Source organism: Rhineura floridana, chromosome 12 (assembly GCF_030035675.1).
Source record: "Rhineura floridana isolate rRhiFlo1 chromosome 12, rRhiFlo1.hap2, whole genome shotgun sequence".
NCBI classification, from domain to species: Eukaryota; Metazoa; Chordata; class Lepidosauria; order Squamata; family Rhineuridae; genus Rhineura; species Rhineura floridana.
In genome coordinates this window covers 41,925,618-41,997,706 of record NC_084491.1, presented here as the reverse complement: position 1 = coordinate 41,997,706, position 72,089 = coordinate 41,925,618, and positions in this window count along the sequence as shown.

Below are 72,089 nucleotides of genomic sequence, written 5' to 3'. Positions count from 1 at the left end.
TAAAAAAACCTGAAAGCATGTGTGTGTTCACACTCCAAAGTAACTGCACACATCTTGGCTTAAAGCAGGAGGAGAGAGGCTCAGGCCCAGGGTGAAATGCACCCTTCCAGGCCTCTCTGTCCAACGTTGGGACCCCCTCCCAGTCACACCCTCCCTGAGCAATTTTCCCTGGCTGGAAAGTGTCCTTAAACTCTGATAATGCCTTTTGCTCACCAGGATGGAAGACAGAGAGGGCTGGGTGTAGAAACGAACCTCCTGTATGAAGGTAAAAATTACATTAAATGCTCTATCCACTTTTGCATCTAGACCTGCGCAGTACTGACATGTGGCCCCCAGAAGGTTGCCCAGATGGGAAGGTGGCCCTCAGGCTGAAAAAGTTTCCTCACCCCCTGGATTCAAAGGAGGAAAGTTGGCAGCAACCATGAATGCTGGAGAGAAGAGAAACTCAGCAGGCCAGGTGTGGCTGCCATTGTCCTCTTTTGGAGGTACCTGCTCTTTCTTGAAGGTGGCCCTCTCAGCCACTTTAATTGCCACAACCACCTTGCATGGTGGCATAATTAGGGAATTTCCACACAGCAGGTTATTTGGGACTCAGTACTGCTCACGAAGGCAAGTTTTGCACAGTATCCACACAGCGTCATCCTCATCAAAGTGCCATCCTATATCTCCCCCCGTTTCATCTGCCTTTACTATTTCTGCAGAAAATAAGTAAAAAACCAAACAAAAGCAGCTTTATTGGATGACCCCAGATAGAAGGTGAGATGAAGAAAACCTTCTCTCCATCCACTTTCGCCACACTCTGCATAATCTTATATTCCTCTGTTATGTCCTCTCTTGCTTGGCTTTTTCCTGCTGCCCCTAAACTAAAAAGGCCCAACATTGTAACTTGGTTTTTGTGGGGGAGACTCTCCAGCCCCCTGGTCAGTTTGGGCTGCCATTTTCTGCACTTTTTCCAGCTTTCCAATATCCTTTTTGAGAAGAGATGGCCAGAACTACACTCGGTATTCCAAGCCTGGCTGCACCACAGATTGATGTAACATCAAATGCCTTCTCTAACAGGCACAAGACAAGTCAGTTCAGAATTTCAAAAGGACAATGATCACTACTGTTGATGGTGAAGAATTTAAAGGATTTATTAGCAAAGCGGTGTACATCAAACTGTCATTTGCAAGGAATAAAACACTAAAATGAAACTAATAGCTAGCATTTCAATGCCTCCCACCTTCTGTCTTTAATTGCTCTTATCTTACTTTCGTCTCCCTGTGTGTTGGAAGCCTTGGAACAACCACAGTGAGGATTCTCTTGCCTGGGAGGAGTTGTGGCTCTTGAGTCTTGGTCTTTCTTGATGTTATCTTGGGGCTTCTTCAGACCCCTTTAGGCTTAATCTCCCCAATCTAGGGGTCCCTTATTTATACCCAAAATACCCTCTAGGAGGGGGCACTCTATACCTATGAGATCATTATCTTCCCATCATCTAGGTTGCTGGTTTCCCCCTTAGGTGATGTTTGTTTACCTTCTTCTGATACAACTTGGCCTTGGACATACAGCTATGGCGTTTATTCTCAGGGCTTGCTCATGCTAATGAGCTAATGGGAATAACTGCTTTGTTTAGATTATGCAGTGCTTTGTTTACATAAACCAAGCGAGAACATTTATAAGCTAATTAGCTCACTGTCCCTTCAAAGCTTGAGAAAGTTACAAATAAGCCCACCTGGACAGCAAAAGAGTGGGACAATCTGAATTGTTTTGATTAACTGAATAACTTCTCCCAAATGCTGTTTCACAGACAGAACAAAGCATTTCTCAACAGGGAGCCTGCATTTTGAACTCTCCAGATTCCAATACATTGCAATTACAGGGTGCAAAGCAACCAGCACCCCAATACATCAGGGTTATGAAGCATGAATTATGGGACAGGAGAATGGGGCATGCCATACTATCTCCTTGGCTCTCACATTGAGATGACTTCCGGCAATTGGCACTACAACTGATATGAGAATAAACATTAAATGCATACTATAACCAAAGTTGTGTACACACACTTGTAGAGGAAAGTAGTTTTTCCCAATACAGAATTGTGCACTCTCATCCTCAACATACAGCTTTCAATCTAGATTGATTCTAGATCCTGCCATCCACAAGAGTGGGTGTGGTTGCTTGATATGCATTTTGAAAACTCACCCCTTGGGTAGCTTATCCACACCTTTGCCTCCCTGCATATGCCCCAGGTGAATGTAGGATATGGTGATTTCGAACTGGGTACACACACACACATACACACACACCACCATTGGGCAGGTGTGGTGGGTACACTCCCTGTTGCAGACACCACTTACATGTGTTTTCATTTGTTTTCAAATGGACATACTATGGGGTAATGCAGAATCAATCTGCAATGAGCTTTTATTTTCTGAATGAAACCAGTTTCTCAATAAGCATTTTTTAGGGGCAAAAAATATGCAGTAGGTCCAGATTGCGTGTGGACTAAGTAGAAAAAAATCTCAATGTGCATTGAATGCAGAATATACTGTCATGTGTACACAGCACAGCCTCAGTCCCTTGTGACAGCTTGATGGTTTTTTCCAGTCCAAAGATTCTCTCTTCCCGATTGGTTACTTAGGATAGAGACACATTTACTGTTGTGCTGGTTCCAGTGCATCTCCACCTCTCTTTTCTGAAATGGGGGCATATGACACTAGTCAAACCTTGCCCCTTTTTACTGTAAAACCTGCTAGGATCTACTTGAGAGCGTGTGTTTTTTTAAATTTGCTTCAAAGAGATTTTGCAACTGATTGGCAGATCAACCCATTCCTCCTCCATGCGTGGCCAATGGAAATGTTTTGCTGTAGGTGACTAGTGTGTTCACAACCTTAGATCTCCAAGTCTCTTTGCTTCTTCTCTTTGTCATGCTTGCATACAATTTACCTGTCCCTTTTCAAATCCTGATCCTGACAGACAGATATCTGAACACTAAGCTCTTTCATTGGCAGGATAGATCACCACCAACCACCAGTATAAATATTCCCTAATTGGTCCCAGATTGATTTTTAGCAGCTTAAGCAATCAGAACTAGGTCTCTTCTGCCTCAAATAACAGCATGGCTGGTTTCTTTGCCGGCTTCAATTGGCACCAGCCGGAGCTCTTTTGTGAACCGCGGGGCTAAACTCAAAACCCTTGGTTGCAAATGATGCAGTAGCACCAAATTATGCCATAATTAGATCTCTTGTGCATTTGCTGATTGCATCTCTCTCTCTTTCTCTGTGGTGATTGTTCTCATACCTGATGAAGGAATAAATATCAAAACCCACATCAGCTCTCTCTGCCTGTTTCTTGGGAGATGCCAATTATCTTCAATAGGCAATGGTGTGATATGTTTTGTGAGTGCTGGGAAAGAATTATTTGCACACTCATCTCCAAGAAGAAAAAAGTGTTTGCTTGAAAGCTGCGAACTCTCTGATGCACAACATGGGAGTCATTAGTCTCTTGGGAACAGAAGTGATTGATCCTGCCTGCCAAGGAGAGGAAAAGAAGGTGACCACCCTCTTAAGTGAAATGGAAGCAGGTGAAGACCACTTCTAGACTGTTTCGTGGATGGGATTCAACAGCATGCTGGCAAATTTAGGTTGTGCAATTAAAGTTGGTTTGGTGCTTTTATCAAAGAAACTTGCTTCCCCCCCCCCCAAAAAATCATACTTTTTGTAGTAAGGAAAGTGATGGGGAAATGCCCTAGAAAGTGTGGGAAAACAATTGCTTGATGTGTCATCCTATAACCTTCCACAAACAAATCAGAATGAATGCTCACTAAACAGCAGATATTGTATAACCTCCTTGCAAACAAATGGGAATGAAGTAGGGTTGCCACATTTCCAGGTTTTGCCCAGAGACTCTGGAGTTTTGGGGTCCTCTCTGGGTTTCCAGGTGAGTCACCCCAATCTCAGAACTCTCAGCTTTTATTTAAAAAAATTAAGTTCCTAGGTGATCTGTTCAAGAGATATACACCAAAAAAGTCAGCTGCCCCCCCCCCCAGCTTCTATTACATGAGCTCATAGCTGGTTCCTCTAACCCTGCCCTTTCAGGTTTGTAGCCAATAAGTGAAGTCAAGGTTGTGATTAACAAGGATTTGTTGACATCCAGGCAATAGCTAGAATCCATTGCAAGTCCAGGAAACTCTTGCCTTTTCCTGCTTGTCTGAAAATCTCATAAATTGAGTAAGTTTATAACTTTCAGCAGAAACAGAAGTCCCTTTCTCTGTGTGTGTGGCAGGTCTAGAACAAAAGATCACAGCAGGATCTTGGTAGGCACGCACAATAAACAATTTCAGTTATGATTATAATATATGATTATAATAAAAGTGTACATGCAGGATTTTTTTAATTACTATTATTTTACATTTATTATACATTTTATCTTTCAAATAAGTTTTGAACAGAATTTTTTTAAAAGTGTACATGCAGTGTATGATGCCATTACAATGTGTTATACTTTTGTAATTAAAAAGTTTGTTTTTATTGTATTTTTAATGTTTTTATCATATGGTTGTTTGTTTAAACTTGTTGTAAGCAGCTTTGATGTTTTCCATGAAATGGTGGTATTCAAATGTTGTTGTTGTTGTTATTTACCTGCCCTTCATCCTGAGGTCTCAGGGCAGATTACAACATTTTAAAATGCATGCTTAAAACAATTTTTAAAAACTTCACAAACATCACAAAAATAGGGTGGATCCTAAGCATATATATCTCAGGGGTCAAAGGCCAGGCCAAGGTCACATAAAAGAACCTAAAAAGGGACCCTGTGTGTGAAACTATTTGGGCCATGATATTTGGGCACTGCCAGCTCCTACCCCATTTGCATGGCAACCAGAATGTAGCAAGGTAGCAACAGGAGATAGTTGGCCTTTCACCTCTCCAAGCTTATGTGAGTCTGTTGAGGAGTCCTTGCAGGACACCACCACTCAGACTGATGCAACCAGCACAGCCTAGCCTTCTGGGGGGCAAAAGACTAACCATCATCAATGGATTCCTTTAGAAAATGTCCTTTGTCCGCCTCCGTCGGTGGCACTCCAAGCTCCACAATGTACGTGACACGTGGCAGAAGTTATTTTGGCAGCTTTCAGCTCTAACTGACTTGCAAAGGAAGTATTTAAAAGGGGGTTAGGGGGAGACCGACAACAGATTAGAGTTCCTAATTAACTTTCCTGCTGTCAGAACATGGTGGTAGAGAGAGGTCCTATTATTTCGGCAGCTAATTCTAGGCTACACTAGACAGAGAGCCTTCATTAAGATGCAGTTCCCATAATAAGGTTTTTAGATTTGTTGGGATCTACCTCGCGTGCTGTATAGCAACAAAGGGAATAAAATCTTATTAAGCTTGTCTGCTCAGATAACACCTTAACATGGTGTGCACAGCAGCTGCTTTGACACCGCAGGGTCCAGAATCCAGTACAGAAAACATCCCAGATCACATGCAACAGCCAGCCACACAAGGGCTCCTGTTTCTGTTGAACATCATCTTGGAAATCACAAACAGTATGCCGGGTGCTGTACAGAATATCCGAGAGTCACACACATGGTCCCTGCCCAGAGACCAAGCCCATTTCACAACCTCACCACACAAGCCCTGGAATGGCACCGGGCACATGATTCAGTCTCCTGCAAATTCCAAGATTCTCGTCCTCAGCATGTCAAAATAGGTTTGAAAGTGTGTGGCCAGTTCTTGGTGAAAGCTCAGGAACTAGGTTGGAGATATTTCTGCCCTATAGGCCAAAAGAAACCATAGACAAATTTGCATCATGCACCCAGGCTGCAAAAAGCTTGCTAAATTTCTTGGCCCGGAATCTGCGTGACTTTAGCACAGAACACTATGTTTTAATTTTGTTTTGTTTTTTTAATCACAGAATGAAGGGTGGTTGCTTCTCACACAACAAGGAGGATTCGAAGCTCTTTCTTAACAAGAAGCTGAAATTCTCTGAATTCGGAGTAGAACTGACATGAAATTCCAGACATATTTGCAATCTGGGCATTTCCTTTTTTTTTTCCAAATGGTAACGTCTTAGGGAAGCTTGGGGTGGGGAGAATAATTATCTTCCTAATATGAAAGATGGTCTTCTTTTCTTGCGATAATTCTCGTTAAAGAACAAGCAAAGTGGCTCAGTTTTACCGGCTCATTTGCAGAAAAATGTTTACCTAGCAAGAGACATGGATAATATGTTGAAACAGACTTGCTAATAATGAAGCTGAACTAAGAAGGAAAAGAGACAGCTGTTCTTTCGATGGGTGGTAGGAGGCTTGCTCAGCATTCATTCAAGATGCTGCATTGGCAAAAGATCAGGCTGTAGCCTGCACATTGAGCAGAGGCAGCTGGTGGATCCATGTCAGTGGGGCAGTGGTATCTGCTCCGGGTTCTAGTCTGAACTTTAAAGGAGCAGTCCAACGTGCTGGAGCCATCAGCTGCCACTGACATCAAGGTATCACTTAGAGAAGAAAATGCACCTCTACATACGAAGAGCCCTGTTGGATCAGGCCAAGGGCCCATCCAGTCCAGCATCCTGTTCTCCCAGTGACCAGCCAAATGCCCTAATGGGAAACCTGCGAGCAGAACTTGAGCACAACAGTGCTCTCCCCACATGCGATTCCCAGGCTTTCATAGACATATTGCCTCCAACAGTGGTAGTAGAACATAGCCATCATGCTTAGTAGCCATTGATAGCCTTATCCTCCATGAATTTGTCCAATCCCCTTTTAAAGCCAGGTTAGTGGCCATCCCTACATTCTTGTGGAAGCAAATTCCGTACTTTAACATTGCCTTAACTTTCTTTTGTCTCTCCTAGATCTTCCAGCATTCATCTTCATTGGATGACACCACTGGGTTCTAGTATTGCAGGAGAAAAACTTCACTGCAAAGTTTTTCTGTGATGCTGCCAGGGTGCATCAGATAAGGCAAATGATGTGACAAGAAGGAATTTCACCCCAATAAAATGTCATTGGGGGGTTGTGGATATGAATCATTTCATTTTCACTGCTGGGCCAGTCACCAGCTGCTGGAGCACTGGAACAACCTTCCAATGCACCTCGGAAACAGGAACATAGGAAGCTGTGTCACACTGAGTTAGACCATTGGTCCATCTAGCTCAGTATCGTCAGCACTGACTGGCAGTGGCTCTTCAGGGTTTCAGACAGGGGGATGCCCCTGAATGCTGGTGAATGGGAATCACAAGTGGGGAGATTGTTGTTGCACTCAGGTCCTGCTTGAGGGCTTCCCATAGGCACTTCCTTGGTGACTGTCAAAAGAGGATGCTGGACTAGGTGGGCCACTGGTCTGATCAGCAGGGTTTGCTTATGTTCTTATGTGAATGTAGAAATAATTATACCATCAGTCGAATGCATCTCATTACAGAAAGGAGGACTGTGGTCCGGTGACCTGTGTGCCTGTCCAGGTGCTCACTGCTGATGGGCGACATCAAGGCCCTCCTTACAATTCTTTAGCTTTGAACTAGACTTGGACTCCACAGCCCTTTAAATACTTTACAGAGGACTGCCCTCTGTAAAGGAAAATACAGGGGCGCCCTATAGAGAGGCAGTGTTTATCTTAAGAGACCACCGGCCCAGCATTCTACAATCCCACCAAAAAGAAACAGCCTCTCCACCCACCGACCCACCCGCAAACTGCTTTTAACTTTCCTCAACTTTGATCTCCGCACTGAGACCAAACTGGTTACGGTCAGGTTTTTCCACTGCCCTCCTAGGCAGGTAGATGTGAGTCATTCCAGACAACTCAGAAAAGGTAATGGCCCAATTTCTCCCATCCAAGGACATCGGGCCTAGAGGAAGAGACGTTTTGCAGAGCTACAACTCAACGGCTGTTGAAACACCTTCCAGCCCTGCACTTTGATCAGGCTCAGAGCCACCCTTTAAGAGGTGCTGACCACTTTATTTTCAAGTGGCTGAGATTTCAATTGATGTGAAATTAGCTTTTCCTCCTCCCCCCCCCCACCCCTGGTCTCGCATCACTGATGTTTTCAGTTGCAGAAAGCTCCTTAGGAAATTGAAGGAGGGAGCAATCTGGCGGTGCCGTTCAGTGCTCTGTTGTACTTTGCAAAAGGGAGGTCTCTCTCCATAGGCCTGGATTTGAAAGTAAACAGTGAGTCGGGGCACACACAAGCAAGCAATTACAGTCTCCAGGATGGCTCAATGTGTGCAAGGAGAGATACATTTCACTGCCTGACTTAGTGGGGTGCATTATCCTTTTTGTAAGCAAAGACTCACGCCTCCCTGTAATAATTTTTCCCCCAGAGAAAGATGCAACCCCCAACACAGCCAGCAAGCGCCATTGAAAAGCATCCTTCAGCAACCCAGCAAAGCCAGAATTCTTATCCAACAGGGAGCCTCCTCTAGGTTCTGTCTGCCTTGATATCAACAGGATGAAATAAACTGGAGTTCAAGGGTCTCTGAGCTTTAACCTTATTTATGAACTAGGCTGGAAACCTAGGCTGTGCAAGCTATTAGTTCAATGTTCAATGGAAGATGCTGTCTTTCTCTTCCATTCCTTTTTGAAACTTTCTCTGCATTCCCCAACATTGCCATTTGAACTAGAATTTCTCAGTAGATTCTGTATATTGTCGGTCGTGACAGCCATGCAAAGTTGTCTTATGCTGAGTCATTAGCCCATGGACTACATTGGTCCACAAAGCCCAGAGGTGGAGGAATCTGAGGCCCGGGGCCAAATATAGCCCTACCGTTGTGCAGCAAGGCAAAGCTCAACCAGAGCATAAGACAAGGCCTAGGGTGGATCAACTGAAGAACAAGCTGAAACTGAGCCCTTTAATAGTAGCAAGCAGCAGGTGCAACCTGATTGTTAGTGCCACCTGAGCTGCAAGACGCTGCCTTTCTTAAAGGGTCCAGCCTTTCCTAGTAACCTCCTCCTGCAACACTGCAGGGCAGCCTTATGACTTTTTGGGTTTTCTGCAGTGGAGTCCTCCAAGTCAGAGGATGGCAGTGTCCCATCCTCAAGCCAAGGGGGTACTGGCCCCACAGGTCCATCTGAGAGCACTTCTGGGGCTGACCCCCCATGCCCATCCTCTGCAGTTTCGGAGTCTTTGCCCTCATCACCTGAAGATGAGGAACAGCTCCAGGCCTCCCTGTCTGGCCCTCTGAACTTTCTCCAGGCCACACCCCTCCCTGGCTCTGCTTCACACCCTGAGTCTTTTAACCCGGCTAGAATGTGTCCTTGAAGGGTGTGTGAACACATGTGGAAACAAGCCTACTGTGGAAAGTAAAATTTGCATTCATTGCTCTACCCCCTTTTCCCTCTGTTCCCTCCTACTCACCACTGGCATGTGACCCTCAAAAAGGCTGCCAAGGAGGGAATGCAGCCTTCCAGCTCTAAGAAGTGATACAGCAATACCTCAGTTAAGGAATCTTCCAGGAACAAAGCTCCTTTCCAGGAAGTCCTTTTTAAGGTGAAACTGACGAACTGTGCTTTGCCATCAATAAACTTTCAAGCCTGTGCCTTTGCTTTAAGGTGAAACTGACCACCCTGCGTCTTTGTTATCAATAAACTGATATGCCTGTGCCTTTGCTTTTCTGGGGTGAAACTGGGGAGCCTGTGTGTTTGCTTTGCATTAGAAGAGATCTCTTGCTTTCTCCCAGGAAGAAAGGAAGGGGAAGGAAGGAGCCAATATGATTCAGAGGAGGGGAAGAAAGAAAGAAGGAGGGGGTGTGGCTGGGTGCTGGGTAGGCACCCTTTAAAGCCCCTGTTGAAGTTGCCCCCACCATCTATGAGAGGGTGTCAGAACCTATCCCTGTTCTTTCTATGTTATTCCTGCCTCTGGTACCAAAGTTTCTGCTACAGAAGTCATGTGCAGGAATGCATCTACTTTGTTAACTGAGGTATTACTGTATAGCCCATTTTTCGACTCTGACTGGCACTGGCTCTCTTGGGCAACTTTCCCAGGCTGATGGCAGTCATAGTCCATCTGGAGGCCACCAGGGTAGGGAAGACAGCTCCACGGTCTCCTGGTAGAGGGAGCTCTTTCCTATCTCTTGCAAGCCAATCTTTGAAACGGGAGATGTCAGCGGTTGAACTTGAGGGTCAAAGCATGTGCTCTAACCCTTGAGCTATGGTCCCCTCCATACCTTAGCCTCTCCATGAACAGCGTTTTCCCAGGCAAAACGTCCATCTACATCATCAAGCAGTTTGGTAGCAGCAGGAGATAAATGTGTAGACAATGAATTTAGTAATTCAAGCAATATCTCTGACAGCGAGAAAGGACAGCCAAATGGTAACAGTGCTAGAGAAGCCAAGAGCACTCTTCAAGCCTGGCCAGATTTCTCTATGATCTTAGAAGGGGGGCTGGCTATGAAGGGGCATGGCTGTGACTATCATGAAGCGACCCTGCACTTCTGAATTTGCCACTACGCTACTGAGTACATCACAATATTAACTCCGTCCTGCAACATAGACCACGGCTCTTGGGGACCTGGAAGAGACCACGGAGTGGTTATTAATCATGTGCAGGCTACATCAAAGCCTTTCCTCTGTGCTACATTCAGCTGTTATTAGCCCTGAACATACTGATAATAGGTTGTCATTCCACATGGTTAGTGCCTTCAAAGCAAAATCAATAAGCTAAGCAGCTAAGCAGGGCCTTGCACCTCTGCTCGTCACACCAGCAAAACCGTTCAGAGGTCATCACAGACTTCATTGACCCCTGACTATTTAATTGCTTGCAGTGGGGAAATATCCTGGATTTAGGATATTTAATTAAAAGCTGAGAAAAAAAATTGTAGCAAATTAATTAACATATAACTTTCAACAAAATCGCCCTGCAAATACTCCTTAAGACGGGTGTAGGCATGGCAAAGAGGCATTAATTGTAGCAATTAATTAGGCATTAAACTGATAATGGGTACAGCTGGTAACAATTAAGACCTAATTATAGCAAGTGTTTTTAACCCTTGCAGGGAAGGATCTTCCTCTATTGGAAGGGGGATGGCACCAGCAGCAGTTGGTGGTTTCTTTCCGGAGTACGTTTTACCCTGTTACTGTTACTCCCATTTATTGCTTGTGAAGTGGGTTTTCAGTCTTTATTACTTGCACAATGTAGTGTAAGTCACAATTAGTCCTATTTTAAAGATGGGGGAACTGAGGCTGACAGTAACATTTGCAGGAAGGGATTTTGAGGAACTGAAACAAATAGTAGTAACGAGAGAGGAAGTTCTAGGCTTAATGGACAATATAAAAACTGACAAATCACCGGGCCCGGATGGCATCCACCCGAGAGTTCTCAAAGAACTCAAATGTAAAATTGCTGATCTGCTAACTAAAATATGTAACTTGTCCCTTGGGTCCTCCTCCATGCCTGAGGACTGGAAAGTGGCAAATGTAACACCAATCTTCAAAAAGGGATCCAGAGGGGATCCCGGAAATTACAGGCCAGTTAGCTTAACTTCTGTCCCTGGAAGACTGGTAGAAAGTATTATTAAAGCTAGATTAACTAAGCACATAGAAGAACAAGCCTTGCTGAAGCAGAGCCAGCATGGCTTCTGCAAGGGAAAGTCCTGTCTCAGTAACCTATTAGAATTCTTTGAGAGTGTCAACAAGCATATAGATAGAGGTGACCCAGTGGACATAGTGTACTTAGACTTTCAAAAAGCGTTTGACAAGGTACCTCACCAAAGGCTTCTGAGGAAGCTTAGCAGTCATGGAATAAGAGGAGAGGTCCTCTTGTGGATAAGGAATTGGTTAAGAAGCAGAAAGCAGAGAGCAGGAATAAACGGACAGTTCTCCCAATGGAGGGCTGTAGAAAGTGGAGTCCCTCAAGGATTGGTATTGGGACCTGTACTTTTCAGCTTGTTCATTAATGACCTAGAATTAGGAGTGAGCAGTGAAGTGGCCAAGTTTGCTGACGACACTAAATTGTTCAGGGTTGTTAAAACAAAAAGGGATTGCGAAGAGCTCCAAAAAGACCTCTCCAAACTGAGTGAATGGGCGGAAAAATGGCAAATGCAATTCAAAATAAACAAGTGTAAAATTATGCATATTGGAGCAAAAAATCTGAATTTCACATATACGCTCATGGGGTCTGAACTGGCGGTGACCGACCAGGAGAGAGACCTCGGGGTTGTAGTGGACAGCACGATGAAAATGTCGACCCAGTGTGCGGCAGCTGTGAAAAAGGCAAATTCCATGCTAGCGATAATTAGGAAAGGTATTGAAAATAAAACAGCCGATATTATCATGCCGTTATATAAATCGATGGTGCGGCCGCACTTGGAATACTGTGTACAGTTCTGGTCGCCTCATCTCAAAAAGGATATTATAGCGTTGGAAAAGGTTCAGAAGAGGGCAACCAGAATGATCAAGGGGGTGGAGTGACTCCCTTATGAGGAAAGGTTGCAGCATTTGGGACCTTTTTAGTTTAGAGAAAAGGCGGGTCAGAGGAGACATGATAGAAGTGTATAAAATTATGCATGGCATTGAGAAAGTGGATAGAGAAAAGTTCTTCTCCCTCTCTCATAATACTAGAACTCGTGGACATTCAAAGAAGCTGAATGTTGGAAGATTCAGGACAGACAAAAGGAAGTACTTCTTTACTCAGCACATAGTTAAACTATGGAATTTGCTCCCACAAGATGCAGTAATGGCCACCAGCTTGGGTGGCTTTAAAAGAAGATTAGACAAATTCATGGAGGACAGGGCTATCAATGGCTGCTAGCCATGATGGCTGTGCTCTGCCACCCTAGTCAGAGGCAGCATGCTTCTGAAAACCAGTTGCCGGAAGCCTCAGGAGGGGAGAGTGTTCTTGCACTCGGGTCCTGCTTGTGGGCTTCCCCCAGGCACCTGGTTGGCCACTGTGAGAACAGGAAGCTGGACTAGATGGGCCACTGGCCTGATCCAGTAGGCTCTTCTTATGTCCTTATGTTCTTAGTAATTGTTGCTGACCATATTTGTTACTCTTTAACAGCCGTCGCCAACCTGGTCCCCTCCATGTGCCTCAAAGGCGCAGGAGTACTGTCCTCCTTTGCATGACAAGCTTCACCTTCTGAAATTCCTTCTTCTATTAATGATGCGGGGGGGCTTTTTTTGCATTTGATCAGGCTGGCTGAGGCTGATGGGAGTTGTTATCCAAAACATCTGGAGGGCACCAGGTTGGCAAAGGTTGCTAACAAGATTTAGAAATATACACACAGAGCTAATACCCAGCCCAAATTCTAAAAATTCACCTTGAATTCAAATATCACATTTCCAAAGCAGATGTAATATTTTTTGACATGTAATGGCGGTGGTGGTTATTATTATGATCGGTAAATAATTTTAATCCGTTGCCCTACTCATCTCCTGAGTCTTAGTTCACAGTCTATATTCAGCACAGACGAATCTGGCAGATTAGCAATGCAGCTGATAGTGACACAGCTCTGCACCCAACCTCAGCTTCATCTTTTCCACACTACTGTGTGGGCAGGAGGGAAGAGTCATGAAACTGATGAAGTCAGAGAGGATGAAGTGTACCCGGGCCAGTTGCCTAGCAACTGTTCTCCGTAATAGCTCTACCTGTTGTATTATCACCGCTCAGGTCTTGTTTGCATTGGAGTTTACACGGGTTACACTTGAAATTTCTCCCAAACATGCTATAAATGTTGACGCTCAATATTCTTCAAATATTTGCTGTTCAACTGTAACTGACATCCCACCATATTTGGTTTTGATATCGGACTGTTGATATTTGGCAGCAAGTGTTTTGGTATGCAACTGTATGTTTTATTTTGACAGTATTTGATTATTGGCGTGCAACAGTATCATTTAAGGTCTGACAGAATTTGACAGATGACATGAAATGGTATGGTTATTATTATTTGCTTCTTTTTTCAAGAAAAGTGGCTTACAATGTAAAACCAAACATTAAAAACAAGTATAAGAGCAAGAGTAAAATAAGACCGTAAAATGCTAATCCATGATATATATAAAAGGGCAGGCCCAACTCAGTCCATCCCACTAAAGAGATGAGCAGGCCACAAACATAGTACCCTTCAAATTAAGGCCCAAAGGACTGGGGGAACAAAAATGTGTTTGCCTGGCACCTAAAACCAGATAATGATAGCACCAGGTGTGTTTCCCTGGGGAAAGCATTCCACAAACAAGGTGCCACCACTGAAGAGGCCCTTTCTCATGTCACCACCCTCCATGCCTCCCTCAGGGGGGGCACACAGAGAAGGGCTTCAGAAGACAAATGCAGGCTTTGGGTTGGTTCATCTGGGGAGAGGTGGTCCTTGAGATACTGGGTCCTTTCTAAGTTAAAAACCAGCACTCTGAATTGAGTCCAAAATTAATTAGTAGCCAGAGCAATCATACCAAGATGAGTATTATATGCTCAGACCATCTCGCCCCAATCAGCAATCTGGCTACTGAATTCTGCACCAGCTGCAGTTTTTGAACACTCTTCAAAGGTAGGCCCACATGTAATACGTTGCAGTAATTTAACCCAGAAGTTACCAGAGCCTAGAGAACAAAACATTAGAGTTCTGTCCAACTAAATTCTTCTCAGAGTAGGCCTATTGTAATTAATGGATCTAAGTCAGTAATGTTCATTAATGTCACTGGGTCTACTCTAAGTAATACTAACACTGGATACACCTCTTAGCTTTGGACATCTGGCAGGGGTAAATGTTCGCATTTGATGCCTGTCAGAAGACATCAAGGGCTTATCCACATGGGAGCATTTCTACATAACAAATAGACTGCTTTTACCATCATAATAGATTTGCAAGGTCCACACTTTGTGCCCAATAACAGCTTCAAATCCGTACAAGTAGGAGGATTAGTATTGCTGTTTCCTTGAGGCCCTGCACTGTAATTTTACATTTTTACTCCCTCTGGTTGCTCAGTTACTGGGCATGTGCAAATATTTTTGACCTGCACAGTATTTCCACTCTCTCCTGCCCCCATCACTTCCTGAAGTTTGGTGGGTGAAAAGAATATAACTCACAGGGACCTTCTTTCTCCACTGCCCCTTGCTTTTTCTGAGTTAATTTTTCCCCACTGGAAAAACAGATCAATATACTATCGATATTTTAAATAAAATATCAATATCAATACTGATATTTTGAGAAAATATCAATATTTCTCAAAATATCAATATTAATATCGATACTTTTGAGGTGACTTTTTTTTAAATCCACTTTAGATTTTTTAGGGAAAAAATCAGAAACCAGGCATGGAGAGATGTTACTTCAAAATTCTCTCTGCAAAGATAGAGAATATGAGAAAGAATGATACAATCCAATGGCAATTCCTATCACTAGTTACAAGGAGTGAAGGAAGTTTACTTGGGGAGGAAAGAAGGGAGGGCTGCAGCAAACAGTGAAGGAGAGGACAGAGCAGCTGGAAATTGCTGGATAAACCACCGGAAGCAAAATGGAATTCATGGGAGAGTTAGTGGGTGGAGAATGGGAGTAGCTGAAAGTGACGATTCACCCGCCCACTAAAAACTATAGAAGCAAACTGTCTTCAAAGACGGGTGGAGCAGTGTGGAGCCGTATTGTTCTAAACTTTTCGTATTATCAACAGATCGGGTTAGTATGGATTTACAGGGGGGGAACAATAGCTTCTGTTTGCCGGTTACATCATGTCAACATGTGAATTAAAAGGAGATGTAAGTGGCACCAAACACACAATAAACCACCATGCAGATGAGCTCCAAGAGAGGCCAACAGGTCAACTCCATGGTGAACTTCCATGTTCAAATTGCAGCTTTGAATTTTCAAGTTAAAATTGTCAGAATTTGAAATGCTAGCATTCACCTAATATTTCTGAATATGTATTTGAGTGCTAACAAAGGGGAATAAGGGACCTGAAGCTGTTGCAGAAAATGAAGCTAGACTCCAGTTGAAGGCAAATCTGAGAACTCGCACTTCAAATCCCAAAATGCTGCAACCATATGACCCAAGTTCTAAGATGTTAATGAGATGCATACTCTGAAGCACTTGGCTGTCCATATTATCATCGCTGCGCCCCAAGAACTTACAGCCAGCCAGAGTGAGCCCGAGAGCCAAGCTACAACTCCACAAAATGCAAAGAGGCAGAAATCACTCACTCTGTCCCACCAATGTTTCCTCAATTGGCCACATCACAGCTCAGATTCACTGGAGGCAATCCGCTGCAGATGGTCACGTCACAGCTGAGGCAGGCAAATGGAGAGAGGAAAGGTTTCAGCCTGTGGTTTTGCGATAATGGCATCCTACCTTGAATTAACCAAGATCGAAATCTGTGCAGTCCAACAGACCTTTTCTCTCACACACCATTGATCCCGAAGCAGCTTCATCTTTCTTGTTTCTGGCTCAAGAGATCAGGAAGGAAAACCTCTTTTTGCTCAGATTATGTATGTTTTTAAAGGTTTTATTCCTCCAGTCGGTCACTTTGATTGCTATGGGAATGATTAAAAATCAGTTTTGGTAGTATTATATTTATCCCATCAAGCCACATGGTTCTTGCTCATCCATACTCTCCTGTTTTCATGTGTCCATTTAAAGCTTTCACCTGTCCATCAATAATTGCCACCCTGGGCTCCTGCCAGGAGGAAGGGCAGGATATAAATCAAATAATAAATAAATAAAATAATTCATCCATCCTCAATAACTGGTCGTGTGCCCTTCCACCTGTTCACCCACCTTCCTCCACCCATCCATCCTCATTCTGTCCATCCATCCAGGATGTGTCAAAGTCAAAGGATAAAATGTTGAGCTTGAACGGAATTGGGCTCAAGTGGCACTCTAGCCTTAAACTTGCTGGGCCTGATGTTGGACAAGTCACTGTCATTTAGCCCAAGATTCCTGCCTGTAAAAGTGGAACATGTGCCATCTATTCCAGGGGTTCCCAAACTGTAGTCCATGGATCACCAGTGGCCTGCAAGCTTCATTCAGGTGGTCCAAGGCACGTCTGCATTCAATAGCCACATGAATTTCAAATTGTATTTTACTTGCTTATTTTATTGTATTACCATTTGAATTCTATACAATTTATTTCTATATTTCTAAGAAACAATAGAAGCAATAAAAATACAATTAAAAATCATACACCATCCAGCACAGCACATTAGAATTGCTACAACAGGCAGAAAAATAATTAAGTGGTCCGCCAAGACCGTCAGCAATTTTCAAGGGGTCCATGGGGAAAAAAAGTTTGGGAACCACTGACCTATTTCACAGGGCTACTGTGAAGAAAAGAAAATCTGCACCACCAAGCACATCACCTAAAAAAGTGTGATATATACAATTAATGGTGAGTACCATCTACCAATCATCTCCCAAACTACCCGGTCTCCGTATTCCTGTCTCTGTTCTCAAGAAAAGTCTGGCTTAAAGAAATCAGGTGATATGATAGTTGTATATATCAGTGCATGGCTGTATATATCAAGCTGCTCTGAGTTTATCAGACACAATTTTTTTAAAAAGCCTAATAATTGTCATTATAATAATAACTTAAATAGTAGATTCCCAGCCACCTTCCTCTTTCAACAAGCCTTTTAATTAGAGACCTCATCCCAGTCTGCGTCTGTGTTGGAATTGCTTTTTAAGATGTTTTTAAAGCTGTTTTTTAAAGCTGTTTTGTTTTAACATGTTTTTAAAGATGTTTTAATATATTTGTTTTTTAAATGTTTTAGCGTCTTTTTAGTGTTTTGTTTGCTGCCCTGGGCTCCTTCCGGAAGGAAGGGTGGAATATAAATGTAATAAATAAATAAATTAAATTAAATTTGTTGGTCCACTTGTATGCCATGCGTACGTGTGTGCCTGTAGGCGATTCTGATTTTCTCAAGCTTTCCTCCCTCAAAGCTGGCCCAGTTTCACAAGCAAGCAAAGGGGTCATTTGAAGCGGCACGAGCATAGTGGTCTGCAACCAGGTTCCTCCACAGCATTTACTTCTTCAGCACATTGCATCCGGAATCCCCCTAGCTTCAACCATACCTGAACTTCAAAGATCACCCACCTCTGTTATTCAGCTGCCAAATCCTAATGCTCCACTTAATCCTCTCAGCCTTGGTCTACCACGCTGTGTTTCCCAAAAAGTTCCAAAGTGGTTGTCCAGAAAAAGAGCTGAACTACAAAAAAAAAGATTGATTTCAAAAAATAGATAAAATGTCATTTAAAAGGTCCTCAATATCATTAAAAGCCACTAAAGGCAAGAGAGATGGACTTTTCTTGATGCCTAAGAATACAGCATAGAACATCCCAGGTGAACATGTCTGGGACAGGAGCTCTGTAGTTCAGGGTACCACCTTCAACAAGACACTGGCTACTGTAGTTGCCAACCTAATCCATGAAGGTGGGAGCCCCTGCAGAAGAGCTTCTGAGGATGACCTTAATCGACAGGCAGATTCATGAGGGAGAAGTCGGACCTTCCAGTACCTTGGTCCCAGACATTTTATGGCTTTAACATATGAACACTGGGAGCTGCCTTCTAGTGGCTATTGAGGCTATTGGTCCTTCTAGCTCTGCATTGTCCACATCAGAGGTAAGGATCCTCAGACCCAGAGGCTGATTTTGCTCCTCCAGCCTCTCTATCTGGCCCTCAGAACCATCCCCAGACCACCACCCTCACTGGCCATGCTCCTGCCCTCCTTATCAGAGCTTGGAAAAGTTACTTTTTTGAACTACAACTCCCATCAGCCCAATCCAGTGGCCATGCTGGCTGGAGCTGATGGGACTTGTAGTTCAAAAAAGTAACTTTTCCAAGCTCTGCTCCTTATGTGGTTTTGCCTGGCTGGAATGCATCCTGGACCTGCAACGATACCTCTTGCTTGCCTAGATGGAGGATGGAGAGGCGTGGGTGCATGCAGAAACCTCTCGATTTTGCATGATTGGAATGTTGCCTACTTTTTAAAGGAAAGAATTGCATCAATTGCTCTGCCCACTTTTGTCTCTGGCCCCACCCCCCACCCCAAGGTTTCCCACAAGGGGATTTGGCCCTCAGCAGCAGCTCTCCAGGGTTTCAGACACAAATTTTCCTCATCCCTACCTCCAGGAGAGCTGCTGCTGCAGGCCAAGGCCTTCCTATTTTCTGGTGCCTTTTAGGAAGGCCATCGCTCAGTGGTAGATCATCTGCTTCCCATACAGAAGGTCCCAGGTTCAGTCCCTACCAGATGATCCACTACTGAGTGATGGCCTTCCCAAAAGGCACCGGAAAATAGGAAGCGGTCTTATTTACACCACCGGTCATCTGCCACAGGATTGTCTACTAAAAAGGTTCTCCATAGTTTTCAGGAAAGACTCTTTACCAGCTCTGCCTGGAGATGCTCGGATTGAAGCGAGGACGTTTTGCATGCGAAGCAAACACTCTGCATTGAACTGCAGTTCCTTAAAGGTCAAACGCTGCCTTTTGAATTGAGCCTGGCAACAAACTGGCAATCAATGAAGCTCTTTTAACACTAGCGTGGTATGCTGATAGCAGTCGATCCCAGTTAGTAATTGGGTGTTCTGCGTTAGTTGAAGTTTCTGAACACTTTTCAAAGGCAGCTCCATGTACAGCATGCTGCAGTAATTTAGCTTGGATGTTACTAGACCATAAATAACAGTGACCAACTCTTCAGGAAGGACACAGTTTTGAACACCAGCTATAGGCTTCTGGAGTGGCCAGGTGCCAAAGAGGGCAGGGCTCCTGCCCCTTTAATAGCTGTGTGGGAAACAGAATTTCATCAAGTGAAGCTTTTCATGCAAAGGAGGGCAGGGCCTGAATAATTAATTATACAGAATTTCAGCAGGTGTACGTTGTCAGTTGCCATGCAAGCTACACCTGCTCCACACAACAATTAAAGGTGTGGAAGCACTGTCCTCTTTTGCATGACATCCTACACCTGCTGAAATTCCCTCTCCTCTACAACTATTAAAGGGGCAAGAGCCCTGTCCTCTCTCCTCTTCTACCCAACAATTAAAGGTGTAGGAGCTCTGTGCACCTTTGTATGGCAAGCTCCAGCTGCTCAAATTCCTTCTTCCAAACAACTATTAAAGATGCAGGGGACCCCTATTTTGCACCTGGCCACCCAATGAGGGCCATCTGCATATCCAGAAGCAATTTTAGTGGTTGATCATGCATCAATAGTAAGCTGATAACTGAAGGTATCATGCCTCTGGCTACGCTTTGTAAACAGCTGCTGGACTGATTCCCAGCCACAAGTCAGAGTTGCTGTTGGCAAATGAGAAAGGGGTTGTTTTGCACACTGGAAGAGTTGTTTCGTTTTTCTTTCTTTCAGGCCTTTAGCCATGTGCCCCATTTGACTCATGTAGATTAGATCTCCTCGGACAGCCACATTAGGCTCCTAAAAATGGCTGTGGCTGAGACTTATTTGCACAGCTGTTCTGCGGAGGAACGATAAGCACCATACGTGACGAGACAAATGCTAAACAGTGGTTGTATTTGGGAAGAAACTCCCGGCAAATGAATGCTGTCCTTTTCCTCCCTGATTTGCAAAGCCACAAGTTAGCCCCGCTGACCCTTCTGTGGGGAAGAAATGAGGGCCCCCTCCATAGCCTCTTCCACTCCAGGAGTTTCTATGCCACCGAGGCCAACAAGAATGCCCCTGACAGGCCTCCAGCAGGGCCGCGGGCCGAGGGCAGCACCTTTCTCCTTAAGCCTCCAGTGTAACTCCTACTCCTCATCTCTTGTCACCTTACTTCATCTCTTAAGGGGTGGATGGAAGGGGTGCTGAGTTCAAGGAGGCATTTTCACCTCATTATAATGTTGATTTTGCCTTGCCTTCCTTCCTGGGGGTAATGAGCTCTCAGCGGGGCTGGTTTTGCTCTCGGCAGCCTGCAGACCAATTCCGACTCCCACCCCAATCTCCACACTCTTCCACCTACCCTGGAGCTAAACAAATGGCCCACAAGTCAAGCAATCACCATGCAACACTGGGGAAATGCCACCCATCAGCTTGCTTGCGAGTTCTCTGGAAGATGGCAATTTAAAAGCCACTGTGCACCTAAGGGAGCTGAGAGACGTTTAAAGCACGTGGAATGGATGGCTACCGCCTGATTGTCTACACTCTGCGCAGTTCCTCTGACATGCACCAGCTTCACCGTCTCTATACTAGAACTCGTTGTGCGTGAAAAGGCATCTGTGAATTACGTCTTGACACTCCCGTCCCCAGAAGACAAGGCTTATTTCCCCAGTGGAGAATTTCACTGCACTTTGTCTTAATTGGCCTTCTTTTATCTAGCCTGTTTGCTTGGTTTCTTTTAGTGATATGCATAAAAAAAACCTAAGACAGTGTTTCGGGCCAAAAATCCCATCTTCATCAGTTTCCCCAAACACAGAGAGAGCTGGCATAGGACAGAGGCTATAAAGTGATGGGGGCTGGGATGCCTTTTCCAGCTTGAAGGCCACATTCCTCCCTAGGGAACTTTTTGTGGGCTGCAAGGCAGTGGTGGGCAGGAGCAGAGGCAAAAGTGGGTGGAGCAAAGAATTTATTTATTTATTTATTATTTGATTTATATCCCACCCTTCCTCCCAGCAGGAGCCCAGGGCAGCAAACAGAAACGCTAAAAACACTTTAAAACATCATAAAAACAGACCTTAAAATACATTAAAACAAAACATTAAAAACATTTTTAAAAGCTTTAAAAACATCTTTTTAAAAAGGGTTAAAAACATATTATTTTAAAAAAAAAACATTAACAGCCATTCTAACACAGACGCAGATTGGGATAGGTTTCAAAAGGCTTGTTGAAAGAGGAAAGTCTTCAAAAGGTGCTGAAAAGATACCAGAGATGGTGCCTGCCTAATATTCAAGGGGAGGGAATTCCACAGGGTAGATGCCGCCACACTAAAGGTCCATTTCCTATATTGTGCAGAACGAACCTCCTGATAAGATGGTATCTGCAGGAGGCCCTCACCTGCAGAGCACAGTGATTGAATGGGTGTATAAGGAGTAAGACGGTCTTTCAGGTATCCTGGTTGGTCCCGAGCTGTATAAGGCTTTGTACACCAAAACTAGAACCTTGAACATAGCCATTATTTCAGCAGCAGGGTGACATGTTGGCGATACCCTGCCCCAGTGAGCAGTCTCGCCGCCGTATTTTGCACCAGCTGCAGCTTCTGGACCAACCTCAAGGGCAGCCCCACATAGAGCGCATTACAGTAATCAAGACACTAATTGTCAGATTAAGATGGACTTTTTTTTCCATGCTGCAGAATTTGAGTTACCTCAGTACAGAATTTTGACTTTTCTTTAAAAAAAAAAAGAAGAAGAAGGCACTTGTTACACAGCTCTCTGGCCATAGGCGATGCACTGTGTTAATTGCTTTAACATCTCCTTGCAATAAGACTGAGCGCCTTTCTGGGCCTGCGCTAGTTGCTAGGCAACCCGGAGGGCTGTGTCACAAATTCCATGGGCTCCGAGGCCTGCTCATCGCGGCAGCAGAGCGCAGTTAAGCCGCTGAGCACCACTGGCCTATTAATTATTTAAGACCTAATAAAAAATAACGCTCTCTTTTCTTTTGCTTTTCATCTTTCTTTCCAACTCCCCACTCCACCTCTTTTGCTATACCAGATCATTAATCCCCAGGGACTCTCTCCTCTGTCACGGTCGATGCCTCCCCCTGAATGGGGCAGACAACCAAAGTGGCTTGTTTAACGGAGCCAAGGCAGTGGAGTACAGTGTTTAAATTTAATTGCCCGTAAACTGCTAGCATAATATCCTATCATTTCACCTCTCATATGCAATGTAAACAAGCTGGTAGTTCTCGACCGATTGAGCAAGATCCCCTAGCAGAGGCCCGCCTGGAGGGTCCTCTTCCCTCTCAGCTGGAGGCCTCCCTCAGGCCCAACAAACCTCTCTGGGTGCCCCCCTCTTCTCCTCCCACCCACTACCATCGCCTTTTCTAGCTGCCAGCTGCCACACTTCCTTATGGAAAATCTGTGTAAAAAACAGGTTAACAGTACAAACACTAATTTAATGATTTATTTAAAACATTTGTATACCGATTAATCATTTGCATTTGTAAGTAGTAGCAGCAGCAGTAATAGTAAGAATAAGATTTAGAATAAGAATAAGAATGTTTATTTATAATGTCCCTTCCACCAAAGGGCGGCATACCAAACATATACAATTAAAACAAAAACAACAATACATAAATTAACACAACTCCTAATATCAATTGTTGTTGTCGTAAAAGTGATGTCATAACATGAGCACTGCCTTGCTTTTAAATTGTGTATGTAAGTCACCTAGAGATGTTTTGTATTAGGCAACAAATGAATCAAATTTTATTATTAATATTATTGTTGTTGTTGTTTTATATGGCGCTGTCAGTGTGCATACCGCACTGTTGGTTTATTTGTATCTCTGCTCATTATTTCTGTTGATCTTTAGTTGTTTTTTGTACAGTTTTTAAACTACTTTTACCTATTTTTATAGTAAATCGCCTTGAGACACATATAAAAGGTGACCATAAATTTAATAATAAGGATATTAATAATAATATAAGAAATTTGTATTTCTTAACTTTATCAACTCAGGGTGTCTCACAACCATTTAAAATAGAAGACAATAACAAACTTTGTCAAATTTACAACCAAATAAAAGTATTTGGACAGCCTTGGAAGATCAAAGCAGTCTGTCTCCAAGTAAGCCAATGGGACGTATCCAATAGCTGGTCTCCACCAGTCATACAAAAGCCTCGAGCTCTGGTAATCTCTTTATTTCATGAATGATACAACATGCTGCCTGTATCACAGAGAGGGGCCGTGGTCCGTGGTAGAGCAAATGTTTTGCTTACTGAGGGTCCCAGGTTCAGTCTCCAGCACCTCCAGTTTAAAGGGTCAGGGAGCAGGTGCTGAGACAGACCTTTCTCTGCTTGAGACCCTGAGAGCCACTCCCAGTCCCAGTAAGACCATAACTGAGCAAGTTGGACCAGTGGCCTGTCCTGGCATAAGGCAGTTTTCTGCATTCCTAATGCAATCGCATTTCCAAATGCAGTCTATGTATTTTAATTGTATCTATGCATTTTAATTTACTGTAATGTTTGTGTTTTTATTGTGTATTTTATTATATAAGTGTGCAATTTTATTGCAGCCGCCCTGAGTGCCCTATTGTAGGGCAGAAGGGCAGGATAGAAATATTTTAAATAAATAAATAAATAAAACGCAACCTTACTGCGATTATTTTTCATGGGCTTCCCTGTTGTGTTCTAACAATGCCATCAGGAAGCTTAAACGCTCCCTCTTCTTTTCTGGTCTTTCCACTTGGTATGACAACAAGGGCCTCAGAGGAGGCATTGGCGGTAATAAAGAGGAACCGCTCGAACAGCTGGAGGATATCAAACAGGAGATGGCAGCTGGTGCGGGTGTCCGCTTCATTGCCCTCTTCAGCTGAATCCTCCATATTGGCAGCCGTGCCAGCACCAGGCACAGTGTTAAAGAAGATGATGTGGCCTCCCAAGGACCTGCCACGACGGGAGATGAGAGCGATCCTCTAGAGGCTTGGCAGTCCTTCTGTAAAGGTTACAACATTTGAGGCTATTTAGAAAAAAAGGCAAGTAAGCTGGGAGGGAGGATATGGTAGAGTTGTAAAAGATTGTGCTTGGTGTGGGGAAAGTGAATAAGGAGACTCTCCCTCTCTCGCACATAATGCTAGAACCAGGAGCCAAGAAGAGTGCTTCTTCATACAGCGCGTAGCTAAACAATGGAACTCTCTCCCACTAGAGGTAGTGATGGCCACTAAGTTATATGGCTTTTTTAAAGGATTAGACAAATTCAATGACTAATAGCCATGATGGCTATGTTCTGCCTCTGCTATCAGGGAGCAGTATGGCTTTGAATACCAGTCGCTGGGAGCCACAGAAAGGGAGAGTGCTGTTGTACTCAGGCCCAGATTGCGGGCTACCCACTGACTGGCCACTTTAAGGACAGGTTGCTGGACTAGATGCACCTTTGGCCTCATCTGGCAGAGCTCCTCTGCTGTTCTACAGAAGCCAAGCAGGATTTTCTATTGGCCAAGTCAAAATCTGTACAAAGGAAATGTCATTTCCACTTCTTGTGATGCACAGCGTGGGTGAGCAGAAAGTGCACTCTGGATGACTTGAAGCAGATCAGCAAGGGTTTGGGACTCCCAACTGTTTAACAATGAGGACAACAAAATGACTACCCCCTTCCCTTAATTATATTGTTGAAATGAAGAAAGCTTATGGGGGTAACCATGAGTGGGTTTTTGTGTGGGAGGACTGTGGACTCTCTTTAGTTCCGGTACTCAAAACAAATCCCTGGGCTCCAGAGAGGGACAGAGGAGAAATTCGATTCAGTTCCCATTTCAAGGCAAACTTCCCTAATTCACACTTTCCAAAACAAGATGCAAACTGAAATGCAGCCATCCTCTGAAATTCACAGATCTCTGAATTTTGCCATGTGGTTCTCCAGCCAAGTACTAGTGTGAAGTGTGCATATAAATACTTCTATTTGTGAAAATGACATTCAAAAATGCATTGTATTAGGCGGTGCAGGCTGGCGGTTCCGATGTCAGTGGGGCAGTGAATCTGCTCCGGGTTTTAGTCTGAACTTTCGAGGAGCCTTGGACAGTGGAAAGCACCTTGGACACCCTCCTCGATGCAGGATCAGGTCCCCGGTCAGCAGGGCTTGGTGGTGAAGAAGTGCTGGTTGATATTTGAGGGGCTGTCAGGCTACAGGGCGAGATGTGAAGCCTTAACCTAAGCCCCCCAGGAACTGTGGAGGGGAGTATTCACTGGGGGAAGTGTGGGTGTGATCAATGTGGCTCCCTGTCCCTAATAAACAAGAAGAAGCCAAACAGTGGTTGTGGCTCTTTGGGTGCTGGAAGAGGAGAACCGGGACCATGGACACTGGGCCTTTTGAAGTTCCCCTGTCCAGGAAGCCCAGCAAATCCCATAACTTTCTACACCACAAATATTCTGGTTTATTTGTGTCCTGCTTTTGTTGTGCTGTAGCCCCCCCAGACGGCAATAATGTGGGAGCATTGAGGAAGCATCGCAGAACAAGCCAAAGCAGGATAAATCCACATGAACGCACTATTATTGTGTCAAGAACGTGTTGCAGAATATAGCCGCAATAAAACGCCCATCTAGAGGGGCCCTTAGATACTTTTTGTTGGATTTTATGGCTTTAAAGAAGTCACCTGACAGCAGCACATGCAGTGGGAAGGGGGGATATAAATATGTTTTATAAGAAATAAATAACATCTGTTCCAGGCTGGAATACCAACACGTAAACCAGCTTTCTGGGACTGCAAACTTTTGTTCAAATCAAGTCCTGGGTTAAATACACAAAACCCGGTCCAGGAGAAACTTTAAAACCATTAGGCGCCCTCATCACTCACATGGTAATTCAGTGCCACATTATATATTATATTGATAGAGACATTTAATCGTGCTACTTTTTAACAAAGGGCCATGTATGCTTGCAAACACACTGCAAGTTAGAGAACTTCTCATTTAATTCCACACCAGAAGTGACGAACCAGTTCTTTATCAAATTTTTCATTTCCTATTCTACTCATTTCGCTCTTTATACCATCTACAAAAGCATAACTTGGTTTTAATCATATCTATGGCAGGGCCTGCTAGAAAATTAAAGCATTTGCAAAATAAGCACGTGGCATTAATTCCGTAAAAGCCCAGGGTCTGCTTTGACTTGAATTAGAACTCAGATTTGGAGGCGCCAAGAAGAAATATTATATTACCTCTGCCGAAGGAGCAAATTTGCAATGATGGGAGGAGGTTAAAGGGTGAAGCAAAATAACACAATGTTGGCACAAGGCAGCTCAAAGCACTTGAAACAGTTGGTATTGTGACTCCAATGCAGTAATAGAAAAGTTTAAAAACATGTCTGTTTGAACCTAGGAGAAGCTAAACTAGAGAGTCTAAGCAACTAAGCACAGATCTAAGGTGCCACAGTAGCTTACGAAGGTGCAATCGCCTCCCAACAATCTTTGCCCTGGCATCTCTTCCAACCTCTGTGGGTCTTGCATGCAGGGATGCGGCAGAAAATCAATTCTGTTCACATTTAAAAGTGAACCTACCAAATCTGCACTTTCCGAAACAATACACAGCCATCTTTCAAAATTAGCACTTGTCCAAATTTTGCATTGCCGTTCTCCAGCCAGGTAATGTATAGAAAAATGCACATAGGGTAACTTGTGCATACAAATGCATATGTCAGTGAAGATAACATACAAAAATGTGTGTTAAATTGAGTTCTCCAATTTCTGCAGCAAGTTGCTTCGCAAAAATGTGTATATTAGGCAAAATTGCATACAAAAATGTGTTTATCAGGAGAAATTTTACTAAAATGCTGATGAGTTTCCATGAGGATAAAAAAAATGCAATTTGATGCAGAAATTGGAGAACTCAATTTAAAATTGGAAAGATGAGAAACTGAAGGAATCAAAATTGACAGATCCTTCTGTCCCTCCTTGCATGAAATGGGAGATGTGGGCTTTGTGTGCAGGCAAAATCTAGAAAGCTTCTTCAGCCTGTTCATGCCTAGACCTGTTCTAGTGCCAGATTCTCAGAGGACATATCAGGCACCCCATTTGCTCAGACCTTGATGCCCAAGCACGGACCCTCAATCCAATACCAAGGATCCCCTTGAGGGACATTTTAGGTTGATGCCTGAGGAAGAACTTCTGGAAATGTCAGAAGAGGAGGTGGAGCTATTTCCCAGTCCTCAAGAGCACTGGCACCAGACTCTTCAGGTCCAGGCTGAAGAGTGACACTGTATGCATCTGTGGATCCAGAGTAGTGTTGCCAGGTCTCTGGTTTTAGCCCAGTGAATCTGGTTTTAGGGGGTCCTCTTGGGGTCTCTGGGTAAGTCACCTTAATCTCCAGACTCTTGGCTTTCATTGTTTTTAAAAAAGTAAGTTTCTAGGTGATCTGGTTCAAGAGATATACACCAAAACGTCAGCTGCTGCCCCATAACTTCTGTTAGAAGCCAGCTGCTCTAATTCCTTTCTTCAGGTTTTTAGCCAATAAGTGAAGTCAGGGTTGTGATTGACGAGAGATTTGCTGATCTCCAGGCAAGAGCTAGAGCCCATTACAAATCTTGAAAACAGTTTCCTTTTCCTGTTTGTCTGCACATCAGCAGTTGAGTGAGTGCATAATATATTATACTTTTCTAATTATAAGGAGTCAAACAAGTTTAAATATTACTGGACTGTTGAAGAGGGCAGTTTATTTCTCTGATCCATAGCCTGTTTTGAAAACCTTCCCAACATGAAATTTTAATCCATTACCCACTTTTCTGGGAGTAAATCTGCAATGCTAAACCCACATACCTTGGAGTAAACCCCATTGAGTTCAGTAGGACTTACTTTTGAGTAGACATGGTTAGGATAGTGCTGTAAATCAATAGGACTTTTGAGTGAACATAGCAAAGAACTGTACTATATATCTGGATTTCTCTCACCCTCTAATCCTTTTTTTTAGCAACTAGGCAGGGCTTACTTAGAATTATTATTAGAATTAGAATTTATTACCCGCCCTTCAACCAAAGGTCAATGCTTTTATTTCATAGGAAACCAATACTGATTTATTTTTTAAAAAATGTTCTGCAGTGACCAGCTGGTTTTGACAATATATAGGACACATGTATTTTTACATCTCCAGTATGTGTATATATGGAATCCTTTCAACAACCCTGTCCTATATGGTTGGGTTTGCCCACCCTTGAGGTCTTCCCCTAACACCCCTGAAGCCTCTGAGACTCTCCCACATGAACACTCCACGCTTCCATTCATGTCACCGCGAGGTGATGAAAGTGGTTACCTATTTCTCCCTCCAGTACACAGAGCTGGAAGAGGAAGTTGGCAGAGTGAGACTCTTTCCTCGTTCCTCTTTCAGCTACATGAGTTTTTCAAGGCTCAGATTAATTCCACATGTTTAAATGAAGTTGGCAATGCCTGAGGTATGTAAACCAATGCAACATCCACAAGGAACAGTCACGCCTTCAGCAAGCAAAAAAAGAGGAAAGGGCTGAGCATTGATCCTTGATGTGTTTGCAATTATGTCCTGTTTGTGAAATATTGTGGAAGGCATTGGGCTTCATTTGACTTTGTAGGCCACATGTGTGTGGGGGGGTCTGACCCTAGGGTCCCAATCCCAGTTCTCCTTCACCACCTAGCCTCAGACTGTGAGAACCTGGCTGTGAGACGGGTAAATTCCCAAAGGTCTCTGAGGTGGGGGTGTTTATCTTTGAACCTTAGTTCCCAGAACTAGAGCCTTTACATGTCATGAATATTGCTGGAGGAATCTACCAAAGTATTTCCCATCTGGATTTTCTGGTTGCAGAACCTTTGGAAACTCTAACCATAGGGCTTGAAGGGCTGTTGTTCAGGTGTAAAGCACATGTTTTGCATGAAGAAGGCTCCACACAACAGTCACATCCAGCATCTCCAGGTAGGGTTAGGAAAGGCCAGTCTGAAACACTAGACAGCTGCTGCTGGTTATTGTAGACAATACTTCACTGAAGAACCAGGCTCCTTTGGAGGAAGGTGGTGGTGGTGATGGTGATAAATAATAAAAATACTGAGCTAGATGGACTAATGGACTCTGCATGAGGCAGCTTCCTGCATTCACAGAATCTGTGACCAAAGATTGCTAGCAATCTCTCAGAGCCTGCAGTGAGCCCCACAGGATCATCTCGGATGTTCCACAATGGCCCCAACTTGTGCGCTCACTGGGCTCTTGCAAGAGATGTAAAAAAAATGACTCTTCTTGTCACGTGTGCATAATGCTCGATTAGCCAACTGCCATTTGATATAATTTACTGTGGCATTTATCCTATTGACATAAGTTATTTCCCATACAATCCAAAGAATTGAGCTGAGTGGGGAGGCTTGCACTCTTGACAATGGGGAGATGGATAGTTATTACCTGACTGGTTATCAACACGAATAGTATAACAAATAGCGTGCGGGCCTGATCTGTGTTTTGGCTGAGATGCTGTTGTGTTTATTTCTCCGAGTTATTTTATAATGGGGCATTCATGAGAGGTGGAAGGGGAGCTGCACCATCCAAAGGAATGTATATTGTTCAGGAGAATGTTTCAGATAGAAAAGGTTTTAAAATGCATTCAGTTTTAGCACTGGCTTAGCAACCCCTAGGTCATTAGTTTGGTGCCTTATTTTGGTGCATGGCCATTGGAAGGCTCGCCCTCCAATGAACTGCAGTCATTCACTGCCCCCAAGCCACATGAAATGTACATGGCTTCACATTCACTCGCAAGGTTTCGGGTAGATGTCTCGAAATACAACTCCCATGAGATCCCCATGCTGACTAGGGCAGACGGGAGTCTCAATTTAAAATATCTGGAGAGCACCAGGCTAGGGCAGGTTGAATTCCAGGATTTAACATTTGGCTGGCCTGATTTAACATTTCTTCAAAGCTTCAGAGGAAACCTCTTCGGATTTTGTTCAGAGTGGGGAGGGGGCTATGGTTGACCTGATACTGCTGCAGAACCAACCCAACCTGTGTGTTTGCTGCTGCACCCCCTGTAATGCTTGCTTGACCGGAACATTTTTTGTAAATAAAGCAATTATTGCAAACAAAAGATTTGTTGGGGGTCTCTCTTCCAAAGCAAAGGGTCCCTGGATTTACTGGGCAATTAGCATCCTATGGTTGAAGATGTAACCGGCTACTATGTGCTGTTACTACTACTGCCTGAGAGGAGAAGGTTGTTGCCATAGTAACCTGCCTCCCTGTGGGTGGCCAAGAACATGGGGGGGGGGGGGGAGAGAGAGAAGACAGAGGAGAGAAACAGCTTCATAAGATAGTTAACTGCAAGATGGTGGCATTCAGCAAGCACCTACCTTTCGCTGTCAGTTTGATGACTAAGTACATAGAAAGCTGCCTTATACCAGGAGTGGGGAACCTTCGGCCCTCCAGATGTTGCTGAGCTACAACTCCCATCACTCCTAGCAAGCATGACCACTGGCCAGGGTGATGGGAGTTGCAGTTCAGTGACATCAAGAGGGCCAAAGGTCCCCCATCCTTGCCTTGTCTCTTATCTGGAGATGGCAAGGATGGAACCTGGAACCTTCAGCAGGCAAAGCATGTGTTCTACCATTGAATTATGGTAATATATGCCATGCTTTACAAAGTACCATAAGCTTAAGGATCTCCATGCTTTTATCTAGTTCCAGTAGTGTAGTGGCAAATTCAGAAGGCCAGGGTCCCTTCATTACAGTCACACCATGCCTCCTCACAGCCACACCTCTTTCCCACTTTTGCTTGTCTCCCTTGCTCTCTGTGTCGTCTTTGAGTCTACACTCCACTACAACAGACATCCCCAGGAACCAATCTGCATGAAAGAGGAAGCTATGTTAGCTACTGAGAAGAGTCTTCCCAGTGGCTAACTCACCTCTTTTCAGTCTGATTGGCTCCAATCAGTGTGAAAGGACAAGGACTTTTCTCAGTGGCTAACACGCTCCCCTTCTGTGATGACTGGTTGAGACCCTAGGAGTCAGAGTCTGGGGACATCTGGAGGGCCACAAGCGTCTCATCAATCTAAATTTTGAGAGGGGAAACGGAGACAAAACCTAGAGAGGAGAAGAGGAAAAGGGTGCTCACAAGTTACACTGAATGAGTGCACAATCCTGTGTACACAAATAGTTGAGCTGTGCATTTCCACCGTTATTCACATGTAACGTTCAGCAGTTGGTATAGTCTGTCTACCTGTTGTGTGCACAAAAGTTGAGGTGCAAATGTCAATCTTTCACACTTGACACACTTGCACGTGTGTCAAGATGCCCGCAGGCACAAGCTCTTGTGTGAAGATGCCTGAAGAGAGTAGTGAGTTATGAACTGCACAGCTTAGATTTACATTGGGGGGAGTATAGTGGGAGAAGGACTCGAACTCTGTTTTCTTTAGGTGAGGGTGGCTCCCTGTGGCCAAGCTTCAGAACCCCCTGGGCAAAATCAATAGATGCCTGTGCTTTTGCCAACAACGCTGAAGGGCCTTGTCTTCAGCAGTTTCCTTTCTCAAGTGGATGGTGTTTCCTCACGCAGAGGAGGATTTCGGGGATGTTTCACTTGTAATAAAAATAATCTCAACAGCCTTTTAATTGGTTCTTGTGACACTTTGCTTGTAATCAATGCTCTCCACCAGCCTGGGCTGTAATTTGGTTCTTGAGAAAGCAAAAGAAGAAAATGGAGTCACATCTGCCTCCAATTAGGTGGAGATGCAGTGCCGCTCTTCTGGAGACTGGAGAGTCCAAAACCTCTGAGAAATGCTTGCCAAATGGCCGTTAACAAAAATGTGGAGAAAGAAAAAACACGGGAGGAGGGGGAAAGAGAGAGAGAGAATATGGGAGTCTGTCATTTCAGCGGAACAACGGCAAGTGATTGAATCATAAATGCTAATAAAGTGGCATCATAACTGGACATGCCTCCAGCAAAAGGCTTTGTCTATCCCAACAGTAGGTCGACCCTAAGCCACAGCAGTGGAAATTAAGAAATCTAAACCCAGAAGTACAAATAATCTACCCCTCCCAACCATGATGATAATGATTGAGGATGGTTAGCTGTCATTAAAACCTCAGACTCAATGCAACCAACAGTACAAAATCGGAGTGGAGAACCTCAGCATCAGGACCAGATATGGCCCTCCAACCCTTTCTGTCTGGCCCTTGAGACTCTTCCCCAGGCTGCTCCCTCTCCTTTGGTGTTTTTGCCTGGCTGGAATGAGTGGAATGTGTTTTATGGGCAATTTAACTGACAAAGCTACAACATGAACCCCCTTTAAACATGCAGGTTAAATTTTCTTTGAAGTGTTGCAGTCTACATGGTTCTTCCCCCCTTTATTTCCCATTGTGGTGTCCCCAAAGGTATTAACATTTCCTGGCTGATCAAGGCAGTTTGTTGTGCCTTTGCCATCCATTTTGGTTTGCTTTCATTCATAAATGGGCACTGTAATTTCCATTGATCGGCACAAGAAGGCACACAAACAAGCCCACGGTTAATGACTCTGTGGTGTCGCTAGGGATGGGATTCGCTATCTGATTCCATTCCATTTTTCAGTTTGTCAAATGGGCTGCCAGTTTCCATTCGCTATAAATTGTGTTCTGCTAGTTATCGTGATTCCCGGTTTTCTTTTTTTTCCCATTATTTTTCCCAAAACAATTGCATAATTTTCTCCATTATTCCTTATGCTACTGTATGTTTATATAATGTATGCAGCAGCAGCAGCAGATTACAAAAATAATTACATAAATAAATATGTAATTCTTGCGGCAGATTTTAAAAAAAACTCATGGTGTCACTAACAGCCACGAATGCACGCAAAGAGTAGGAGCCTGTTTGATGATGAGATAAACTTGCAGATTATCCCAGAACTCGATACCAAATCTGATTTTATGAATATTCTATACCATCCCTAGGTATCGCATAATAAAATTACTGCAGATGGTATTGTGACCATCAGATCTTGGTCACAAAATACCATCCCAAACTAGAAATTCTTACAGGATTTCTAGAAAATGCACAGACTTAGACTTTGGTAGGTCTCCAGGGGAGAGGAAATAACTATTAAGAATATAAGAACAGCCCTGCTGGATCAGACCAAAGACCTTTCTCATCCAACAAGATGCTCATGCTGGTCATGAGAGCAACAGCCCTCTCCTACTGTCTCTGGTACTGGAGGTAGCATGTAGCCATTGTGACTAGTAGCCACTGATAACCTTATCCTCCATGAATTTGTCTAATCCTCTTTTAAAGCCACCCAAGCTGGTGCCCATCACTGTCTCTTGTGGTAGGGAATTCCATGGACTGTGCACTGTGTGAAGAAATATTTTCTTTTGTCTGTCCTGAATCTCCCAACATTTAGCTTCATTGGATGGCCGTGAGTTCTAGTATTGTGACAGAGGGGAAAAACTTCTGTCTGTTTTCTCCATCCCTTCTTTACTTACCTTTTTCCTAAACTAAAAAGCCTCAAATGCTGTAACATATCTCCATAGGGAAGTTGCTTCACCCTCTTGATCATTTTGGTTGCTTTTTCTCTGAACATTGTCCAGATCCACAATATCCTTTTTGAGGTGAGGTGACCAGAATTATGCACAGTATTCCAAGGGTGGCCACACCATAGATTTGTATAAGGGTATTACGATATCAGCAGGTTTGTTTTCAGTCCCTTTCCTTATGATCCCTAACATGGAATTTGTCTTTTTCACACTGGGTTGACATCTTCACTGAGTTATCCATCTCAACCCTGTTATGGAAATATGTATATGCAGAGATTCTCAGCGGTCTGAGCTGCATGTGTGCCAGTGTATGTATTTACTTAAGAAGCAGGTGTTTACCCTGCATTGAGATCACTGAGACTTAAGACTTAGTAAAATAAGAAAAGCTACTTTATTTATAGAAACACATAGTAGATGGGAAAGGCATACCTAGTTCTAATTCATGAACTAAGTTGGAGGTGCAATGCCCAGACTTGGGTATTACCCTCATGGCTCAGGAGAGAGAGCAAAGACAAAGATGTCTCCTCTCTCCTTGGATGGTTGAAGAAGACAAAGGAAGGAGGGGAAGGTCAGCTTCCCTGAACATATCAGTTTACAAGGGAAGGAAATTAGGCAGAGAAGAGCACAGGGAAAGGTAGGCAAGCCTTGCCAGCTGGAGGACTTAACTCTATCTCCCTTCTGGAATACAAACAAAGGAATTGCTCTTGCCCCACTTCCAACAAACAAACCCCAAGGTTTGTGCATCACTATGTGCATCACTATGTGCATCACTTTACACTTGCTTCCATTGAATTGCACTTTCTGCCCATTCACCTAGTTAGGAGACATCCTTTTAGAGCTCCTTGCAATCCTTTTTTTTTTCTTTTTTTTCCCCATCTTGAACAATTTGCAATCGTCAGCAAACTTGGTCTCCTCACTGCTCATCTCTAACTCCAGATCATTTATGAACAAGTTAAAAGCCACAGGTCCCAAAACCAATTCTTGGGGAGGGGGACTTCACTTTCTGCATCTTTCCACTGACAGAACTATCCATTTATTCCTACTCTCAGCTTCCTGTTCCTTAAGCAATTCCTGATCCACAAGACGACATCTCATCTTATCCCATGACTGCTAAGCTTTCTCAAGAGTCTTTGGTGAGGTACTTTGCAAAAAGCTTTTTGAAAGTGCAAGGATACGATGTCGAATCCTTTTAAGTCCGTAAGTGTGGCGTTTGCCTCTCATCTTCCCCAGTACTTTGATGAGAAACTGTAGCAATAACAACAACAACAAGAAATGATAGGAATTAATAGTTGTTATGTTATTTTCTTGAAAGCTTTTGAAAGAGGAGACATGTTTTAGACATCATACTACAACAACTCTGCTCTCATTTTTATTGCTTTTTCAAGAAATTATAAACCTTAGTATTTACTCTGGAAATGGGATATTGGTCCCACAAACTGCTCACTGTATGAAATACAGAGAATTACTGGCACTTACGGGCCAGATGAATATAGTTTTGAAGTCCCAAGAGATTACTATGTGCTCTGTTAGTGCATGACCTAAGGAGGGCTTCTTTTTGACATGACCCTAATAAATCTGAATGGCAATTTCAATTCATAAATTAAATCAAATTAAAGACATAAATTCATTTAAAATGATAAATTGATTAAATTTAAATGGTTAATTAAAATAAAAATTAAAGCATAATTTGTTAAATTACACACATCTACATTCAGCACATTTGGAGTAATCTAATTAGAATTAAATTGAAGAAATCCAATTTGGGTTAATTTCAACTGGAATTAATTCATAAAGAGAACACTATTTCTAAATTTCTTTAAAACTCAGATTTTTAAAAGGTCTTTGGGACTCAGGGCCATAATCCTGACAAACTAAATAAATCATTATAATTTATTACAAATATTTATTAATGCAATACTACAAATACCCATTAAATGGCCAAAATATTCACTTTTTATTTGTCATGTTGGTTTAACCCCATGTATATCAGTCAAACTTTTCACAATTTGTAGTTTCCTAAATATTTGCTCTTTTCAAGCCATCTGGTTAAATTCAGCTGTCCTGTATATTGTTTCTTATATAGTCACTTCAGTTCCAGGAGGGATTCAAATTCAAGAGCTCTCAATCTGAGCCCAGTACCTTTTTCACCATTACATTTCACTTTTTTCTAGAGGAGACTAACTGTTACACCTACTGCCAGGAGGCAGTACTCCATTGCCTTCCTTCCTGGTCTGGAGATGTTAACTTCTCAGTTAACATTCATCAAACATGGTAGTGTTTTGCAGCAGCGCCTCAGAAAATTTTGGGCCGCTGCAGCATTCTGGGTCATTAGTATAAAATAGGGCACCGCAATTTGAAGAAGTGCCTCTGGAAGGGGGGTTTATTGAGAGCACTGCAAATCTTTTGCACAGAGTCAGCACACCGGCAGAGCCCTGCCCTGACTGATTTCAGTCCTAGATCCTCCTTGGTGGCTTCCAGACAGGTGCTTAGTTTGCAAATGGCTTCTTTGCAACTGGGGTGTTTTTTTTCTCTCTTATTGGATTTCCCCCAGAAAGATAACATCATAATTAAATGTGGGAAAAGTATGTCAACAATATTGTGTGGGCACTGCAAAAAGTCTGCTTGCATGAGGAGAACCTGCCCTCCCAATAAAAACCAGCTGGGAGTGCCCCTTGCAACAAATACTGCATGTGTTTTGCCAAAGGTTTTTCCTTCCTTGAGGCAAGTAAGTTCGAGATCAGAATGACCATGAAACACACTGATAAGGAAAGAAAATTTAGTGCCTTTATTGAAGCAAAGCTGTTGATTTTGACAAGCAGGCTCTAATTCCTTACAGCAGATAATAGTGAGCACAGCTTTGATCTTACCTTTTCCATTTTTCCCTGCTGGAAACCCCCCAGTCAGCAGTAGGCAGAGAGATCCCCTATCTGGCCCTGTTTGGATTCACACCATGCTGCTCTTTCCTGCAGGCCAGTGTTGAGGCTTATTTGCCCGGATCAAGGGCCCTTTATTTATACCCAAAAGACCCTCTGGGAGGTGGCATAGGTGGCACCTATACCTGTGAGATTTTATCTTTCCCAGGGGCAAATGTTTTTAGATCTCATATTTCTGATGTTTGGTTGTTTTACAGTGGCCTTGAAATTGTGCTCACAAGAGCTGAGCATGCAGCTGGGAAGCCTTTGCCCACCCTCTCAGAGTGTGTGAAAGCCTTCTCTCTGATGTGCTCATTCTGGTTATTTTGATTAATTAAACTGCCTTGTCCTGGTTTCTATTTGCAACATCGGAGAGTGCAAAAAAGCTTCTCAGTTTTCTGTCCTATACAGGGTCAGAGAGCTTTCTTAGATTCCTTGTACTATGCAAGCAGTTTGCAAAAGTAATAAGCACCCCATAAATCAGGGGTATGAGAAAAGAATTATGGGACAGGGGGAATGGGGCATGCCATACTAATCTCCTTGGATGTATATTTAGATGTCTTGTGGAATTATTTGTCCCTGCAGCATGGGAATGGCCATTTTTGGGGGGGAGGTGAAGCACAGCTCAGGGGGGGAGCACCCCCATTTGCTCCCTCCTGGCTACAGCCTGGGTGAGATTCAGAATGGGGGACTTCCTGAGTCATAGTTTGGCCTCTGAGCCACTCTGTGACATAAGCTCCTTGAAGCTTTCATGTCAGGATTGATTATCTCCAGGAGAGGAAATGACTAGTTATGTTCTTGTCATGTGACTCTCCAAGAAAGGGATATAGAGGCTCCACCATACTGTTTTGCAAAGGGCTTTTTATTCATGCAGACACCAGATCCATCACTGGTGGGTGAGCAAATAGAGTGAGGAATAAATGGAGAAATTTTATTATTTAGATAATAATGGGGGGGAAGGTGATCACATCCATACGAGTCCCGTCTGCCTTCGAGATAGGAGTGCAATTACGGGACAATAAGGTCTACTGAGATGAGGCTATTGTATCTGCACAAAAAAAGAGAGTTGGGATGAAATTGGTGCTGAAAAGGAAACAGATGGAACGGCATTATCTCAGCGGCAAATACACCATAGAAAACCTGCAACATCAAAATGGCAACAGAGAAGGAATTTAAACTACGGCACCTTCAGATAAGAGAGGAAAAGTATCAGCAGTCGAACAAAGAACACAGAGACTAGAGCAGTGTTCACCTTCTTGCCAAGGCAGAACAAAAGAATGTGTAAAAGCAATTAGTGCCAGGAAGGAAGCCAAATCACTAATCACAGGGGCTGCAAGGAAAATGAGAACATCAGAAGAGCCCTGCAGTTGGATCAAGCCAGAGGCCCATCTAGACCACCCTCCTGTCTTCCACAATGGTCAACCAGATGCCACTGGGAAGCCCACAAGCAAGGCACAAGCACAACAGTGCTCCCTCCCACTTGTGTTTACAAGGAGGAAGAAGGTTTTTGGAGCTACTGTCAAGGCTTTCCTCACTGACTCCTGGGAACCGTAGTTTGGGGGTGTGACTAAGAATCTAGGCCCCAGCATTTACTATGACAAAGGTGCAAAGTCTTTGCCACCTTTGCAGGTTGGTGATTCCGTTAATGTTCGGCAAAATGAAGTGTGGAAACCAGTGAGAGTGACTGGACAAAATATGACTCCAAAACCGTATTTGATTCAGACTGATGATTTACCTGTCTACAGGAGGAACAGAAGAGATCTGCAAAGCACTTCAAGTTGTAAATCAACAATGGATGAGACTTCTGAGACTACAATTCCACCTTCATCAGAGGTAGACCTATCAGAGTCTCAAGACAACAAAAGTGGAACAGTTGTAGCACAAAGTGCCAGTGAAATACCAGAGAAGATTTTGGACTCTGAGTTACCTGTTACTACATCAAGAGGCAGAGTGATCAAAAAACCAATTTGATATAGACAGTAGTTTCTATTTTTTTTAAAAGAGGGGGGGAGATGTAATGTGAATAGGAACACAAGTGATTTAGAAATAGTTGTATGGTGGAATCAGTTGTTGATGAGACCAGCAAGTAAAGGAAGCTAGGAGCTGTCTGTCTCAGTTTCAGATAGATAGATAGATAGATAGATAGATAGATAGATAGATAGATAGATAGATAGATAGATAGATAGATAGATAGATAGATAGATAGATAGATAGATAGATAGAGTTCTGCAGCAACACATTGTTAAGTTGTTTGTTCCTTCTAATCCAGTATCTATGGTTCATTTATAATCTTGCAATTATTACACTATCCCCCTCAAATGCCCCACCTAGAAATGTGGCTGCCCCACCTAACAAGGAAAGCTGGCTACAGGGTTGATGTCACCTCTGCCATGAACTCACTATGTGACTTTGCTTTCAGCTAGCCTATATTGTCTCAGCCTCAGCTTCTCTATCTGTAGTAAGGAGATAATATAATAACACTTACTGTCCTTAGAGGGTACTGGTAAGAGACTCTCCGAATTTTGCAGTGCAAATCTCCAGCCAAGTAATGCGTACAAAAAATGCATATACTAGGGGAAAGTGTGCATTAAAGTTAAAATGCATTATATTAAGGAACATTGCATACAAGCTTGTGTATATTAAGAGAAATTCACTGATTAATTTTCATTGGGCCTTTTTTTAATGCAGACTGATGTGGAAACTGAACTTAAGATTGGAAAAATGAGTAGCAGAGAAAAGCCAAAATGGACAGTTTCACCCAGCCTCCTCCTAGTCACAGGTCCACTCAGCTGACCAACACCAACCCTTTGAGGTCTCCCAGATTCGAGTCCAGCTCTGCTAGGCCTTGCTTCCATCTTGCCTCGACTGGCTATGCCACAGAGAGGGAACAAAATTCTCCGGAGAGAATCCTGAAGCCCAGGCTCCTCTCTCAGCAAAGTTTTTGCAGTGATTAGAGAGTCATGCCTTCCCCTCTCTGACTCCCCGCTTCATCTTTCCAGAGGTTTATTCTTTTTGTCCCCCGCAATAATCCAGTTCTCAGCAATTGCTGTAAACAACACTTTTTGCTATGGGAATTGTGCTACAGCAAAGGCCCTATCATTTGGGAAAGGGCTGTGATTATCCCTCCATCGCCAGCATGTGACGACTACACTTTATTTACACAATGAGCAGCCACAACCATGTTAAGTCTGGGTCAGTGGGAAAGCAGGGCCCGGTACGATCTGCCTCAGAGACACAGATTTGGCTGTCCCTTTCTCTCTCCCAATAAATCTCTGTGGGGGTGGGAGGGGTGTTTCCAATAAAGATTGTGAAGGGTCAAAAATTTCCAGTAGGCTGGTGCTGAATATCCAATCTGATTTTTTTTAAAAAAAAAAAATCAAGTTTCTATCCCTTATGATATTCTTTTAAATGTATGGGCAAACATGTGTGCTGAAATCTCACAGGACAAAGAGGTGGCTAAATAATATTTCCGGTGATTGAAGGTTCAACAAAATGTCCCACATAGCCCCCAGCCCCTCCCCATGGCAAACTAAACTCTATTAACAAGGCAACGGTATTCAGTTTGCATCTGTGTTCACCACAGGTCACCAAACTAGATGTGGTGATAGCTTCAAAAGGAAGTTAGAAAACATGATGATGGTTATTAGTCATTACATCTGGTGGCCTGCAACAAAATGTTGCCATATATCCTCATCCCCTAATAGGAGTGCTCCTGTTCAGGGTTCCTGCCAGCCAGCCAACCAACCATGCCTTCCTCAGGGATAGCAAAAGCTGCCAGGGGCTCAAGCAAGCCAGTTTACTCTTTCCCCTCCTCTCCAGTTTACCATTTTTCTTTCCCAGCTGACACTCAACATTTCATGACTCCTGGTGTCCATTGACCATGCTTAGAGTAATTCTTCATTGAGCTGTTCTTAGGGAGAAGGGGCACCCTCTTTGTTGGTACTTCTGCAAACTACGGGGCTCCTCTGAGCATGTTGGTTCCTCCCTCTTGTCTCTGCAACCTCATTTTGGCTCCAAACTGTCAGGACAGAGGGACTGAGTTTGGTCTTAGAGAGAGTGATGACTATATGAAACTTCCATGTTCAGAGGCGGTATACCTCTGTTTATCGGCTCCTCAGAAGCATCCATGGAGGAGAACGGTTGCCTTCATGCCATGCCTGGAGGCTTCCCAAAGGCATCTGGATGGGTCTTCCATCAGAACCAAGACACCAGATCAGGTGAATCTTCGGCCTGATCTCGCAGGGCTCACCTTGTGCTTTTTAACAGCTCATCATAGTGCCAAATTGTAATTAGGATTGAGTTCACAAACAGCCCTGGGAATAGCCACTCTTATCCAAGTGGGTCTTGAGGGTCACCATCCTTTTTGAAGCAGTGGGCACATTTGGAATTTTGGGGGGGGGATGCTGCAGGTGTCAGTCACAAATGGCTGCCATGGGGATGTGGCCTAACAAAAAAAGGCTGTTGTGAGACCATGGCATAACGGCTGCCCCATCTAAAAAAAGCAGAAAAAGAGACAGGAGCACAACATACATATCCACCCTATTCTTGTGGCTGTAATTTGTTTTAAACTGCTTTTTAAATTGTAACCTGCCTTGGAACCATATGGTGAAGAGTGGTAAGAAATCCGATGTATTTAAATGTATTACCTACCCTCCGTTCCCCAGTAGGTCCCAGGGTTGGTCACAATATAAAATGGCATGAAACAAATTACAGTCACAAGGATAGAGAGGGTCCTAAAAAGATACATCTCAAGTGTCAAAGGACATGGTAAAGAGGTACATCTTCAGCATACAATGAAAGCTGCACAGTGAAGGTGCCAGATGCAGCTCTGTGTGTGTCTGTGTGCGGGGAAATTCCACAACTTAGGGTCTGCCACAGAGAATGCCCTCTCCTGGGCCACCATCTCCACCACCCCCCAAACCTCTGAGGGCAGAGGAAGTACCAAGAGGACCCCCTTTGCTGATCTCAACACCTGAGAGGAGGAAGAGGAGGTGGTGGTGATGTTTGTTTGTATAGTTTTAACTACTGTTAACCCTATAGTTAAACTATACCAATTTTTTTTAAAGATGTTTTCATTTTTAAAGTGAGAGGCCTCTGTATGGGCATAGCACAGCTTTTCAATCCCCCGTATGTTTTGGACATTCACGTTCTCCTGCCTTGCGCACTCCAGCTGGCTTTGGCCTAGGATTCTCCATAGCAACCAGGTGTTTCTTTCCTCTCCTCGCTCTGCTTCTTTGTATTCCCTGGGTTGTCACTCCGCTGAACGTAATTAGGATTGTCAGGTAACTTTTGAGCTGATTTAAATTCTGCTTCACAAACAGCGCACTGCAGAGAAGAGGGAAAACATGAAGAAGACGAACCCACCCAACACCCATCCCATGACGGTGCCTCCAGCCATGGAGGACGAGAGAGTCTGAGGACACCTGGCCTCGTGAAAGGCCAGACAGAAAGAGTCCTGAGGGAGTTTTGTGGGGTGGGAGAGGTGAGCTGACACAGCTGGCAAAAGGGGTGAGGGTGCATTGCCTTCGGCTGGCTGTTCCTCCTCCACACACAGAGACACCCATCAAAAGAGCTCTCATAAATATTGAAACAGGAGGTGGGGGAAAGCCAAGGCTGGAACAGGCAAGATGCAGCAAACAGAACAGGACTTTGGTGCCTCTTAACTAGCGATGGGCTCCATTTCACCAATAACTAGATTTGCCATTGGATTATTATTTCTGATATCTTTATTGTTGCGGAAAGAATTTTGAAGTAGCAACTCTCTGTGCCTGGTTTCCGATTCATTCTTTTTTTCCTATTTTTTTAATTCTCTTTGAAATCATCAATAGTATGAGTGATACTTTTATTGATCTACTTTCTATGTGAGCTCTTCAAATATGTATTCCCTTTCACTGATGTCAATTAAGTGCTGATTGTTGATTGTAAGCAGCAGGGGAGAAGACACTGACTTGATTATCTGCCTTAATCAGCTCTGCAGTGCACTTGAAAAGGAATGTAAACAGGCAATAATGACAGAATTCAGAATAAAGATCGATACCAATTATAGTATTATAATATGAAATTATAATTCTCGGCAAAGCAGACAAAATAGGAGGAGCGAAAAAATGAAAAGATATAAGAGGAAAAAGGAATCAGATTGTTAATGACCACCAGAGGGCCACACTTTAAAATGGAATGTAAAAAAGGAGAGGACTCCATCTCTACTCTTAACTTGCTTGAAAGCATGCATGGGAAACAGGGGGGCTGACTGGACAAAGAGGGGAGAGGAAGCTTAGGATTTGGGGGGGCATTTGGGCGAGCAGGGTACTGCCCCATCAGCCTCAGCCTGCCCTCTGCCAGTTCCCTACCTGCCCACCTCCTGTTCACAACCAGTCCAGGGGGTGGCCCTGCCTGTCAGCTTCCTCCACCTTAGCCTCAATGTTGCCCTTGTAGAAATCAGCAGGGAGGAGGAGGAAGATGGGGACAAAACTAGGATTAGTTGGCTCTGCTTGTCATTGGCTCTGGTTTTGCCTGTGTTTGGGTTCCTGGCCTTCCACCCTGCCAGTCCTAATGGACACCACCCACCACAGGTTCAGTTTGTTTGTGTTGTCTTTCCAGCATAGGTCAGATCAGAATGGCACCTCAGGGCACAACATCCTACATGTGAGGAACAGTGTTGGCCCATGGGTAAAATCTTTAATTGTGTAGGTCAGAGACCATCCTGTGTCTTCTCCTTTGGGGTTGTTGTATGTGCCTTCAGCAAACCCAGTGGAGGTTTTTGGGGGGGGGGCTTGCTGTGTTGCTGCTATTTCTGGAGAACTCACAGCCGATGCCTCCCCCTGCCTGCTTCCCCGCTGCCTTCCCCTTTGCAGTTTTGGCAACCTGACTACCCAGCACAGGAGAGACTCACATATCCCTTTTACTTTTGCATTTTTAAAAACTCAGGGCAGTGGAAATCAATGGCGTGGTGGCAAGCTCTTCTACGGAGAGGTACCTTTCCATGGGATTTTCACAAAGGCCTTCCCAGTTGCATGTCAGAAGCGAGTTATTTATTCTAATTTAGCGCCTGGCATTTTGCTCTCAGAGCCTGCCTGAGCAACAGCAGCATCTGCCTGCCTGCCTGCTTGGCTGTCTGCCCCCTCTGGGAAATTCGTAACGATGAGGTATTTGCACCCTGGAATCGATGGTGGGAAATGAATTATTGGCAGCTTTCTCAAATCAAAGTTGGTGCTTTTTCTCTGTGGCTGTTGCTGCCTCGGCTGCGCTGAAGCTGGGAGCTGTCATTGGCAGACCCTGTGGTAACACAAGCTACTGCAGAAGAGTTCTCCGGATGCAGCATTGCAGCACAGCTATGATACTGGTTTTCTTGATCTACACTGACACAAGCAGGATGCTGGCTGGACCAGAAACATTATGGTTCAAAGCTCCGCTACAACCACCCTCTTTTTAGATCTCTAAATCCACCATGATTGGAAGTGAAATCAGATCTCAGATATGACACTAGCAGCATACCTGTGGCAACACAAGCACAGATTCACAGCTTGCTTTGCACATTTACATGTCTGGCAGGTAGGGATGGGGAATAAATTGGATTCAGTTCGTAGATGAAGCTGAATCTATCAAATCTTCACTTTCTGAAACATGTTATGAGAACAGAAACACAGCTAGCTATCCTTCAAAATTCACAGTTATGTGAATTTTGTGATGCAGTTCTCCAGCCAAAGAATATTTACAAAAATGCACATATTAGCGGACAATGTGCATTAAAAAAATAAAAATTAGTGAAAATTACATACAAAAATGCATTATGTTAGGAGGACTTGCTTGCAAAAATGTGTGCATTAGTCAAAACTGCAAGCAAAAGTGTGTTTATTAGGAGAAATTCGCATTAAAATGCTGGAGAATTTCTAAGAGGATTTTTTTTTAAAAAAAATTGCAAATTGCTGAAGACATGTGGAGAACTGAATTTCAGATTGGAAAAATGAGAAACGGAAAGAACCAAAACTGCAGGGCAGATGCTGCACTCAGTCAGTCTTGTCTCTACTCTTGTTGTTCAGGAAGGCCAGCCCCCATTTTTGGAAGGAAAACCTCAACATTTTTTACACACACCAGTTACTACAGCTTCATGGCTGCATAGGAACTTCAACCTGGTCATAATCCAACATTCTCAACTCTACAACAAACTGACTCTCAGCCAGGAAAAAAAATGTTAAGGTGATTGGAAGGGAGGTTATGTTGATGACACTACAAGTACTAGCCAATAGCCATTTGCCTTGCCCATTGTTTCTCTGACATGCTGGAAACCTGCATAACATTTCTGAGAGCTCAGAGCCAGACAGTCTACAGGAAGCTGCCTTATACCAAGTCAGACCACTGTCCCCTTTGGTTCATTATTATCTACACAGACTGGCAGCAGCTCTCTGGGATTTGAGTCTTTCCCAGACCTACCTGGAGATGCCAGGTATGGAACCTGACCTTCTGTATGCAAAGAAGGTGCTAAGAACATAAGAAGAGCCCTGCTGGATCAGGCCAAGGGCCCATCTAGTCCAGCATCCTGTATGCACAATGGCCAACCAGATGGTCCATGGGAAGCTCACAAACAGGATCCCCGTGCAAAAGCCCTCTCCCCAGTTCTGGTTCCTAGCAATTGGTCTTCACAGGTGTACTGAGTCCAACAGTGGAAGTAGAACATAGCCATCATGGCCAGCAGCCCTTGATAGCCTTGTCCTCCATGAATTTGTCTAATCCTCTTTTAAAGATGTCAAAGTTGGTGGCCATCACTAGCTCGACCACTGAGCTAAGAATGTAAGCGCATGCAGACCCATCTGTCTGCTACTGGTGTATTCTGCCAGAACTGATAGATCTAATTTAGAAGCAAGTCATTGTGTCCAATTCAGCACATCCAAACATGGCTATGAAGGTTACCCATTGACATTTCAGATTAATGTGTGTCGACACATTCCCACACCTGCCAAAAAATAACCCATATAAATAAAAATAAGTTGAAGACTTGATGTTGCTGATCAACACATGTCATACACGAGGAATTATTTATTTAAAAAAATGTTTTTAAAGATGTTTTGTTTTAATGTATCTTAAAGTCTGTTTTTATGGTGTTTTAAAGTGTTTTTGGTGCTTTTGTTTGCCGCCCTGGGCTCCTGCTGGGAGGAAGGGCGGGCTATAAATCAAATAATAAATAAATAAAATTCTTGAGAGGAGGCCATCTAGCAAAGAAGCAAAACTGCGTTCTTTCAGAGGTTGCAGCTCCCCCAGGAAAGAATCAGAGAAGATCAGATGCAAAGTTCCTGCCAAAATCCCCATTGCTTTTAATGGACTTTGAATCAGTCTCTAATTGATTCTTACCTGTCGAGTTGCATTGGTACGTGCCCCCTTTATGGCTGAAAGTAGCATGAGAACTTAAAGCGATGCAAAAGAGGAGGCCAAAGGGTTTCTGACCTGTTGCTCAGAATGAACTTTTTTAATGAGAGCAACTATTTCGCCTGCAGTCTTCACTTCACTTCAGAACTTAAAACAGCTTATCAGATCCACCCCCCAAACACAGCTAAAGTCCCCACTGAGCTTAGCTTCGCTGCATGTGGAATGGTTTATGAGCACGTAACCTACAACAGGATGAGATAATGAAAATCCAACAGACTGTGAAATCTGAACGGCACACCACTGAGTATGGCTCAAGGCTGCGAGATACGGAAGAGAAGAAGAGAGGGCTCCTCCACAGCACTTGGGCAAGGCTTAAATAGGAACCAGGGTTCACCTGGGATTTGCCTCCAAATCTGTTTTTCATGCCAAAACTCAGCCCAGAAACATATGATGCACTAATGAAAAATAATGGTTGCCAGTCTGCCAGTCTTTGTTTCACTGAGTACATGCCACCAGTCTGTCCAAGTAAGAAGTGGATCAGACCAAAGGTCTGCTTCATAGGAAGCTGCCTCATATCAAGTCAGAACATTGATCCATCTGGCCCAGCATTGCCTACACCAGGGATAGCCAATGTTGTGCCCACCAGATGTTGTTGGACTATAGCTGTGTGCAGACCATACATTTAAAGAACAGTTCACAGAGAGAGAGAGAGAGAGAGAGAGAGAGAGAGAACCCTGGGAACTGTAGTTTGTTACTGGTGCTGAAAATTGTAGCTGTGTGAGGGGTAATCCACAGTTCCCAGGATTCGGGGGGGGTGCTTTAAATGTACACAGCCTATACCTCCCATCAGTCCCTGCACACAAGGCTGATGTTCAAGGAAAATGGGAGTTGTCCTCCAGCAAAATCTGGAGAGCACCATATTGTCTAGCCCTGGTCTACACTGACTGCCAGTTGCTCATTCCCAGCCCAGTGGGGTGCAGTGGTCAGAGTGGTGGACTAGGAACACCCATGTTCAATCCCTACTCAGCCATCAAGCTCCACTGTCGGAGGCAGTATGCTTCTGAATTCCAGGTGCTGGACATCACGGGAGAGGAGAGAGCTTTTGCACTCAAGTCCTGCTTGCAGGTTTCCCAGAAGGGGCATCTGGTGGGCCACTGTGAGGACAGGACGCTGGACGAGAGGGACCGCTGGCCTGATCAAGCAGGCTCTTCTTATGTCCTCACCAGGTGATCTTAAGTCAGTCACCATCTCTTAACCTAACCAACTTCACAGGGTTGTTGTGAGGATAAAATGGATAGGACAGAACCCTGTATGCCATTTTGAGCATCTTAGAGGAAAGATGGGATATAATAAATCAATAAAAAGAGGCACATTAGTTTGTCCTGATCTTCCTGCTAGTCAGTTAGAGGGTGAAACATCTCTTTCACACACGCACGCACACACACTGAGCCCCTAATTATATTTTGTTGTAATGAAATATAAGGCATTTCACTTTTCCGTATCTACTTAATTTTTAAAATCCTGAAAACAAAAGAGGAGCAGCCAGCCATACTGTAGGCTTGCCTTCCCCAACCTGGTGCTGTCCAGATGTTTTGGACTACAATTCCCATCAACCCCAGCCAGCCAGCCAGCTGGAGGTGATGGGAGTTGTAGTCCAGAACATCTGGTGGCACCAGGCTGGAAAAAGCTGCTGTGGAATCAAAAGAACCTAAACAACTGGAGTATACCACAGAACTGCTCCACAATTTATTTCCAAAATGAACGGTAATGGTGCTTTAATGGAGCATAGTTATTACCCACGTTAGTTCATTAGTCCATTGCCATTGCAAGCTCATTACATCTACCCAGATTCTGTGACATTAATGAATGAGTTTACCCCTGGAAGGTCCTGAACCAAAGAACTTCACGAATGGAAGTTGTCTGGTGTGAAGGATAGCTGTTTACTGCTCAGCACTCAGAGCAGGGCTGGTCCAAGTTGTTAAGTCACAGGCCGCTTTAGAAGCACAACACTGTTCTGGAGGGCTGTGGCTACTTATATATTGGCTTTTTCTGTGGCTGGGCAGGATTTGCATGTCATTGGCATGAAAATGGTGGGTGCCAGCTGGAGGGTGTGTTGTATTTATTTGGGGACTCATGAAAGAGCATGGAGTCATTCCATCTGAATTCTGAAATGTGCTCAGAATCCATGTGAACTGAAACTCAAGGCATTTCCAAGCTGTTGCTATTTATGGGGGGGATTCAATCACATAGTGGCAAATTCAGGTTGCGCAATTGCAGTTGATACGGTGCTCTTGCGCAATAAAACCACTTCCCTCCCTTTCATCAGTCTTTTTGTGATAAGGAAAGTGACAGCAAAATGCACTGCAAAGTGTGGGATAACAAATGCTTGATGAAACACCACACGCTTTCCCTGGAAACAAATCAGAATGAATGCTCAATAAACCGTTGGCATTGCCTACCCTCTGTGCAAACACTGTACAAACAAATCCGGGTGAATGCTCAATAAGCAGGTCATCCAGAAGTGACCTCATAGAGACTCAGGTCACTTCCAGACTACCAGCCCTTTTGCACGGATTTATCACCTGTTTGGGTTGATGCCAGAATATGCCCTTGGCACAGTGAAGTCCATCTTCATGACACACCCTCAAGAAAGTTGCTAGGCTATGTTAAAAGAGCAACATCGCTACGGCACTCTTGCACAACAAATCTGGGTGGTTGTTGGGGTTTGTTTGTTTATTTATTTATTACATTTGTATTCCCCCCTTCTTCCCAGTAGTATTCTTTCCATTCTGCTAAGAAGAGTGACAACAGAAATCCCAGGAAAGTCTGTGATAACTACCCCTTGAAAGCAACTTCATATAGCCTCTGCACAGACTTTGAGCAAACAAATCGGGACAGATGCTCAATAAACAGGTCTGGAAACGACCCCAGCCTACCTTCACCCATAATTCTTTTTTCATACAGTGATAATCTATATGAGTGGGTGTGTGCAAGGGCCAGCGGGGGTAGGGTGGAGCTGGCCCTACCATTAGCCAGAGTGAGGCAATTGCCTCAGGTAGCAAATGCTGAAAGCAGTGGCGGCAGCCGTCCCCCAGCCTTCCTAGCGCTTCCTCCTGAGCCTACCCCCAGACCACGCCCCTCAGTTGGAGATCAGAGCTGTATGTGCCACAAGCGTCTCATCCACCCGCTGAAGTAGCCGGCTGTTCTCGGGTGCAAAGGATGACCCGGTCCTGTACCCAGTCCTGCAGTAAGATTCAACTGCCAGGCCAGTCAACTTCTGTACATGGAAATGGGAGGGGGCATCTTTGCCCTGTGCCTCAGGCTGCAAAAATGTCTTGGGCGGGCCTGGGGAGAGGGGCATGAAGTATGCCATTGTGATACAGGCCCCGTCTGCACTATACATTTAAAGCACTATGATACCACTTTAAACAACCATGGCTTCCCCCAAAGAATCCTGGGAACTGCAGCTTGTTAAGGGCCCTAAGAGCCGTTAGGAGACCCCTAGTCCCCTTGCAGTGCTACAATTCCCAGAGTTCCCTGGGAAGAGGGATGAACTGTTAAACCACCCTGGGAACAGTCACTCCCTGAGCTATAATACTTTAAATGTATAGTGGAAATGGGGCCACAACAGCATGCATGTCTGTCGTGCTTCGATTACATGTGTTTGCAATCCTACCTACCTATGCAGCTACCGTGCATCATTCAGGTTATACAGCAGATCAGCACCAAAATAGTTGGCTATTTCAAATCAGTCAGGGATCCTTCTCCTCTCCAGCCTTCCTCTCTGGCCACACTGTTTTCTTCTCTTCCTTCCTTCTCTGAGATCTCTTTCTCTTCCAGCCATCATTTTCTAGGACCGTTGTGTCTAAACCTGGGCCCTTGTCTTGTCTAGTCGAGAAAAAACGTTGCTTACAGATCATGGTTTGTCTGGACCGAGACAAACCATGAGCCCAGATTCAGACACAATGCTAAACAAACCATGGCTTAGCACTGGGTAGCGCAACAGCAGCAAGACTAGGGGAGGATCACTGCAGCTGTGACCGTCACGCTGTAAAACTGGCATTCATGCTCGTTCATGCTCAGCTGTGTTTTGGTTTAGCGTTACATGAAACTGAGCCAGAGTCTCTTGTGTCTGTCCCACTCCTCCTTGACATAAGGGCAGCCCAGCCAATCACAGCCTGAGCCTTTCTCACTGCCACAGCTCTGCAAGCATATCACAACTGCTTACCATCACAGGAGACTGCTTATTTTGCCTCTGGGTCATCCCAACACAAGAAACAATGCTGTCTATCGTTGGTAGGAATGGAAGAGATGTTGTTGTTGATGATGATTTCACATTCAACGGCAAGTCTGACTTTCCAAAGTCATTCACAAACTGAAACACAGCGATCCTTCAAAATTTGCACTTCTCCAAATTTGCAAGGCAGTTCTCCAAACAAACAATGTGTACAAAAATGAATATAACTGTAGGGAAGTGTGCACAAAAGCCCATGTATCAATGAAAATAATAACCTATAAACATGCATTACTATAGGGGAAATTGCTTTGCATAAATATCTATGTTAGAGAAAGTTGTATGCAAACGTGTATATTGGGAGAAATTCTCACAAAGATAGTGATGAATCTTTAGCAACACTTTTTTTTTTTTTAAAGGCAAACTCATGTGGAAATGAAGAGAACTGAACTTAAGACTGGAAAAATGAGAAACTGAAAGAAGCCGAAATTCATATATTCGCCCATCCCTGATCATTGGTGAGCTTCAGGAGCCTTCTCTTTGTGAGATTTGCTTGTATTCCCTTCTCATGATGTCCTTGAAAGAGGCATACCCACCAATCAGCATCCACAATTCCATGGCTATTAAAATGTATGGGTTTTCCCCATACTATCTTTAGAATTTTTTGGGGGGGGGAGAGAGGGAGGGGAAGCTGGTCACAAACTTGCTTTCATCTGCAAATTCCTGGAGATGAATGTTGTTTGCAGAATGAGAGATTTGACAGGATATGAAACCATCTTCCGGCTGGGTAGCAATCAACAAATTAAAATGCAGTCAATAATCCTGCCTTGGCAAAATGTCTCTGCCATCAGCTACTTTTCCTCTGAGAGAAGGGGCTGTGTCTGTGTCATGCTAAAGAGGGCAGAGGAGATGTTTCAGGATCCTCACTTTGGGATATTCAGTGGCAATTGATCCAAGCGTACTATTTCTCTCTGAACTGTGCTAAATGCAGGGGTGCCATCAGGATTTTCTGGGACCAGAGCACTGTATTTGGATTGGGCCTTCTGACCCACTTCCAAAATATTGCATAAAATTTGAATATGCGTTGGGCAATATGCAAATTTATGTTCCTCTTTTGCAGGCAAGGTGGAGGGCCTAAAAATAAACTGGCAGCCACATATGCAATGAAATGTCTGACAGACAGAATGCGAACAGGTGAAGTTTTCCCCCATAATTGTATTTCCATACTTGAAAACCTATAGAATTTCTGCCTGCCATACTGCCTGTTAAACTTACAAGAATCCTGCTTTCCCCCAGTGCCAACCCTAAACCAAGCCTAGGCTGCAGTCCTGTATCCACTGTACCCAAAGAACTAAGCCTCTTTGCAAAGTTCTCATATTTTGCATTTTGGTGGAGGGAGGATTTGTGCAGCAGTATTTGCAGAACTTATTGTGCAGCAGTATTTGCAGAAATTAACTTCTAGGGAGTACCTGATCTCAGATGAACCCATCACAGGAAAGTTGCATCCTGATTGCTAGGAAAAAAGGAAGGGCAATTCCAAGGAATAAAGACAGAAGCAGGAAAAGTGCACTAAAGGGGAGGGGGAAACAGCAGCTCTTTAGGACCCCAGAGATTCCTGCTGTCTAGTGTCAAAACAGCTCACTCATCAATCACAGCTCTGACTTCACTCATTGTGTAAAAACACTGAAAGGTGGGAGCAGACTAACTCATCTCACATAAATCACTCAGAAGGGTACCTGCATATTTTGCTTCATAGTTTTATTTCTAGGAGGGCTAGAAACTTACTTTTTAAAGAAAGAAAGAAAAAGAATGGAAGCTCAGAGTCTGAAGCCCCTGCTGGCCATGGGCTGGATACATCAGTACTCCCCTCTCGATGGCCCTGGCTAAATGTAAACTTCTACTGCAAACTGTGCAAAGGGAGAGACAGAGTCTGTGCAGGCAACCATTTTACCACACAGTTTGCCACATGTCTGCCCTGACTGTGCAGTAAGATTCTCTGCACCACATGGCAAGATGATGCCAATGGCCATGCTGCCCTGGGGAGAGAGAACTCAACCTGCGATAATCTGGCCATCTGGGTGGCTTCACCTTCAGAATTAATGTCATCTTTTGTCTATTCCACATCCTCTGCTTGTGGTTCAAAAAGCAAGATTTGTGGGGTTTTCCTGCCTTGATTATACAATGCATGACAATGCACAGATTCATTGGACAATGTCCAGATGGCTTCTGTAATGGGAAATTATACAGAAAATGTCAATGGTTATTGCATTTACACTGGGACGGGGGTCACAGCACAGAGGTAAAGCACCTGCATTGCATGGCAAAGGTCCCAGGTTCAATCGCCAACATCTCCAGGTTGGGCTGGGAGAGACCCCTGTCTGAAACCCTTGAGAGCTGCTGCCAGTCAGTGTAAACAATACTGAGCTAAATGCACCAATGGTCTGACTCAGTGTAAGGCAGCTTCCTATATTCAAGGAGGCAAGATTCCATCTCTTGGCCCCTGTCCTTAGCTGTCTTCCCACTCAGGATGGACAACTCTTCAGCAACCTTCTCCTTCCCCATATCCCCTTAGGTCCTGTGTCAGGTCTCAAGCTGATCTATTACTACCCTCCTGGATGCTGTAATGTTGGTCACTATTCTGTTGTTGATGTTCACACCCTGAACAGTTAGTAGAATATTATAGTGAGCAGGGCATGACGCCAGGGCAGATCAGCCAATACCTGAAGAGAAGGTGTATGCCTGCAGGAAGTGCTCCCAAGGTATTTGCTTGAGGTGTGTATTTTTTTCTATTAGATTATACAGATATTAAGACTAGAAAACCTTAGCCAACACCATAGCTTGGTAAATTCTCAGATCCATCACTGTCACTGGAGGCACAGGCATACTCAGTGGCTAAGAGTGCTTTTCTCCAGTGTTGACTGGTACACCAGCTATGGTACACAGTGGTGGTGCAGGCCTTGGTAACCTCTGGACTGGGCTATTGCAGTGTGCTCTGTAGGGGGCTACCCTTGAGGTTGGTTTGGAAATTGCAACTAGTGGAGAATGCTGTGGGTCGGCTTTTGGCCAGAATAACTCCACATCAGCATATTACAGAGGTGCTAGAAGCGCTGCATTGGCTGCCAATACATTACCAAGCTAGGCTTAAGGTATCACTATTACTATACAGCGCCCTAAACAGCCTAGGACCAGGTTACCCAAAAGACCGCCTTGTCCCTTATACACCAGCCGGATCACCTGGAGAAGCCCTCCTGACCGTCCCACTGTTATTTCAGATTTGTTTTGTTTCTATGCAAACAACTAAGGCCTTTAGCACAGTGGCACCAGCCCTGTAGAACTCTGGGTGGTATTCAATGCTAGTCCTATTCAGAATAGACCCATTTAAGTTAATAGGCATGACTAACATAGCTTCATTCATTTCAATAGGTCTACTCAGAGTAGGACTTCATTGCAGACAACCCCCTGTTCACACTGAAATCAGACAGACCAGCAATTCTCATATTTTGCCACCTGCTGAAAATGTTCCTGTTTTGCCAAGCGTTTTTTAGGGAATGAAGCTGATTCAGTGTTGGTCATCAGTGCTGCATTTTATGATGTTACTGTTTTACAATGTTTTGATGCTTGTATTGTACACTGCTGTGGTTTTTTTTTAATAAGCGGTTTAGAAATACTACTACAAATAAATAAATAAATAGAATACCAGACAGAGGCAGCCCAAAGCAGAGAAGTAATTAGAGGGCTCAGCTCTCCTCCCCCCTCCCCCCATTGCAAACCTCACATAGCTTTTTGCAAATTAACACTGCAAGAGGCAGTGCTATGGAAGGAGGCTTGGTTGACAGGAAGCTTGCTTGAAACCATAGCAGGTTCTGCAGGCAGAAATTAATGCTTTGGAACATAATATTATTGGATTGATTTTAAATAGATGTTTCCCTGCTCTTTGGTAATAAAACGAATGCTGCTAAGAGACAGCCAGAGGAATATGATGTAAACCTGGGCTGATTATTGCTTTTGGAAGAGCATCTCTCAATATTTCCCTCCATCCTCTGTTTGATGCCGGAACATGAGTAGCGAATGACAGGCGGCAAGAAGCAGATGAATATCTATTTATGCAGGAATATGGAATGTATGAATAGTTATTTGGAGGACAAATGTATTTTGACAGGTATCTAATTTCATTCTGTTGATAAAATGCACTTTGTCAAGTACTCAAGCACATTTTGTGCTTGACAGTCGTTACATATTTTCTCTCTCCATTTTTTCCTTTCCTTTCCTTTCTTTTTTTTTCTTTGTGGATTTTTTTTAAAAGATGATAAACACCCAAGTGCATTTATCAAACATCACAATGCAGTTTAATTTAATATCATCACAGATGTATGTTTGCTTTTTTTAAAAGATGCAAATATCTGGAGATAAATTGTCTATCACAAACAACCGTATAAAAATGGGGTTTCTGATGTAAGACAGAGAAAAGTGCTGCCAGGGAGATACCAATTGACTAAGGTTATGCTAAACACGGAGTGTTTTTTTCAGCAGTATCAAAAAGTGCTCCCTCCTCTCCCCATTAGTGTGTTCTTTTCTCTTTTTCTTTGTGATTTCTTCAAGAGAGGGCACATTTTCTTATTCAAGAAACCTTCCCCTTCCACCCAGTTGGCTTTGTTTGCCCTCAGTGATCTGATTGGCTACCTAGCACAATGATGTCATCCCATCACTATTCTGTCTGTGATTGGCTGGGATTTCCCATGTGGCTATTCCAAGAAGAGGAAATCCTACTAATCAAAGGGGCAGGGGTGGAAATAGCACAGAAGCAGTAGCAAGAAGGAAAACAATGATGGGAATGGCAAAAAGTGAACATGTGCGTGTGTAGAAGGGGGTTAGAAATAGGGTTGCCAGGTCAGGAGCATCCCAAACCCTGAGATTTCAGGGGCAGGCCCTAGTGATGTCACAGGGTGGGTCCTAGTGATGTCATTAGGCATGATACATTAAGCATCAACCACAGTTGCCTGGAGCATATCATTCAAACAAAAACATTTCTCTGATTGGAAATTAAGATAGAAATCTTATCTAAGGGATGGTGTTCCCAGGTCCAGCTGAAGTGATGGAATCATTCATTCTCACTTGCTTAGGGAGCCTGGGCAGGGGATATTTAATCTAGTCTACATGCTTCCATGTCTTGCACTATGGAATGATCTAGAAGAGATCTTGGCCCTCCTCTGTGTGACAACCTTTCAAGTACTTGAAGAGTGCTTCTCTTCTCAAGGCTAAACATTCCCAGTTCTTTCAGTCTCTTCTCATAGGGCTTTGTTTCCAGTCCACTGATCATCATCATTTCCATCCTCTGAAACTGTTTCAGTTTGTCTGCATCCTTCTCCAAGTGCCATGTCCAGAACTGGACACAGTACTCAAGATGAGGCCTAACCAGTGCCGAATAGAGGGAACTAATACTTCACGTGATTTGGAAACTTATTCTTCTGTTAATGCAGCCGAAAATAGCATTTGACTTTTTTACAGTCACATCACACTGTTGGCTCATATTCAGCTTGTGATCAAAAACAATTCCAAGATCCTTCTCACATGTAGTATTGCTGAGCCAAGTATCTCCCATCTTATAACTGTGCACTTGATTTCTTTTTCCTAGGTGTAGAACTTTGCACTTATTCCCGTTAAATTTCATTCTGTTGTTTTCAGCCCAATGCTCCAGCCTATTAAGATCACTCTGAATTTTGTTTCTGTCCTCCAGGGTATTAGCTATCTTTCCCAATTTTGTATCATCTGCAAATTTGATAAGCATTCTCCTCATCCAAATCATTAATGAAAATATTGAAGAAAATTGGACCCAGAACTGAACCATTTGGACCCCACTCATTACCTCCCCCCAGTTTGAGAAAGAACAATTGATAAGCCCCCTTTCAGTATGATTCTATAGCCAACTGTGGATCCACCTGCATGCCCACATTTAGCTAGCTTGCTAATTAGAATATCATGGGGCACTTTGTCAAAAGTTTTGCTAAAGTTGAGATATATTACATCCACAGCATTCCCACAGTCTACCAGGGAAGTTACCCGATCAAAAACATGAGATAAGTTAGTCTGGCAGGATTTGTTCTTGTCAAATCCCTGTTGGCTTCTAGTAATCACTGCATTGCGTTCTTGCACTCGGGTCCTGCTTGCGGGCTTCCCCCAGGCACCTGGTTGGCCACTGTGAGAACAGGATGCTGGACTAGATGGGCCACTGGCCTGATCCAGCAGGCTGTTCTTATGTTCTTAAGATGCTTCCAGACTGACCTCTTTATAATCTGCTCCAGAATTTTCCCAGGGATTGATGTCAGGCTGACTGGTCTGTCATTCCCAGGTTCCTCCTTTTTTGAAGATAGGAACAACATTAGCCCTCCTCCCGTCATCTGGCACATCACCCATCCTCCATGATTTCACAAAGATAATAGACAGTGGTTCTGAGAGTTCTTTAGCCAGTTCCTCCCATTCCCCTCACACCAACCTTTTCCCCCTCTCCCCAAATCAAGACTTTATCAGATCTCTAGCTGTGAATGGTGACACACCACACTCCTCTGTGCCTCCTCAGATGTGATGAGGCCTCCTACGCAGCCCCACAAAGATAGAATACCAAAAACAGCATGCAAACTGTATGAAGTAATAAGCAGTCAGAGTGCGATGCATCCTCCCAAAGAACTCCATCACTGGTTGCAGGGTCCCTCCTCCCCCTCCCCCCTGTAGCAATACTGCCTTGCCCTGCTTGTAACTCTGGTGGGAAATCTCCACCTACTTTGTGCATATAGAGAGACTGTAGATCCAAACTCCAAGCAAAACCGATGTGGCTCATTTTTACTCAAAGCTAATAAAAATAATATTATGAGCAATCATAAAAGTTAATAACCAAGGATCAGCTACAGAAAAGGAGAACTCTTGGGAGGGGGGGAGATTCATGTTTGAGAAGGAGGGTTTGCAATAGACTCTACCACTTGATCTCCACTCTAGGGAAACAGCGACTACTAAGGCCAAGGGGGCATTGGCTCTGATCCATCAGCCACAGAATCCGAGAGTTGGAGGGGACCTTGTAGGTCATCTAGTCCAACTCCTGCTCAGTGCAGGAAGTCCATAGCTAAAGCATCCCCAACAACAGGTGGTGGCCCATCCTCTACTCCAGAGCGGGGAGAGTCTACCACCTCTCTAGGTAATTGGTTCTATTGCTGAACTGCTCTTAGGGTGGTATTCAACTAACTTAACATTTTGTACTAGCACTAGAGTTAGTACTAGAGCAATGGGTTTCCCTCTCTCCTCCCCTGTGTGCACCCTGCACTGTCGCTAAATCTGCTCTGGGGGGTTGGGGGAAAACCCAGAACAGATTTAGGTGGCACATGGGAGAGGAGAGAGGGAGACTGTTCTGTCATGCAAGGAGAAATCCTTTTGCTGATGGAATGGTTGTCTTAATGCTACGTTGAATACAATCCTTACCATCAAGAGGTTTCAGCCAAATTGTCCCCTCCTGTAACTAAAGGCCATTAGATCTAGTCCTTTGCTTGGGGCAGGAAGGGAAGCTGAACAGGCACATGGTCACTGCAGCAAGGTGAAGATCCATGATCCCATTAAAAAAGACGGTCAAAACAGACAGAAGAAAGCTGATTTGCGCCTGACCCACAGGGACCCCAAACTCTACAAGCTACATCCACCCAGATCTTGCTCCCACCTTGGCCAAAGACACTGCAAGGCCAGCCCCAAGCTTTCAAGAGAAAAGGATGAAGAGATGGTCTGTGCCCAGCGGGGGGTCCCCCAGTCTATAGAGGTTGTAGGGAAAGCAATCCATAGGGGCATCAGTTGGCTAACTGGAGCTGCTTCCAGAGGATGCACCAGGTGGGTGGACTGGAGTGTGAGCCTGGAGAAACAGCAAACCTGAGCCCTGGTGAGGATGAGGCTTTGGCAGAAAGGGTTTGCAGCTGCATAATAACATTGGTTGCTTAGCAACTTGAACACCTGTCTACTGGTCTGATTAGGATGCCTCCAAATATCTGATGAATCCAATTTTACAATCACTACACCCTACAGAGTAGATACTTGGCTGGTATTTTTAGCTCCCACTTCCAAAAGAAGGAGAAACGTGGGGGTGTCGGTCCCCCAAATCTCCAAACCCTGAACGTCTTCTGTCCACAAGCACCATTTTGTGCCACTGTAGTACAGCCATCAATCATATGCTCATGTTTAAAGGGCTATGATCCAAAGCCTTTGTCCCCTGCATAGCGGGTGGTTGGAAAGGAGGGGAGAAGGCTAGGACCCAAAAAATGGGAGAGCCTTATCTGTCTCCTGTTTTGCATAACATCTGGACCTGAACACCTCTGTCTGCACAGGTACCTTTCTGGTACACACCATACATTTAAAGCACATTTAAAGCTTATGACTTTCCCCAAAGAATCCTGGGAACTGAAATGTACCCCTCACAGAGCTACAATTCCCAGCACTCTTAACGAACTACTCATGCTCAACAAAGGCCCTTTAGTCCCCATCTGCACTCTACATTTAAAGCAGTGTCATACCACTTTAAAGCACCCATGGCTTCTCCCAAGGAATCCTGAGAAATGTAGTCTGTTAAGGGTGCTGAGAGCTGTTAGGAGGCCCCTAGTCCCCTCACAGAGCTACGATTCCAGGAGTCCCCTGGGAAGAAGAGGCACTGGTTGCCAAACCACTCTGGTTAGGTTTCGCTCCACACATTCCACATTGCTTGTACTCTCTGTGCTTGCTACTACTGCACTCCTGTTAACGGATGTCCAACCTGAACATTTGCAAATAAGATTTTTACAGTCACTCATCACTGTTGGCTCTAATGACTGGTAGACCATTAGATCACAGCTTTGGTGAGAGCCACCCCTTCCTTTTAAGTGGACTACCTGCATCAGAAGTATTAGGAGTGTAGTATTAGGAGTATAGATGTTCGACGTTGCAATTGTTGGGTTCTCCAGTGGCTGGTAGACCAATTAGAGATTTAGTAAATTGGTACAGTTTAGCTCAGTGTAGCTTGCTCAGCACTCTGTGCTGCATGGGTGTGATTTTTACCTGAGAAAAGGTGAGCTTTCACCTTGCTCTGAATCACACTGACTTAGACTTGGTTTCAAAATAAGAAAATACTACTTTATTAATAGAAATACATACTGGATAGGAAAGGTGCTACTTCTGTCTAGCTAAGTTGGAGGCTGCAGTGACCATGCCTGGACATTGCCCCTCATGCCAGAGGAGAGGAGACAAGGAGAACATGGCTCCTTCTCATTCGGTGGTCAGCAGAGAAGAGAGAAACAGGAAGGTGAGTCAGAGGTGTGAATAGTTCCCCGAGACATATCAAGCTTATACAGAAGGAAAACAGACAGAAAAGATGAGCGCAGGTCAGTGGCAGCCTAGCCAGCCATGAGAACTGCATCTCCCTCCCCACGGAAAGAGGACCAAATGGGAGTTGCCCCTGTCACACAGCTCCTCTTGTCCCCACTCTCCTTCAAACGAGCATCACCCTGCAAAGGATGAGCGGGAGACAGAGAGAAAGCAAAACACAGGGTAGAAATGCACTCCCCATTCTGCTGGTTCCACCGCTGAAAATGGGGACACACGACACTAGTCAAATCCCACCCCTTGTTACTGTAAAATCCGGTGGGAGCCGCTTGAGTGCATTTTTAAACATTCGCTTCAAAGAGATTTCACCACTGATTGGCAGATCGACCTGTTTCCCCTCCTGGTGTGGCCAATGGACAGGCTTTGCTGTAGTCGACGAGAGTGTTCACAGCCTCAGGATAGAGGCACTAGTCACCAGATCAAAGCGTTTCCATTAGCCGTACCCGGAGGGGTTGATCTGCCGATCAGTTGTGAAATCTCTTTGAAGCTGATTTTTGAAATAACTACACTCCAGCTGCACCCACCAGGTTTTACAGTAAAAAGGGGGTGGGGTTTGATTAGCGCACTGTGCCCCCGTTTTCAGAAGAGAGAGGTGGAGAGTGACACACTGGAACCAGCAGAACAGGGAGTGCATTTCTACCCTCAGTCTACTTTTTAGTGACAAATGAGGTCGATAGTGAACATTCATCCTGATTTATTTGCACAACATTTGCATGCAGGTTAGATAACGTTAGGTATATATTGAGCATTCATTCTGGTCTGTTTGCAAGGAAGTTATATGTCATATCCTCAAGCAAGTATTATCCCACACTTGCCAGTGCATCTTCCCCATCACTTTCATTATTGCAAAAAGTCTGCAGGGGGGGCAGAAACAGGTTTGTTGAGCAAGCCCTCCAAATCAACATTAGTTGTGCAATCTGAATTTGCCAGTTACGTGACTGAATCCTAAAAAGAGCAACAGTCTGGAAACTCCCCAAGATAGAAAAAATAATGAAACACTGCTAAATGCTCCTTCTTATCTTAAAACAGAGCAATAAATAATAATAATAATAATAATAATAATAATAATAATTAATTTGTGTGTTGCCTATCTGGCAGATAGCCACTCTAGGCGACGTACATTAAAATGGGATAAAATACAATAGTATCAAATCCCTCTATAGCTAAATGTTGGAGGAATGTTTTGTGCATCAGTGACAGAAACCTAAACATCTTTTTCTCCAGTTGAGGAGGGTGTGGGGACAAGCCATGAGGAGCTTACCACAGCATCAAAGTGCTCCCAGGGAGAGGCAATTTAGACTTTTAATGTAACCAGGGAGGAGAGGAGACCAGAAAGATCAGTTGCACAAATAGTTTCTTTCCAGAGGTAAATTGGTCTTCTCCTTCTCTAGGCTCTGATGTGGCGCTTCTGCTTGCTTGGCTCCCCTGGGAGGATGTACAGCAGGTAAAACACTTTTCAGCGCTGCTAGGATCATGGGCCAGGAGAAGAGAGCAAAGAACTCTTCTGGTGGGTTTGATTCCAATCCCCTCCCCAACACACACGCACGCACACAATTATTTTAATAGCTGCATTAGTACATCATTTGTGTCAGGGAGGGTTACTTATTTAACTTGTATTAATTCCTCAAGCCATCACAGTCATTTGGGGATTATAAGTGACACTAATAAGGTTTTGAGATTAACAAATTGCAGATTTTTCAAGTCAGAGTTTGAAAAGTGCCCAGTGGCTCCTGGGACTGAGTTCAGGCAACTGCTTCTGAAGTGGCTCAATCTCTTGCATCCCCATGGGAGGACTCTCACAGCTGAGAAAGATTTCTTGCGACCCCAGAGAGCTGTTGCCAGTCAGGATAGGCTAACTACTGCAATGGTCCAACCTGGAACGAGGCCACTTCCTGTTGTTACACACTTTGCTGAGTGCTGAGAAGTTTCAGAGGTGATGCTACAGGTCTGAATTCTCCCCTAGATGACAGAGAGCTGGAGACTGTCGGGATCCAGTCTGACCCAGATCCTGGGGAGATCTCTTTGGAGGAAGAGGCTTGGAGCCCCATGAAGAAGTCCATTCCAACCACAGACCTGAAAGAACCAACATTGTTTCAAAGGCAGCCTGAAAAGCCCCACCTCAAAGATACCTCCCCTGGTCCCCCCGCAGACCCTCCTGACCTCATCCTGAGTCCTGCTTTCATCCCTGATTCCCCCCCCCCCATCCCATCATCCCCAGGCCTCAGGATCAAAGGTGGCAGCAGACCCGATGGGAAGCCCAGAGCTGCCAGAGAAGTACTCATTTGGCTGCCAGATTGCTCTCTAACCAGGCCTACTAAGGAGGGTCTACCTGAGGGAGGAAGATGACCCAGCAAAGAAACAGGCAGAGGAGGAGTGGGCTATATAAGTCTCTCAGGGCACTTCCAGACTAGGGATGGGAAGGAAATTAAACTCAGATCACATTTAAAGCCAAGTCTATCAAATTCACACCTTCCAAAACAATATGGGAACTGAAACACAGCCATCCTTTGAAATTTGCACTTATCCGAATTTTACGATGCAGTTTCTCCAACCAGTCTTCACAATTTTCAGTGCATTTACCTAACGTTGTCCTAAATGCGAAAAGTCTGTCAAAGTGGATTTGTTGTCCCAGAGTACTTTAATCCACTGTAAGTGAACAAATCTAAATTTCCTGGTAAATGTTTGAATCCCTCTTGCAAAATACCAACAGTTTAGAGACACCCATCATGTCCACACAATATCATCGGCGTCAAAATGCCAGCCAGTATTTCTTCCTCCATTTAATCTGGATTTGCCCTTTCCAATGGAAAACCCAACGTTTAAAAAATCCAATGTTGCCAACAACCCATTTGCAATATCTGAATGATCTGTAACAATAGTTATTCATCACAAAACATCAGGGTGGTTTACAGCAAGATAAAAACATTTTTTTAAAAAAGTGGTACTGAACAATCATTAAAACAACTGGCTACTCAAGAGTGTTGTAAGCAACTGCATAGGCCCGTCAGCATTTTTTTTTAAAGTCTTCAAAAGACGCCCAAAAGTCAAAAGCAAGGATGCCTGCCAAATCTCTGCTGGAAGAGTGTTCTGCAGCATGGGACCAGTGATGCTAAAGACCTGGCCTCATTGCAGCCACTCGGGCCTCTGTAACATGGGGAACAACTAACAGTGCTCCTTCAGATGATGTCAGAGATCAGGCTGGGATCGAATGGCTCAAGCAGTCCGCACATGCTCATATGACTACCTATGTCTGGCTATGCCCCCACCTTTCAGTATGAGTATCAACATGAATACAAGCATTTTTTCATCTATCCCAGTGTTTGCTCAAAGAGGGAAGAGCCTTTCTCTCCCTCACAAGGCCTCCGGCTTCTTGTGCTCAAAGAATCTGCTGTGCCCTTTTCATCTGTCTGTCTTCTCCATGGCTGCTTAAATGAAGGAACAGCTCTGAAGCTAGAACTCTGAGCAGGTGAATTATTACTAACTTGCACCATGAATTAAACACACACACACACTGTTTTGGAAGGACACGGGCAATTCAGCATGCCTGCTCACATGCGCCTTTTGCCCTCTGTGGCCTTTGATCCTTTGGACACATGCTGCAGAGGCAGCAACAAAGAACTTTCTGTTGGCCTCTTCTCCAAAACATCAAAGCAGAAGCCATTGAAAAGCATGTCAGCCAAGAGGATGAGAAGAACTGAAGGGCCTTGATAGAGGAACTCAAAGGACTTGTTGAGTTGTAAGGTTGTAAAAACCTTGGTGCCAAGGAATCCGAAGTTAAAACTTTGGTTCAGCTGTAACTGCGAACACCAGCTGGTAAAGGGGGGAGTTTCAGACCTGCAGGGGGCCATCTGCATGCTCATTGGCTGTTTCTTTCTCTAGGGTTGGCAGATATCTAGCGCTGGCTGAGGGCTGCTACATTCATTGCATTTTCCAACAGAAGAGTATATGTGTCAGGAAAGTTGAATGCATTTTGTAATGTATGAATGACAATATTTTGATCCTGATACACAGCCACTAGATAAACCGGTGCATTGTCAGTGCAAGGAGAAATATGAACACAATTGTCATGGGGATAGTTAATCCTTACCCACTGGGATCACAAGCAAACATCCACCCCTCATCACATTCAGGACCCAGGACCAGCCCTTCCTTCCTTAAGAACATGAGAAGAGCCTTAATTGATCAGGTCAGTGGCCCTTCTCATCCAGCATCCTGTCCTCACAGTGGCCATCCAGATGCCCATGGGAAGCCCACAAGCAGGACCTGAATGCAACAGCAACTGTCCACACTTGCAATTCCCAGCTGCTGGTGTTCAGATCTGTATGCTAGTTTTCACAAAAATACCAAAGAGGTGTACAACAATAAAATAATCTGGCTCACACAACCTTGATTGCTAGATTTCTGCAATATCAGATTGTTGACTTGGGCCGCCATTAATGGAAATTGAGTCCAATCATGGCTGGTTGTCATCCAGGGCAGAGGAATCAAGGGATGGACATGCATTTTGGAACCAGCCCTAAATCTCATCCTTCTGGATTTCCAAAAATTGGCAGGGATTATGGTGTTCTGGAATATAAATATATATGCACGAGTGTGCACGCACGCACACTATTGGTGTTTTTTAACCACCAATGATATGGGACCTAGAAACTTGTACAGATTTCAGCGTGACTCCTTGGTCTTTGCTATTCGGGGCACAGCCACCTTAGCAGACAAAGTAGTAAATCAGAGGCTTTTGTGCTCAGCGTCAGTCTGCATTCTTCACACGCTGTCTCACAAATACTTTCACTGGACTCTCCCCACTGAAGCCTGTTTGCAGAATTGAAGCCAATCACACTACAATCGCATCAGCGGATTGTGTAGCAGCCCTCGGAGATGGCTGGGCCTGTGTATCTTCAAGGAACAGATTTGTTTGCATTATCTTTGGCTAGCTAATCTCCTCTCTTACCTGCAGAGGCCTGATAAACTGCAGAGACAACCACAAAATGTTAAAAGAGGGCGAGAGCCTAGGAGTTGCAATCTCTGCTGGCAACGTCCCGGCCAATTGCCAAGGCCCACGTACAAAATATAGTCAAAATCTTGAAAAAGATTTAGGAAAAGATGAGATATAAAGGCCTTAAAAACTGGAGAAAAGAAATAACAGAAATAGTCATTCCACTTTTAAATAACATGGAGTAAGAATGTAACAGTACTACAAACAAAATTAACAAACAAACTGAAATAAATGAACCTAAGTTGTTGTGTCCATTAACTTCAATGGGTCTATTCTAAGTCAAGCTAGCACTAGATAAAAGCTGGGTTCTCAGGAAGCTGAATTCCTAAATCCGTATCATATTCTGTGTGTATATGTGTGTGTGTGTGTGTGTTTGCACTCCTGAGGAATCATGACCTTTGCACTATTAATATATGAAGGCTTATTTCTTACTTAACTCATGGTAGCATTGAATTTTTATTTATTTATTTAATCTTGACTGATTAATTTCCAATTGTCCCAGTAATGATGGTCAGAGACAAAGGAACTATTGACATTTTAGATCTGGATCAATTGTTTTCAACAGAGATGTCATGGAATGATTCTTGTTCTTTGCAGCCAAAGTCAAAAATGAGATGATACCTTGCAGTCAATGCTGGGTCTGGTTGGACGATGGGCATGTGACGCTCCAGGAAGCAATTAGTTCTGGTGCTTAGAATCGAGTCACTGAGTAGCGTGCAATAGGCAAGGAAATCTGGCAGCACCTCATGTGTGAATTTATGCACTGTGACAACAACAGTTCCTTAATAATAACACTGAACAGTGCACACTAACTCTGTGTGTGTTTAATTGACAAATTAAGGCAAACTGTCACAATTTGATATCAACCGTTTCCTAAAACTTCACACACAAGTCATTCAAGGCTTTTTATGTGTGACCTAATGCATCCGCCCCCCAACTCATTGCCAGTCCCTCCCTCCCACTACACAACTCCTTAAGTCCCTCCAAGGGTTGGAGGAGAAATTTTAACCCAATTCTACTTGTTTGCACTTCCTTGACCCACTAAGCAAACCAAAAGACAGCCACCCTTTGAAATCCACACTTCTCTGAATTTTGTGGTGCCATTCGTCAGCCCAGAAGTGTGCGTAAAAATGCACCTATTGGTGAAAATAACATATAAAACTACATTACATTAGGGGAAATTGCTTGCAAAGATGTGTATAATAGGCAAGATTGCAAACAGAAATGCAAATGTTAGGACAAATGTGCCCTAAAATACACATCACAGGAACACAGGAAGTTGCCTTATACTGAGTTAGACTACTGGCCCATCCAGCCCAGTACTGCCTACACTGACTGGAAGCAGCGCTCCAGGGTTTCAGATAGAAGACACTCCCAGGCCCTACCTGGAAATGCCAGAGACTCAACCTGAGACCTGCATGCAAAGCAGATGCTCTGCCATTGAGCTGCAATGCTTCCTTCAATCAATATTCACACAGATTATTTTTTTTTAAATTGCAAACTGATGCTGAAATGGACCAAATGGAACTTAAGGTTGGAAAAATGAGTAACTGAAGGAAACTGAAATTGGCAGATATGTCAGCCCCTAGGGATGGGGGAGAAATTCAGTTCAGTTCAATTTAAGGCCAGATCTATCAAATTTGCACTTTCTGAAACAATGTGAGAAGTGAAACGCAGCCGTCCTTCAAAAGTGGCACTTGTCTGCAGTAGTTCTCCAAGCAAACAATATTTGCAGAAATGCAAAGATATGGGGAAAGTGTGCATGAAAATGAACATATTGCTGAAAATAACATACAAAAATGCATTGCATCAGGAGAAATTGCTTGCAAAAAAGGGTGCATTAGTGAAAACTGCATACAAAAATATGTTTATTAGTAGAAATTTGCAAAAAAAAGTGTTGAATTTTCATGAGGATTTTTTAAACCAAAATTCACAATTACTGCAGAAATGTGGGGAGCTGAATTTAAGACTGGAACAATGAAAACTGAGACAATCAAAATTGGCAGACCCTTCCATCCATGTCCATCGCTTATCCCATCAATTTTTGCTTTGCTACATTTGACTAGACAACTGAAGGCACCCATTTCTTCACCCACATGAGTAAGAAAAAGGACACAGATAAAAAGGTGCATCATTTCAACACTGCCTACCTCTTCCTAACCCTTTTGAGTGCAAAATATTTGTGCCAGTGGTGGCTGGAGGCTCCACATCAGTGGGGCAGTAGAATCCACTCCAGGTTTTTGTCTGAGGCACCACTGATTTGTCGAGCAATTTTTAAAATAAAACAGAACAAGTGGCTTTTGGACAAAGAAAAATCTTCCTATACTCTCCTTACACCAAAAACAAAAAGGTCCCACGCGAGGGCTCCCAATCACTCCGGGAGCCAATTCACTAAATGTTCCAATTACAAGGTCAGGTAAACATGACTGTTGTCTGCAAACAGCTTAGGATGCTGCAGCTGAATGAAGAAGACCCCAATTTAGCAGAACATCCATTTTAGAACCAGTGTCACATAATTATTTGCAGAAATGTCAAAAGTCCAATCTCTTTTAGAGACTTGCAGCCACTATCCTTCATCTCTAACCCAACAGGTTTCATCTGAACTTTCTTCCATGTTTTAAATTTATGACAATTATATCCCGCTTTTCACCCACAGAACTCAAGGCCATAGCTCAGCAGCAGAGCACCTGCTTTGCATGCAGAAGGTCCCAGGTTCAATCCCCTGCATCTCCACGTAGGGCTGGGAAAAGACTCCCTGCCTGACCCTTGGTCTTGCATCCAGGCACTGACGCAGTCAGATGGGATTAGCTTCTCAACCAAGGTTTCTGAAGTACACACCTTTCAGAAGGCTAGGACTGGAGAGGGCAGCTATGAAAGAACTAGAAAAGGTCCTCAAATGCAAAGATGGATCACTGAACATTAAAGTCAGGATCATTCAGACCATGGTGTTCCCGATCTCTATGTATGGGTGGGAAAGGTGGACAGTGAAAAAAGCTGATAAGAGAAAAATCAACTCATCTGAAATGTGGTGTTGGAGATCAGCTTTGTGCATACCATGGACTGTGAAAAAGACCAATAATTGGGTGTTAGAACAAATTAAACCAAAACTATCCGTAGAAGCTAAAATGATGAAACTGAGGTTATCATACTTTGGACACATAATGAGAAGACATGATTCACTAGAAAAGACATTAATGCTGGGAAAAACAGAAGGGAGTAGAAAAAGAGGAAGGCCAAACAACAGATGGATTGATTCCATAAAGGAAGCCACAGACCTGAACTTACAAGACCTGAACAGGGTGGTTCATGAGAGATGCTCTTGGAGGTCACTGATTCATAGGGTCGCCATCAGTCATAATCTACTTGAAGACACATAACAACAACAAACAAGGGAGTTTTGTCACATTTAATCATCAGAGTTGTATCCTTCTGCACAAGCAGCTCATGGAAGCACACACAGGGTTGTCCTATTTGATCCTCACAACAGCCCTGTAAAGTAGGTTAGGAGGAATGAGTAGCCAAGGTCACCTAGCAAGCTTCTTGACTGAAGAGAGATTTGAATCCACATCTCCCCAGTAGGGATTGCCAGAGCAGCTAATTCCATCCCATTTAAGTCTCACACTCAGTTGCTGGAGTCCAGCTCTGTCATGTTGCATGGTGGCGTCCCATCCCATTGTACAGATTTGTACCCAATTGTTTACAATAAAACACACACTTTTCAATGCTTTCCAATGCCTCACCAGTAAAATATGCATTTTGTACCCATCTTTGATGCAAAATATACACTTTTCATGCAGCAAAAAATGCATTGCAAAATCTGGAGAAGTGCATAATTAATTCCAATCCGCAAGCAAGTTCAGGAGCATCAGATCATGTCGGTCCACAGCACAAAGTAAACCAAATAAATTCCTCCCTCATCTCTCCTCCCCCAACATGCCCTTTTACTACTACTATATGCGGTACAAGATTTTAGGTGGAAATCTGTTTGCCCCCTGCCATTTTCAATGGATTACTCTGACCTCAGGGATGGAAGCAAACATATGGGGGAGTGCACAGCACTGCTGATTTGTTGGCAGGTTTTTGCTAAGTGAGAATGGTATGCTTGCAAAAAAAAATGAAAAAACAATGAAAATCCACCCTTACCGAGGTAAGTATTTAAGGCAGGATGTGGAGAAAGACGGACAGCGCAGAGTCTTTCTATCATGTTGGATCTCCGTGGAAACTCGATCCCTCCAAATCCCTCCCCTTGGCTGCTAATGGTTTAAAGCTGTGAGCTTGTGGATGTGGAAAGTGTGTCACACCGTGCATGTTAAATTGATATTGCCAGAGTCAGTCATGAGCCAAACAGTACAAGTAAGGAGATGAAGAGGCTGTATGCATTCCACAGCTATTTGCTAAGCGGGTAATTTAGCACTTTCACATCGAGTAAGAGGCAGGAAAAAGAACATATTTTCCCAAAAGTACATGGAAAAGAAATTAAACTTAAAAAAAAAAAAAAAAAGCAGATTATCTGCAATAATGGCTTGTTCCAGATCTTCTTAGTACTCCATCAGGTAAACGTCATATTGTTGGACCAAAGAAATATTTTAAACTCCTGGAGGAAGGGGGGGATGGACAAAAGAATGGCCACTTACACATCGCCAAAAACAGAGTACAGATTTTTGCAGAATTGGCATGTGTTCATATGTTAATTTATATGTACGGATGCATTTTTTAAAATAATTACTGTTATTTAAATAGTAACGCCATGATTCTCATCCTAGTGGGAAAGCAATGATCTGTTTGCCACTCGTTCTGCTCTCCAGGTCCTCACTGTTGATGGGCAACTTCAAGGCCCCACTGACAGTTCCTTAGGTGGTATTCAGTTCACATTTAAAACTGAATCTATAAATTTTGCACTTTCTGAAACAATATGAGAACCAAAACTCAGCCATCCTTCCAAATTTGCATTTACCTGAATGTTGCAATGCAGTTCTCCAACCAAACAATGTTTACAAAAATGCATATACTGGGTAAAAGTGTGTACAAAAATGCATATACTAGGGGCTTTGCCCCTGTGTGCTTTGCATGCCAACCCCAGCCCCACCCCAGGCCTGATCCAGTAATGGTCTCATCCAGCAAAGCAATTCTCATGTTCTTATGCCAGCTCCATCCAGCCGAGATATCCACATGATGAAGGAGGAAGCAATGGGGGTGCAAATATATGTAATTGTGACATGAGAAAAAGTCTTGCAGTAATAATCCACCCCACCTATGCTTCTGAACACATTCTGTCCCTTCCATTCCAACCTAACACCTTGCTAAGAAGACAACTGTCAAGATCAGAGGAAGATGGTGCACCTTGCAGCAAGACTTCTTCCAAAATGCCTCTCTCCCACTTTCGAGAATGGGATTAAGCCTTTGCAGCCACAGTTAGTTTCCCTGTGGATAAAGGAGGAGGAGGAGGAGCCTGGTTGCTGGATCAGGCCCAATGGCCCATCTAGTCCAGCCTCCTGTTTCCCACAGTGGCCAATCAGATGGCTCCAGGAAGCTCACAAGCAGGGCAGGAAGGCCACTGCCCTCCTTTACTCATAAGAACATCCAAATCCAAATTGGAGGGGTAGATTTGGATTTGGTTGATTTGGTTAAGAACATCGAAAGGGCCCTGATGAATCAAACCAAAAGCCCATCATGCTGGCTAGGGCCAGTGGGAGTTGTAGTCCAAAACACCAGGTTGGTGAAGGCTGGTGTATGATGTTTCTTAGCATCCTTCAGCCATTCAAGTTAGCAGACTATCCCTTGTCCAGCTTGCACATTAAGCCATCTTGCCCTGTGAACCCTCAGAAAGAGATGTGAAAGCCTTCACTTAGGAAATTAAAGTCGTCTTATTAACAGTCTCCTTTTTTCAAACTTCTCAAATCATTTTATCCATGCAGGAATCTCCAAATTCACCTCACATTTTAGTTTGAACAAAACTCAGGGAAAGCAAATCTACCCCAGCCCCTAAGAATGTTGCAAGACATTTCTAGCTTCTTGCAAATTGCTTGAGATGCACCTACTCCTGTCTGAACAAGTCTCCAAATTCAGTTCAGATTTTTGGTGGCAACCTCACTCAAATCATTCCAGATCCTTCCTCCTTCAGAAGATTTCACCTCAGATTGAAAGAGATGCACAATGTCAGGGCTGTAGAGGAAACTGAACACAAAAGGAAAGTCTTTTTTCTTCCATTCCTGTTTGATGTTAATTGGCTGCTGGGCCATGGGATGGAGACCTCATGTTCCTCCACATAAGGCCACTCTGACAAGCCTCTCTGATCTTGCTTGGTTAAAAAGTAATGCAATTGCCTCCTGCGGGTAGAGGGAAGAGAGGCATGCAGGGGAACTGTACAGCCTATTCTGTCAGGCCAGCCAGCAAATAAGTTGTGCAATGGAAACTCACATCAGGTCCGCTCAGTGGAATTAGCTCCCAGGCACCATCAGCCACCAACAGTGCCATAGGATTATTCTTCCAGAGCAGCTTCTAAAAAACTCTAATCTAAAAAGTTTGTGGGCCACTCTGCAGAAATGAAGGTGAAGGAGATTAATAGAGGCAAGTCCCTGAACTGGGGGTGGGGATTTTTCAGCCCAAAGGCCACATTTCCTCTTGGGGAAGCATTTGGGGGCCTCATGCCAGTGTTGGGTGGGACCAGAGGGGAAAGTGGGTGGAGCAATGGGTGCAACTCTTACTTTTGCACCATAGGCTACATTCCAGCCAGGCAGAAATACTTGAGGAGAACCTGCAGCAGGGCCCTCCTGGCCTGAGGGAAACAGGTTATAAATAGCAGCTCAAATATATACCTTTGGAGATGCAGTGTGTAAAATATTGACAGAGCATGTTGCCTTAGTGCTCATATCTGTGCCTTTTCATGAGTGCACTTTATATATAGGCAAGAATTCCACCGAATTCAGGCTTAGCACTGGAGTTTTCAATGGTCTACATGTTACACCCAAAAAGGTTCTTTTCATCTGGAGGAAGCTCCAATAACTCACCAGATGGGAAACCACAGATATAAAACAACACCTTTATTGAATACCAATATCTTTTGCAAAAGAGAGACGAAGTATTCGGCTAGCGCCAGAATCCTAGTCTGAAAGCATAGCTACACAGATCCATTGATATATGGCACTCAAGTTCTCCTCACACACAGCCCCTCCCTTATTGCTCATTAGCAACAGTTTTCAGTGAGCTCCATTGTCTCGCGTTGAATTAGCGTTCTAATCTTGAGCGCTCCTTGTG